The 71,127-nt window shown below is 40.6% G+C and overlaps 1 protein-coding gene across 1 annotated transcript; it reads right to left on the bottom strand.

Moving 5' to 3' along the window:
• Nucleotides 1–18,013: 18,013 nt before the first annotated feature.
• On the bottom strand, nt 18,014–48,958 carry LOC124552364 (protein TsetseEP-like). Its single transcript, XM_047126630.1, has 3 exons — nt 48,938–48,958; nt 23,463–23,591; nt 18,014–19,058 (listed from the first exon to the last, which is right to left on the bottom strand). Exons 1-3 carry the CDS (start codon nt 48,956–48,958, stop codon nt 18,747–18,749), a joined length of 462 nt encoding a protein of 153 aa, XP_046982586.1. The 3' UTR covers nt 18,014–18,746.
• Nucleotides 48,959–71,127: the final 22,169 nt, after the last annotated feature.

Genomic DNA, 71,127 nt, shown 5'->3' with positions numbered 1-71,127 from the left:
GGTGAACTTTAATGAAACCGACAAACTGCAGGGTCTGATTCGTGACTGGAAATTGAGGAAAAAGTGTCCTATGTCGTGTGCAGAAGTGGACGGTCTGCATATAGCGACAACAAATCGTACCAGAACACAGTACAGAGCTGCATCGGATCCATGTCACTACAGATGTCCAATGTGGCCTTCATGGGATGCAATAGTAGCAGTTGTCACGCAGGATACACATAATCGAACTGTGGCTTGTGCCACGTTGAAAAGCCACTTGCCTGAAGCTTGTACTAGGGTTCATCTCAGTATCGTGTAGAACGCGGTCCTCCAAAACTGGTACACGCAGAGTCCATAGCCTCCCTGCACGTTCGTCTGTCTGAAAGGATCCATATTCACACAGATGTCCAAAAAGGGCTTGATATGTTGTGTGATATGGAGTCTGTGGGTACTTGTGTTGGTACAGCCATGCTGCCTCTCCAACATTTCCATCTGCTTGGTCATACACAAACACCATCTCGGCTTGTTCCCGACATGAATACCAGACCATTCTCCTGCTTGCATTACGCTGCGTCAATCACACAGCCTGCAACACTTAAGGAACACACGGCACGTGGTCAGAGGAACTTCCATTCGTCAGCGCCATCTACCATGGCTACAATACAGGGTGTCCGAAAAGTCTTTCCCTGATTACATAAATTGATAACTGAGACTAGAAGTAAGATACAAATATGAAACTGGTGTCTAATTGTTTACAAACTATCAAAGTTTTTTTCACACATCAGTAAACTTCCACATCGCCCAAAGACAGTACACGTCGATATAACATTGCGGTCGAAATGCTATCACGTATTGAGGACGATGATGGTTCTCAGTCGAATTGCCTTTTCCAACGAAGCGACCTTTTTTGTCAGTGGAATAGTGAACCGCCATAATGTGCGCATTTGGGATTCACAACCCCCTGGGGAGGTCATGGAGTGCACCAGAGACAGCCCAAAGGTGAATGTTTGGTGTGCACTATTGCACGATCGAATTATCGGGCCATTCTTCTTCGCTGAGGCTACCGTCACATCTGCAGTGTATCTGGACATGTTGCTACTGTATGCTGTTCCACAGCTGCTTCAGTATCACCCCGATGTCTTTTTTCAGCAAGACGGTGCACCGCCTCATTGGGGTTTGGACGTCCGTGCCTATCTCGATATGACCTTTCCTGGGCGATAGATTGGTCGTGATGGGCCAATGGTTTGGCCCCCACGCTCTCCTGACATAACCCCATTGACTTCTTTTTATGGGATTATGTCAAGGACGAGGTCTACCGAACACGTGTACCAGATCTTGAAACCCTGCGGCAACGGATAACCACAGCCGTTGAATCGATCCCTCCAGTGATGTTGGCTAATGTGTGGACGGAAATTGAATATCGCCAAGATGTGCTACGTGCTACCGAGGGTGCTCATGTGGAAGTTTACTGTTGTGTGAAAAAAAACTTTGATAGTTTGTAAACAATTAGACACCAGTTTCATATTTTTATCTTACTCCTAGCCTGAGTTACCAATTTATGTAATCAGGGAAAGACTTTTCGGACACCCTGCACATTTCCGGACACGTGTTCATAGGACCTTTTTTCCTTTGTTTCCAATCAGGAATGCGTCCCTGCAGTTTGTCGGTTTTTATTAATGTTCGTACCATATAAGCAGTTACTTTGCACTGTAAAGTCAGCCCACACAAAAGTTAATGCACTTACACAAAAAAACAGTACCCTCTTAAAAAGTAAGTAAACACTAATGACTGTAGGTAAGCACACAGATAATATTCACTCCCCGACAGAAGGTCGTGATAAAACGCTGTGAACAAACACACACAACTGCTGCTGTTGCTAGTCGCTGGACCCTTCTGCACAGCTGGAGTGCTACTCTCAGCGTGATTGATTAAAGAGATATGCACAGCCAAATTTTTGAACTCATTTCATGATCTCTCCTGTTTTCTTGGCGTGATTGATTAATGCCGTACTTTGCAGTGATCAGCCAAGCCCTCAATTCCATTTCACACACTCTTAGGTTCTCTCAGTTCGGTTGTTTAATGATGTTTCTTTGGGTGAGCAACCAAATTTTTGATCCCATTATATGCTTCCTGTGGTTTTGTCATGGTGACAGATTATTAGTGTGGTCTGGACTAGTTGACTTCATTCTCGGCACTGTCAGTTCTTTTAAGAGTGACTGATTGGTAGTGTGACAATGACAGAGACAAGAACAAAAGTAAAGGTCCTTAGCAGAACAAGTGAAAGCTTTGACTTTAATAAAGGTGTGAAGCAAGGGGATAGTCTCTCCACTGTCGTATTCAATATAGTCCTGCATAGTGTGGTAAATAAAATCAACAAAAGAGGCACCATATTTATGAAAACTAGCCAGATATGTGCATACGCTGAGGACGTTGCTATAGTAGGAAGAAATACCAATACACTCCTAGAAACATACTGGGCAATGGAAACAGAAGCCTTAAAAATTAGCCTCATAGTAAATGAAAACAAAACAAAATATATGGTAATGTCATAATCTGAGGCCAGAAGAACCCCTAAAAACCTAAACATCAATGGGAAATGCTTCAATGGAGTGTCCTCTTTTAACTACTTGGGAGCCCTAATAACAAACGATAACAGTATTGGAAAGGCTATAAGGGAAAGAATACAAGCAGGAAACAGAGCTAACTTTGCAAATATGCAGCTTTTCAAAAATAGCCTTGTTACAAGAAAAACTAAACTGCTAATATATAATTCCCTAGTCCGCCCAGTTATCGCATACGGCTCAGAGGTATGGATGTTGACAGAACACGATAAAAATGCACTAAGAAGCATTGAGCGGAAAATACTACGCAAAATCTATGGGCCAGTAAGGGAGGAAGAAGGCTGGAGAATACGCTACAATGCCGAATTACAAGAGTTAATACAAGGCAGGGACATAGTAAAATTTGTCAAATCACAGCGAATACGATGGCTAGAACACTTTGAGAGAATGGCAGAGGATAGAATTCCGAAGAAAATGATGAAAGGTATGATCCATTCAGTTAGGCGAAAAGGGAGACCTAGAAGAAGATGGATTGACGAGTTAATAATGGGTATCACCAATATGGGAGTCCGGGCGTTGAAAAAGCAGCAAATAACCGAGAGGTGTGGAGGAAGATTGTTGAAGAAGCCAAGGCTCACGAAGGGCTGTAGCGCTACTGAAGAAGAAGAAGAAGAAGATTGGTAGTGTGGTACTGGGTCAGTGCACTGAACGCACTGTCAGGTTTTCTGAGCGTGATTGGTTAATGGTGTGGTTTCGAATGAACAGCTGATTTGTTGATTCCATTTTATGCACTCACATGTTTTCTTGCACAGTTGTTTAATAGTGTGCTTTCGCTTGCGCTGCCGAGTTGATAATTCCATTTTATGCACACTCAGATTTACTCGGTGTGACTGCTTAGTGATGTTCACAGCAGAATTGGCATGACCAATTCAAGGTGTGATTTTGGTTTTACTGCTGAGTTGTTGATTTCATTTTATGACACATCAGGTTTCCACAGTATGGTTCATTAATTGTGTGTACAGTTGAATTGTTGATTCCACTTCATACTCTGTCTGGTTTACTGGGTGTGATTGATTAATATTGTGGTTTCGGATGTACAGACATATTGTTGATCCCATTTTATGCACCCTCAGTTTTTTTTATGTTACTGACACCCTCAAGCAGGCGCGCCTGTGTATAAAATGCGCCAATCACAAATAGTATTTTTATTTTCAATTGCAAGCTCGCACCTATTCTTTTATTACTGCTTCAGCTAACACAGTAATAAGCTGTGTTATCATATGTCCAAGTGAGCAGCAGTAATATATCTATATAAATGAAAGTCGTGTTAGTTACACTATTTATAACTCAAGAACGGCCGGACCGATTTGGCTGAAAACTGGTGAAGAGGTAACTTAGAATCAGGAGACGGACATAGGATACTTTTTATCCTGTTCGACCGCTATAAATCGTGGTATAACAAAAACGCATCTGCATGGAATAACAAAACGCAAATGTCAACTAAACGTCACTATAAAACGTGGTATAACAAAAATGCATTTTATGGAACATCAAATTCGTGTCAGTTACAGAAATCAAGATCTTGAAATGAATGAGGAGATGCATAATCGGGCTTTACTCTTGATCGAAGACATGTGTTACCTCATGTGCGGAAGTTTGTTAGTCAGGTTAGGTATGCGAGCGCCAAATCGTGAAATGAATGACGCATTTAATCGAGAACTGCAACGGGAACGTCAATATGACCACCATGAATTAGTTCAAAGGAATGTACCCCTTTTGAACCCCAACAAAAGGAAGTTTATGATACATTAATGAAGGCAATTGATGATGGAAATGGTGGTTTATATTTCCTGGATGCCCCTGGTGGACCTGGCAAGACATTCCTCATGTCAGTAGTTTTAACCACTGTTTGTGGGAGATCCAACATTGCAGTTGCAGTAGCTTCTTCTGGAATAGCAGTCACATTGTTAGAAGGATGCCGTACGGCTCATTCAGCATTAAAATTACCGTTAAATCTTCAAGCTATTGAAGAACCAACATGTAATATTACAAAAAACTCAGCAATGGCCAAAGTTTTATCAGCATCCAAGATTATCATCTGGGACGAATGCACAATGGCGCATAAACGTGGATTAGAGGCACTTAACCGAACATTGAAAGATCTACACAATGTCTCGATTTGTTTTGGAGGAGCAATGATTTTACTGTCTGGCGATTTCCGCCAAACACTGCCTGTACTTCCAAGATCAACGGCTGCAGACAAAATAAATGCTTGCCTCACATCATCGAATCGTTGGCGCTATGTGAAGAAACTTCAGCTGACAACAAACATGAGAGTTGCATTGCTTAATGATACAGCTGCTGAAGATTTCTCTGAGCAATTGCTGACTATCGGTAATGGTCGAGTACCTGTCGAAGAATCGAGTGGATTGATTTCATTTCCTCATAATTTCTGTAACTTTGACTCATCGAAAGACGAACTTATCAACCAAGTATTCCCAAACATCATTACTAACTACAAAAGTAATGAATGGTTGAGTGAGCGAGCAATTTCAGCGGCTAAGAATAAAGACCCCCCATGAACCATGGACCTTGCCGTTGGTGGGGAGGCTTGCGTGCCTCAGCGATACAGATGGCCGTACCGTAGGTGCAACCACAACGGAGGGGTATCTGTTGAGAGGCCAGACAAACATGTGGTTCCTGAAGAGGGGCAGCAGCCTTTTCAGTAGTTGCAGGGGCAACAGTCTGGATGATTGACTTATCTGGCCTTGTAACATTAACCAAAACGGCCTTGCTGTGCTGGTACTGCGAACGGGTGAAAGCAAGGGGAAACTACAGCCGTAATTTTTCCCGAGGACATGCAGCTTTACTGTATGATTAAATGATGATGGCGTCCTTTTGGGTAAAATATTCCGTAGGTAAAATAGTCTCCCATTCGGATCTCCGGGCGGGGACTACTCAAGAGGACGTCGTTATCAGAAGAAAGAAAACTGGCATTCTACGGATCGAAGTGTGGAATGTCAGATCCCTTAATCGGGCAGGTGGATTAGAAAATTTAAAAAGGGAAATGGATTGGTTAAAGTTAGATATAGTGGGAATTAGTGAAGTTCGGTGGCAGGAGGAACAAGACTTTTGGTCAGGTGATTACAGGGTTGTAAATACAAAATAAAATAGGGGTAATGCAGGAGTAGGTTTAATAATGAATAAAAAAATAGGAGTGCGGGTTAGCTACTACAAACAGCATAGTAAACGCATTATTGTGGCCAAGATAGACACAAAGCCCATGCCTACTACAGTAGTACAAGTTTATACGCCAACTAACTCTGCAGATGATGAAGAAATTGATGAAATGTATGACGAGATAAAAGAAATTATTCAGGTAGTGAAGGGAGACGAAAATTTAATAGTCATGGGTGACTGGAATTCGTCAGTAGGAAAAGGGAAAGAAGGAAACATAGTAGCTGAATATGGATTGGGGGGAAGAAATGAAAGAGGAAGCCGCCTTGTAGAATTTTGCACAGAGCATAACTTAATCATAGCTAACACTTGGTTCAAGAATCATAAAGGAAGGTTGTATACATGGAAGAACCCTGGAGATACTAAAAGGTATCAGATAGATTAAATAATGGTGAGACAGAGATTTAGGAACCAGGTTTTAAATTGTAAGACATTCCCAGGGGCAGATGTGGATTCTGACCACAATCTGTTGGTTATGAACTGCAGATTGAAACTGAAGAAACTGCAAAAAGGTGGGAATTTAAGGAGATGGGACCTGGATAAACTGAAAGAACCAGAAGTTGTAGAGAGTTTCAGGGAGAGCATAAGGTAACAATTGACAGGAATGGGGGAAAGAAATACAGTAGAAGATGAATGTGTAGCTCTGAGGGATGAAGTAGTGAAGGCAGCAGACGATCAAGTAGGTAAAAAGACGAGGGCTAATAGAAATCCTTGGGTAACAGAAGAAATATTGAATTTAATTGATGACAGGGGAAAATATAAAAATGCATAAATGAAGCAGGCAAAAAGGAATACAAACGACTCAAAAATGAGATCGACAGGAAGTGCAAAATGGCTAAGCAGGGATGGCTAGAGGACAAATGTAAGGATGTAGAGGCCTGTCTCACTAGGGGTAAGATATATACAGCCTACAGGAAAATTAAAGAGACCTTTGGAGAGAAGAGAACCACTTGGATGAATACCAAGAGCTCAGATGGCAACCCAGTTCTAAGCAAAGAAGGGAAGGCAGAAAGGTGGAAGGAGTATATAGAAGGTTTATACAAGGGCGATGTAGTTGAGGACAATATTATGGAAATGGAAGAGGATGTAGATGAAGACGAAATGGGAGATAAGATACTGCGTGAAGAGTTTGACAGAGCAATGAAAGACCTGAGTCGAAACAAGGCCCCGGGAGTAGACAACATTCCATTAGAACTACTGATGGCCTTGGGAGAGCCAGTCATGACAAAACTCTACCATCTGGTGAGCAAGATGTATGAGACAGGCGAAATACCCACAGACTTCAAGAAGAATATAATAATTCCAATCCCAAAGAAAGCAGGTGTTGACAGATGTGAAAATTACCGAACTATCAGTTTAATAAGTCACAGCTGCAAAATACTAACGCGAATTCTTTACAGACGAATGGAAAAACTGGTAGAAGCGGACCTCGGGGAAGATCAGTTTGGATTCCGTAGAAATGTTGGAACACGTGAGGCAATACTAACCTTACGACTTATCTTAGAAGAAAGATTAAGAAAAGGCAAACCTACGTTTCTAGCATTTGTAGACTTAGAGAAACCTTTTGACAATGTTAACTGGAATACTCTCTTTCAAATTCTGAAGGTGGCAGGGGTAAAATACAGGGAGCGAAAGGCTATTTACAATTTGTACAGATACCAGATGGCAGTTATAAGAGTCGAGGGGCATGAAAGGGAAGCAGTGGTTGGGAAAGGAGTGAGACAGGGTTGTAGCCTCTCCTCGATGTTATTCAATCTGTATATTGAGCAAGCAGTAAAGGAAGCAAAAGAAAAATTCGGAGTAGGTATTAAAATTCATGGAGAAGAAGTAAAAACTTTGAGGTTCGCCGATGACATTGTAATTCTGTCAGAGACAGCAAAGGACTTGGAAGAGCAGTTGAACGGAATGGACAGTGTCTTGAAAGGAGGATATAAGATGAACATCAACAAAAGCAAAACGACGATAATGGAATGTAGTCAAATTAAATCGGGTGATGCTGAGGGAATTAGATTAGGAAATGAGACACTTAAAGTAGTAAAGGAGTTTTGCTATTTAGGGAGTAAAATAACTGATGATGGTCGAAGTAGAGAGGATATAAAATGTAGACTGGTAGTGGCAAGGAAAGCGTTTCTGAAGAAGAGAAATTTGTTAACATCGAGTATAGATTTAAGTGTCAGGAAGTCGTTTCTGAAGTATTTGTATGGAGTGTGAAACATGGACGATAACTAGTTTGGACAAGAAGAGAATAGAAGCTTTCGAAATGTGGTGGTACAGAAGAATGCTGAAGATAAGGTGGGTAGATCACGTAACTAATGGGGAGGTATTGAACAGGATTGGAGAAAAGAGAAGTTTGTGGCACAGCTTGACTAGAAGAAGGGATCGGTTGGTAGGACATGTTTTGAGGCATCAAGGGATCACAAATTTAGCATAGGAGGGCAGCGTGGAGGGTAAAAATCGTAGAGGGAGACCAAGAGATGAATACACTAAGCAGATTCAGAAGGACGTAGGTTGCAGTAGGTACTGGGAGATGAAGAAGCTTGCACATGATAGAGTGGCATGGAGAGCTGCATCAAACCAGTCTCAGGACTGAAGACAACAACAACAACAAGAATAAAGATGTAGATGACCTAAACTACATAATTCAGAATGAGATCATTGGTAAAATGCAATCATTCAAATCTATTGACTGTGTAACAAATGAAGATGAAACCACCAACTATCCAATTGAATTTTTAAACTGCTCGGATGTGCCCGGCCTACCAGCGCACAATTTACGCCTAAAAGTTGGCTCCATAGTAATCATGATTCGAAACATAAACCAACCAAAACTGTGCAACGGTACGCGTTTGGTGGTAAGTAAATTGATGAACAATGTTATTTACGCGACTATACTCAAAAGAAAATTCGAAGGTGAGGAAGTTATTCCGAAGATCCCAACTGATATGTCGTTTGAGTTTAAAATATTTCAATTTCCCAACTGAAAGAGAAACAGCCCTCGGTCACTATTTTTAACGAATTAACCGGGTTTCGACACTGCTAGGGGTGTCTTACTCAGAATTTAAATCAAAGAATGGTCTATATTCTATAACATGGTCACAGAATTATGACTAAAAACGTATGATAAAGTGTAAGTACGGAATTATCGTGAAAACCTGGCAGTACTTATATGTCATTTATAAAATAAGAAATATGCCAAAAGGGCATTAGTCACAAAGATATTTAAGATAAAGAAAACTGTGATGGCGAGCCCCTAAGGGCTGCTCGTTACTTGCGTGGTGTAGATTGCAAAACGGACTGAGGTGCCCGCGTTAACAAATGCCAGATGAACATAGCACTGCAACGAGCGCGCCATCTAGTAGCCGTAGATACAATTAGGCTACTTCACATTGAAATATAGGCAGAAATGATTATAAATAAACAGTAATTGGTACATTATGGAAAGAAATGTTTGTTTGATAGTAGCATGCAACATAACATTTTGTCTACATCAAAGCTTATAACAGTAAGGTAAAACATGAAAACATCATTATGAAAATGTAGATAGGACTGAATGACAACTTCTAGAAAGCAATATTGACGTGAAATGCAGCCAAGAAACATTTGATAATTGAAAAAAAACATAGGATTGCCTTAGAAGGAAAAGAACATTTCGGCAACCTGCACAAGGAGACCCGAAGTCAGATATCGAGTAACGGCTTTATACCGTTGAAAAAATTTTTGTTACGTAGCTGTAGCTGTTCATTAAGGATGAGGATATCCTTTCGAGCAAAATGCCTGAAAATCTCTAATTCTTCTAGAATATCTGGTCTACGCCCTTTCTTTTCGGTGTGCAAAATGTTGCTGTCACAGATGGCTTTAGGTGAATCACCTGTAAATAGAAAATGGTCGGCAAAAGACGAAATTTGGGGGGTAGTGTCATTTTTTCTTAGCAAGTGTTCTTTATATCTGATAGTGAAGGCACGTCCTGTTTGTCCTATATAGTAAGAGGAGCAAGTAGCGCAGACAATTTTGTAGGCACCAGAATTTTCTAAAGGAGAACGCATAGAATATAAATTATGAATGAAGTTTTTTTTTCCAAATTGTTATTAGTAGAAAAAGCAACTTTGCAATCGTATTTCCTTCGAAGAATGCGTTGGATCTGATAAGAGAGAGGCTCCACGAAAGGAACTGAGAAATATTTTTTTGAGTTAGACTCGATAATAGAAGTGCCTTGCGTAGTAAGTCTTTTAGCAGTTTTCTTTTTAAGAACGTCATGTACTATGTTAGGTTTATATTCGTTAACTGCTATTGTTTTAAGTAAATTGATTTCGTCGTTTAAGTTTTCTTTCGAAAGTGGGATGGAAATGGCTCGGTGAACAGCAGAATGAAAGAAGAGTTTTTATGCGATTGTGGATGAATAGAAGATGCAGGAACGAATGGTCAGTATATGTTACTTCACGAAAAATATTGAAAGAAATTTTATTTGTTTCTATAGTAAACGTCAAGTCAAGGAAATTTAATTGACAGGCCTCATTTTCAAATTCGATAGTGAAAGAAATTTTCTCATTAAGATCATTGAATAGATTAAAGATACGATCAACACCATCAGCGGCTCCTTTGTAGATGATTAGAATATCATCAACGTATCTGGAATAAGAGAGAATGCCTAGTGACGCAGCTTGAAAAGAATTTAAAAAAAAATTCTTCTAGGGAGTTGATGAAAATATCAGCAAGGATACCAGCTAACGGATTTCCCATAGCGAGACCATCCATTAAAATGTCCATTAAATTCGAAATAGTTGTACTTGACTACGGCTGAGATGAGATTCGTGAAGTCTGTGATTTGTTCATCCGAAATATCTTTTTTGAACCGACGTAAATTTTTGTCTACAATTGTAAGCGTTTCCTGCACGGGGACGTCAGTATAAAGATTTTTGATATCGAAAGAAACTAACTTGGTGTCTGAACTGCATTCTAAATCTTTTATTTTTTGACTAAGGTGTGACTGTTTGGGACGGAAAAATTGTTCACAAAACGAATGATTTTCTCAGAGTTCCATGTAGAAATTTGGCCAGATCATGGTATGCACTAATCGTGCTATTAGATATCGGGCCTATCGGATGATTGGGTTTGTGGGTTTTAAATTAGGACCGAAGTTTTAGGGGCTGGGGGTTCATGTTAATGAGCATTTTCTTCTGAAACGGTTTGAGTAGGAAATTTGCGCTTTTTATGTCTGTCCTGACCTCTTTTTGTAAAACTGGAGTCGAATCCTCCTGAAGTTTCGTAATATTATTTTCGTCAAAGAAATCTAAGGTTTTGGAAATATATTCAGAGTTATAAGCAATAACTAAAGAGCACCTTTTGTCTGACTTAGTAATTAGGGCTTCTGCTTCTTTAAGTTTATTATTAATGGAAACGACCAATTTTCTATCATTACGCGTAACGTTATAAACAGAGGCTGTACTTTTCATGAAAATGTTAGCTACGTCACAAGCAATACAAGTCTGACAAGCATTATCGATTTTTTTACTATCGAGACCAACTTTAAGATCTACAAGCACTTTTTCAATCACATTTCTATCTGAGAAGTTGGGCGAGACATTATACTTCAGCCATTTTTCCAGCAGGACAGTTTCATTTTGTGTAAAAATAATGTTAGTTTTGTTCAGATTTCTTTTGTAAAAAGTGTGACTGCTTTTTTAAAATGTACTCTGCGTACACTTTTCGCTAGGAAACAGACAGAAAAGCTTGCCGAGTTTCTTTTAAGGGGATACGGAATCACCTATCCCCGCAATGTTAATATATGCCTACTATAGGGAACATTTTCTCACAAACTACTGGAGACAGAGAGGTAAAAATTTTACTGTATGTGCATTAATATGTTACAACAATACTGAAACAACAGTTTATTGTCAAAGTATTTTCTTACAGAGATATTGTACATTTATTTTTAAGTAAATTTTTTCCATCGCTTTTTACTAGACTATCACCCCTAAGTCTTTTGTAAATCAAGCAATTAAAAAATCGTTGTTTCAGTATGTAATAGGGACCTATGTCACTACGTCATAAAAATTTCAGACTTCTAGGTTGACCAGTACCTGAGATAATGTTCCTAGATGAAGTAAAAAGTAAACTTACGGGAAACGGAGAAAGAAGATTAAAACATTCCTGATCCGTAGCTAATACCCCCTTCACAGTCTTCATAATCATCTTCAAGTCTTCTTTTGGCACCCCTCTGCACCTGTCTTGCTTTTTTCACTAATGTCTTGATTATATTATCAGCATGCCTTAGTCTGTGCTGATCTAAAAAGAACATAGCACGTACCGTACGGGAACCAACACACATACCCAACTTTTGAAGGACCTGGCATTTAGTTATATTTCCAAGATTGAAGGTTGCCACAGCATCATACACACCAAAATGTAGTGTATTAATTCCGACAAACACTGTTTTTGGGAGACGATGCCATATCACACTATTCAAGCACTCGTTGGGGTTCTGCGTTTTTCCATGAAGACATTTCATCAGAAGACTTCTGTCAGCCAGATCTCTGAAAATGGGCTTTATTTCTGCCATGATGGCTGATGGTAGACTGTGGTGGTGAATGTATTTCTCTCCTGTTGTTAGTCCCCTATTGTATTTACACCAGCTGTTTTCACCTTTGGGGCACAAACCATGTTGTGGATGCTCATCCGTGGATGCGGTGTGGAAATATAAAGCCCATATAGCTCTCCTCATTTCTTCAAGATTGCCTGTATTTTGCCTGATTGCAAGGCCATAGCAGTTCTGAATGTGGTCTATTATGGAATCAGTCAATCTTCCTCTGCCATCCAAGGTTTTCCCATCATCTAGTTTTTTCCCTTTCATAACTGATTTTAACCTTCTCAGCCTGGCACCCATTCTCTTCTGCACATGTCCTATACATTCAAGTTTGCTTATATTTACACTGTTCCCATATGGTTTGCTTTCCAAAACTTCTTTGAATGCTTTAGAGTCACCATCTCCCAGATATTTGACATAGCGAACATTATACCACTGTGAAGAGCGATGAAAAATTTTCTTCACCCCAGCAACCTCCATGCCACCACTACTACCATAATAATTAGCAATACAGTCATCACTGTGTTCATTTTTCAGCCTGCCTGTGCACCTACAGTATTTAGACATTATTGCAACATCAATAACCTTGCCAGTATCAACACTAGTTGCTGTTACAATACCATTGTTGGAGGTGTGGCCCCTTTTCTGCCACGTGCCATCAAACGCCACTGTGAGGTCACGACTGCCGTCATTTTCTTCCACTGCTTCTTCCACAGCAACCTGCATTGACTTCTGTGCTACATCTTCAACTGCAGATCCTAGTACATAATTGTAAGCTTCAAACTTTGAAGGTGCACTTGGAAGATTTAGAACACCACATAGCATATCACCAGCTGCTTTGCCCTTACCAATTGCTCGCAATCCATAAACTAACCTAATATTTACACTATAAAGTTCAGTTTTCTTGTATCCATTATTTACAGTTACTGAAACCGAACTTGGAAACTTACAGCTGTATTTACAAACACTGCATATTAAATTAAACTGGGCAGCCAGGCCAACATGGGATTCTACTTTCAGAGAAACGTTTCCATGACATTTTTTGCAGCACAAACTGTTTTCAAGAGCTTCACACAATATATTCGTATCAATGAGTTCAAAAACTTCATTCCCTCTATCAAGTAAATTATATTTCTCTTCCAAATCTCTTAGTTTTTTATGAGAAGCACTGTTTTCATTTGGTGTAAGTTCGTTCGGCAAATCAGTAATAAGTGGATTCACATTTTCCAACAGTGATGATGATGAACTGCTTTGCTTTGCTAATGAATCATTATTTCTTTTCTTTTGCCAGTTCACACGCTTTTTAAATACTTTTGCTTTAGCTCTAGGCATTTTCACTGCGAAAAATGAAGCACTAAATACGAAATAACTCAACAACAACCACTTTCTTATATCACACTGTTTACAAAACAGTCCCGCCACAAAGTCAAAGGGTAACTTGAGGAAACCAGAGAGAAACATTTTCGGGCAACTAGTGTATAAATAGTCGCTGGAAACCGGGATATTTGAATTCATGTCACTTTAAAGGTACTGCCAAAAAGTTCATAGTCAGCCACGAGAGACGTGTATAACTAAAGCGCAATACCCGATCTCACAAATATATAAAAATAAAATAGTTATAATTGTAGTAGAGCTATGTATGATACGTCATTTTAAAGAGGAAACATGGCAGAATATAATACGCCAATAAAAAAAAATTCGGTTTTTTAACCCAAAATCCGATTCCGTATCCCCTTAATGCTTCTGTATTATACCTAGTTTACAAGTTTCTAAATGTTCATTAAGTATCGTCCAGAGATCGTCAATATTGAAATTGTAATTAATATGAAAAATATTTGTCAGTTCTAAGTACAGGTAATAAGCTTCTTCGTTAAGAAGATCTTTCTTGGCATATAGCCTTTTAATTCTATCAGATATCAGATTTTTCATGAAAGGTCTAAAGGATTGCTGTAGTGTATCACAAGGTACTTAATTGAAGAGTGAAAGCTATGCACCAAAAAACATAAAGAATAAAGAATCATTAAAATACTTGATTTTTTATTTTTATTTCCTAATAAAAAACTGAACATAATGTCCAAAATCTTTAAGGCGGAACAGAGTTCGCCAGGTCAGCTAGTATAGAATAAACAGGAAGTTAAGTGAGAAAAAAAATTATGACCCGTTCAAGAAAAAAACTCTGATTCCGAACTAGCAGCACAATCCCACACTGAGGTAGTTTTCCACGAGATAATTAGTAGTCAAATAAGCGGTTGTGCAGGGATCTGGTGCAGCTGCAATGTTTAAGGTTCTAGTAGGTCATTATTGTGGGGTGACACTTGTGTGCGGCGACAAAGTGATACGGTGAAAGGTTTATTTTATTACTGTTTGACTACACAATAATTTAGCTCATACAGTGTTACTTTATTTAACCATTATTTAATTAAAATGAAATTAAAATATAATTGTCTTTTTACGTCTTTACCTTGGTAACATAAAGACAACTATTCTTTGCATGTGCATGCTTGCTCATATGAAGAAAAGTGCACCAGCTCAAGAGTTATGGCATATGGTTTGGTGTTGGCTACATGAGCCCAATCTCGTAAAGCAGCCAATCTTATATACGGCGTAGTTGTAGTGTTGCCAGATCTGTGAATACCACCTGCAGTGCACATGTTTGGAATTAATTACCCTGGTATACAGGCTAATGACTTTAATCTACAGGTTTGAATGTGAGTTTACTCTTTAATCATTTTGAATAATTCTGTTTGAATGTTAATTCCTTATTCTAAAAAAACTCTACATTTCAATTCTTACTTTGACAACTTTTTATTGTTACCTCCATAATAGTCGGCTAGCACATTATTAAAGAAACACTGATAAGTCGCTTTAACATATCAACTGGCAGCGTCCATTTTTTGTGCTCATTCCTTCATTGTCAGTTATCAGTTCACTGGCAACTGTTCGAACACTCGGATCGTGCGTGAATGAACTAGTTTTCGTAATTCAGAACAATGAGTAGTAGCAGTGAAATGAAGAGACGATATCTTAGTTCGTTCTGTGAAGAATGATTGCAAGACGGAAATTATAAACAGTAGTTAGAATAAAAGTTGATAGTGATGAGTTTGTGTAAGAGCAAAATATGCAGTATCTAATTTACTGTTAAATATGACGGCATGAAGGCCGTGTTTACTACCAGAAAGACGCAAAGCGAATATTATCACACAAAAGAAAAATTATTCTCTTCTCAAATTCTTGTCAAAACAATTTTCTGCAGAAGACGACAAAATTACTACAGCGAAGTTACCTTTGACTTATCATGGTGCAAAACACCACAATTCTTAGTTATCAAGATTGTGATAATAAGTTATACCCACATGTTTTCAGCCTCTTTTGTAATGAAGGAAGTAACACACAGCCGAACTAAAAGTGAGACATTACTAAAATAATGTGCTTCTGTCTTACGCTAAATAGAAGCTATTAAGCGAATTAAAACAAAATGTACCGTTTTCATTAGGCTCAAACGTTTCAAATAAGGGCTATAAAAACATTACCCGATAGTTGTAATGTACTTCTCCGAAGGTAAGAGGAAATTTAACGAAATTATTGATCTCTATGAAGATGTAAAGGAATCTGCAGATCCCGTTTCAAATAAATTAAAGTCTGTTTTATTGGAAAATGGTTTAACACTGAACACTGTCGTTTTTTTATTCAACTTACAACACTTTAGTTATTTCCTGAAAACATAATTCTGTCTTTACTGGATTAAAAGAAGAGAACAAAAACTTATTTAAAGCTTATCGTTGTTCTCATATACTAATAATTCTGTTAAATTTCGATCCAAGCTTATAAAATATGCCGTAGGAAGTCTAATTCTTTAAATATATTCAGATTTTTCTTCATCATCAAAACATTCTGAGTAAGTAAAAACATTTTGCGAGTTTGCTCAGCTTGACTCTAGTGAAATATTGTGAAACACTGTTGTGCAATGGTTCTCTCTGCCTCAGCTGTGGAGCGTCTTGCTAAGATGAGGCAAGTTTTAAAGATATATTATGTAGCCCTGAACGAAGAAAAAACACACCCCCTAAACTGGAAATTTGTTAGTTCATAACAAGGCGAAATAAATGAATACTCACTAATACTACCAGGGCATTTTTGTATTTTTTAAAAGTAGCTGTAACTGTCTAATGCAATTAGACTTTTCGATAAAGGGGACACACTTTTTACAAATGTTCACAAGTTTATGTTAGAAGTGAAGAAACGAATATAATGTCATAAGGAGGATAAGTTCTATGGATTTGAAGTTAATATGTTTTTAGATCACCTTACAGAAGAAGAAAAGGATAGTATATTTTAGCAATGGAGTTTACAACGGGTTATTAAATTATCTTAATAAATGGTACCACTTTAGTGTGAATGACAATTAGTATAAAATTTTGTCTGTGCTACATTTATGTCAACCAAAACCATTTTCATTTAATGACTTCTTCAAAGTGAAAAAGAAATTGATAATTAGTTTCGATGGAAACGAACTTTAGCATGAGTTTTATGTTTTGAAATCGATAGTATCAAATCTTGATAGGAAAGATAATAACTGTTGTAAAATGTGAAGTGAGTTTTTCTAAAAATCAGATGCACCAAATATGTTCAAAATAATGCAGCATATTCTCGCAATACCTATAAGTAATGCGTACAATGAATGAGTGTTTAGTGTAATGGATGTACTATGGTGGGTTGCTAGAAACAATATCCGTTTTAACTTGTGAAAGCCGATATGTATGTTCAGATAAACTTCAGAAAGACATGTGAAGGTTTCTGCAGTGTGGTCCTAAAAGACAAAACTCTTATGAATACAGCGAGATCCTCACAAAATACGAAGAATAAGCTACACATTTATGACTGTAGTTTTTTGCCGCTATTATTTTTATTTGGTTTGGTATATATTCGGTTAGTGGTAGTGGCAGCAGTACTAGGTGATTAGTAGTAGTAGTTAATTTTATTATGTTAGTAAAAATTGTGACTGTAATAATACACAAAAACCTGTTTAACAAATTCTGTTGCCAGTTACGCAAATGTCTGTGGCCCATTGGTCAGTCTTGAGGCCCACCTCAAGCTCAGCCTGTCAAATCTAAGTAGTTGCAGTGATGATTTTCTTTCAGAGTGACTGCAAATGGATGTGTTAAAATACATCTATATTTTGTTTTAAACTGTGCACAATTTCTTCATCTTTTTTATTGTTTACCTTCCGAGAAGTGAAGGATATTATATGAGGCCTTAATTTGTATTTTATTGTGATTTACTTTTCTCCTATGTGATAAAACATTTGTCATGTGTAATAATTAATGTACCTGCTCGTGCCTGCAGTAGTATTAGTTATTTCTGTGTTGATAGATTGATCTCTGCACACAATAAAGTCATTTTTTCTCTTCCATCCACACTTTTGCATTATCTCACTTTCTTAGGTTCATGGAGAGTACTGTAATAATATTTTAATAACTCACAGAGATTGGAGCATGTGTTGTCCAGTGGTACTTTGGACCAGATGGCTGCGAGGTGTGCCATAGGTAGTCCCGTGTGCTCGTACCCCAGTGCTGCTAGATGACAGAGCTAATTGCACCTGTAGTCACCTCTGAATTGTGAACTCAGGGAATGTGGTAAAGTCTCTCAATAATTCATTTTCTCTTTTACTAAATGCCTACCACTTTTATTATGTCTGTTTAATTTTATTACTAACTACTATCCGTTTCTACCACTGCATTAATTGATGAGTATATCAATGTTAATGTAAATACATCCATTTTGATTGGTACTTCCACATGTTACTATTTCTGTTATGCAACCAATGGTTTTTGATGTTTATTTACGTTATAATGATACATATTTCATACAAATATTTGAAAATAGCTTCACATCTGAAACTATGCAGTAGCGGAAGGAAGATAAAGGTATATTTTCATCCATCCAGTGACAGCTGGTCCGACAGAATGCTATCGTTTCGACAAAAAAAACCTCTTCCTAGGTATCAGACCACTGTCTTCATCTATGCTGTGTAACATTCTAGAGTAAGCACCTCTGTTCAATACTTTATTGCTGCCTCCCCCTGTACTGTATATGAGGGATCTTTCACTAATGAAATGGAACTATACCTACTTTGACTCTCTGACAATTTGACTGGTCCAGCCAATCAACTTCAGCAGCGAAGCACAGTCGATGTTAGTCACTGCTATAGATAGAAACATCACGACACTATTTTCGAATTTAATTCAATGTTTTGATACCTCCTGTGAAAGTGAATAGTGCTTTGTTGCTGTGTAGCACACTTTATTTACCACTTAAATCGGTAAGACTTCTCTGTGGAGCGAGGAGGTGATGTAATTATGGGTATTTGTGTCAAGCCCAGCACATCTTCTTCACTATTCGATAGCAGATGCGTCGAGTTCTGGTTCTGTGGCCTCTTCTGGATCTGTCTCATCTACAATGCTTTCTGGTTCTTGGGGTTCCTCCGGGTCTGTCACATCTTCAGCGGGTTCTGGTTCTTCTGTCTGCTGCAGTCCTGCTTCATTCCCACTTTCATCAGATTGGGGAGGTTTTGGATCTTCCGCGAGGGTTGTTCCAGGTGGGGGTGTCTGGACTTGCAAGGCATCTGGTTCAAGTTGGGGCCTTGGGCCACCCTGTTGGTGTGGTTTCTTCTTGATCACCACAGACATCTTCTTCTTCAAGAGCACCTGTGAAACAGAACAGATGTGGTCAACATCCGGAAGGAAATGTTAGTAGTGAAACATACAAGTCTATTTTATGGTTTAAATGGCTCTGAGCACTATGGGACTTAACTTCTGAGGTCATCACTCCCCTAGAACTTAGAACTACTTAAACCTAACTAACCTAAGGACATCACGCACATACCCGAGGCAGGATTCGAACCTGCGACCGTAGTGGTCGCGCGGTTCCAGACTGTAGTGCCTAGAACCGCTCGGCGACCCAGGCCGGCAGTCTATTTTATGCAAGGGATCTTTGAGTAAGAATCCATTGCAATTGAACCTGTTGTTGCGCTGAATTACAAACAGCACAAGCCTTACCTACCCGGTTAGTGGCAATACCATGACAGACCTACCTTACATTTCCAAATGTTTTTGGCAAAATTGTCCATGATAGTACCTTGATTCATTTTATGAGCAGAACTTGTTGACTTCGACATCTATACTCGTTAAGCCATTCAGTGGCGTGTGGCGGAGGTTTTTTTTTGCTATGACTATCATTTTCTCATTGCCTTGTTCCATTCATGAATGGCGCTCTGGGAGCATTAGGTCAGTAAGGATTATCGAACGTCGTTGTTGTGGTCATTCTGTTGAGTGTTTGTACAAGGAAGTAATATGTCGCCCAACTATTCTTGGAATGTACATTGTGGAGGTGCAGTTTTTATTATTTATAAATATTTATGTATAATTGACAATTCTGTGTTACTTTTTTGACTACCCTATACGTTTGCGATGTATACAACCTAACTTATGACAATGGCAATTTGTAACGGAGCACCGCGACAATACCAGTCCACACGCAAGCACTGCGATATCTGCGACAGTCCGACGACTTGGGTTCACTGACACTGATTAACCCGACTTGGGCCCGACCTGTTTTCATGTGTTTCCAGAACTTAAAGAACACGCTAGAGGACTTCACTTTGATAGTGATGAAGCAGTGCAAGCAGAGGTGAGAGAGTAAACTTTATATAGTGACGGTATCAACAAACTGGTCTCACATCAGGAGAAATGTGTTCAGCACAAGGATAATTATGCTGAGAAACAAATGCATAGACATGAAGAATAAAGATATAGAATATTAATAAAGTTTTTATTTAAAAATCTTTAATAGTTTTCACATTAAAAATATGGAGGCATTCGTTTTCCGAATACCCTCGTATAATATTATAACTCAAACAAAGTTCTCAAAGTGAGGCAGTAAAAGCAGTGGGTCTATACCTGTATATGCTTAATTGTTATGTGTTTTTGTTTTTATCTTCTTTTATTTGAAGTTAACACATACATTGACACGAAGAAAATCGAAACACCAAAAATACAGTTAATGTGGAGTAATGAAATTTCGGGAATACTTTTGTCTAAGTAACATATTTATGTGATTAACGTTCCAAGCTCACTATTTAAAGTAGACGTTAGAAAAACCGTTGCATATGTGCAATGCTGGTACCTTAACAACTGGTGTAACCAGCAGAATGTTGAACACAAGAATGAAATGTGCACACATTGTGTTTTACAGGTGCAGAATGTCAGTTTGTGGGATGTTCCATGCGTGTTGAACTTGGTCAGTCAATATAGAGATGGTCAATGTTGTGTGTGTACGATGCAGCAGTTGTCGTTTGATGACGTCCCATATGTGTTCGTGTTCGACTGGAGTCAGATCTGCAAATCGAGCAGGCCAAGGCAACAACTGTGTAGAGCATGCTGGGTTACAATGGCAGCATGTGGACGAACCTTATCCTGTTAGAAAACACCTCCTAAAATACAGTTCATGAATAGCAGCACAACAGGTCGAATCACCAAACTGACATACAATTTTGCAGTCAGGATGCCTGGGATAACCACGAGAGTGCTGCTACTGTCATAGTAAATCGTATTCCAGGCGTAGATCCAGTGTGTCTAGTACACAGACAGGTTGGTTGCAGGCCATCAACTGACCCCCTTCTAACCATCACTGGCACTGAGGCAGAATCAACTTCCATGAGAAAACACAACCGACGTCCAACCGGCCCTCCAGTGAGCTCTCGGTTGACACCACTGAATCCAAAATGATGGTGCTTGTGACCAATGGAGTTCACTCTGCAGGGTGTCTGGCTTGCAGCTGTCCTTGAAGTACCCAATTTGTAACAGTTCGTTGTGTCACTGTGGTGCCAGCTGCTGCTTTAGCGCTGCTGCAGGTGGAGTACGATGCGCCAGAGGCATATGTCTTTCCTCCCGGTAGTGCCACGTGGTCGTCGGGAGCCGAGTCTTCTCGCAACCGTACGTTCCCACGACTATCGTCACCAGCAATCGTGTGCAGTGGCTGCATTCCTGCCAAGTCTTTCTGCAATATCTCAGAAGCAACATCTATTTTCTCGTACCCCTGTTACACGACCTCTTGAAGCTCAGTGAGGTGTGCCGGCCGGTGTGGCCGTGCGGTTGTAGGCGCTTCAGTCTGGAACCGTGTGACCGCTACGGTCGCAGGTTCGAATCCTGCCTCGGGCATGGATGTGTGTGATGTCCTTAGGTTAGTTAGGTTTAAGTAGTTATAAGTTCTAGGGGACTGATGACCACAGATGTTAAGTCCTATAGTGCTCAGAGCCATTTCAGTGAGGTGTTGATATCGGCGTCATTGTCGCTTTAAAGCCATTCTTCACTAATATCAACTCAAAGGTGACTAACGCTTACACTGTTTACAACGTATATTTAAAGCAAACCTGATTTGCATCCTCATAGTGGCGCTAAGAACGACACTCCTATGCGATTGGCCTGAAAACTGAACAGACATCATCTTTCAGATGTATAAACGTGCATCCCAATTGTCGTTTACGTCGCACAACTCCTTCTTGATTTTGCGACTTTTTTCGTCAGTGTATAATCTAATAACTCAAAATAGGCTGGTGGGGGTGTAACGGTACTTTGCGGGCAGGCGTGTCAATGACCATCATATTAATTAAAATCGGGGAAGATTTAAAAAGGGGAAAGTAACACGAAACTGCACAGTATTAAAAGAAGCAATATAATGAAAAGTAATAAAAAGCAAAGTAGCAAAGGCCAAGCGGGACAGAAAGACATAGGGGCGCGTTTGTTTTTTAATACACATAAAAGAACATGTAACACATTATTGAGCTCTCTACCTTCAGTTATCGCGATCGGGCTAGTGGATGAAAAAGTGGTACGCGACTGCGAAATTCGTTAAGGAGATTATTTAAAGACTCTTCAAGCACGTTTAAAATACATTACGTGTGACGAAGTGAACAGAGACGTTTATTGTCGGGTGAAGTGAAAATGAATCCGACAACATAATTCTAACTTTGTGTTAGCTGGGAAAAATACTCTTGGGAAACTATTATGGTTGTGGAACCCACGAAAGTTGTACTCAACGGAAAGCTATAGTTTACGTAATTCTGCATTTTATAAAATGGTGAAACGCGTGTTCGCGGAACATTAATAGAATCTTATCCTTGGACGGTTGCGGGGGTAACTGATACAAACAACGCGCCAGCATGAAAAATAGTTCGCTTATTAACTACCAGATATTAATTAACGGGGACCTAAAATACTAAAAAAGAAGGATAGGATCATCACCTCCAATCCCGATTCACATTTCATATTTAATTAGTAAAAAGAGAAGTGTTAACAAACAAACTACATTTCAATTATATCCACGATTTTGGCTTCATTACGTAGTCTTGACTACATGATAAACAATATCTGTGGAAGTTGTATCCAACGTATCGTCATAATATTTAGCCAACCAATATTGTGGGACACCAAAAATGTAAATGCATGAAACTGTTCTTACAGCGGATGTATAATGTGTGAGTGCGACGAACTATATTGAGGAACTGAACATCCATTACGTACTTGCATCTTTATCTGCGAAAATGGTCCTTGTCGGTACACCAACATAGAGTTCGAATAGCATCGCTGGAACATCGCAACCCATTCAGATTAATCGAACATCTAAAGACGCATAATGCTGGTACCACCAGGATGTGTGCTTTCTCCTTTCCCCCGTGGCAGTAATTGAATTAAGAGTCAGCGGGAAAATACATTTAAACCAATTGACAACCACTGAGCCAGCGTCACGAATTTTCAAACGTCCACTGCCATGTATGAAGGCGAGTGACACCACGAGTGCTAACGTCGATCGAGGGGTGTCGTCGTGATCGTGTTGAATGACATTGAGCGGTTACAGGAGCTAGTACTTTCTTCTGCCGAGCCCTTCAGTTGACTTCAGACTTAATTCGAGATGGCCAGATTTTCGCAGTAAATTATTTGTGGGAGAAGACGCCCACACGTGGAAGGAAAACGTAGGCCCAGTTGCTAGGGGTGCAGCAGGCAGGCAGCGGCAGCCGTAGCTGGAGCCGTCTGTATGAGCGCGAGTCGGCCTACCTTCATAGCCCGGGCTGCATCTTCACTGGACAAGTCCGGCGCATCGGCCTGAGCTGCAGCATCGTCCGCTGTCGCAGCGGTGGCGGCGACACAGTAGAGTAACGCCAAGGTGCCCAACAGCAGCAGTGCCTGAAAAAACACATTGCTGCAGTTTAACGTTAAGTTTGTTAAGTAACCGACGAGCACACTGGAGCTCCAAAGAAACTGGTATAGGCATGCGTATTCAAATACAGAAATATCTAAACAGGCAGAATACGGCGCTGGGGTCGGCAACGCCTATACAGGGTGTTACAAAAAGGTACGGCCAAACTTTCAGGAAACATTCCTCACACACAAATAAAGAAAAGATGTTATGTGGACGTGTGTCCGGAAACGCTTAATTTCCATGTTAGAGCTCATTGTAGTTTCGTCAGTATGTACTGTACTTCCTCGATTCACCGCCATGATTTCATACTGGATACTCTACCTGTGCTGCTAGAACATGTGCCTTTACAAGTACGACACAACATGTGGTTCTTGCACGTTGGAGCTCCTGCACATTTCAGTCGAAGTGTTCGTACGCTTCTCAACGACAGATTCGGTGACCGACGGATTGGTAGAGGCGGACCAATTCCGTGGCCTCCACGCTCTCCTGACCTCAACCCTCTTGACTTTCATTTATGGGGGCATTTGGAAGCTCTTGTCTACGCAACCCCGGTACCAAATGTAGAGACTCTTCGTGCTCGTATTGTGGACGGCTGTGATACAATACGCCATTCTCCAGGGCTGCATCAAGCGCATCAGGGATTCCATGCGACGGAGGTTAGATGCATGTATCCTCGCTAACGGAGGACATTTTGTACATTTCCTGTAACAAAGTGTTTGAAGTCACGCTGGTACGTTCTGTTGCTGTGTGTTTCCATTCCATGATTAATGTGATTTGAAGAGAAGTAATAAAATGAGCTCTAACGTGGAAAGTAAGCGTTTCCGGACACATGTCCACATAACATATTTTCTTTATTTGTGTGTGAGGAATGTTTCCTGAAAGTTTGGCCGTACCTTTTTGTAACACCCTTTATAAGACAGGTGTCTGGCGCAGTTGTTAGATCGGTTACTGTTGCTACAATGGCAGGTTGCAACAATACGTGTCAAGATAGATGTAACGGAACTTGAATAGCGTATTTGCCTCTATTGGTTACGGTAGAGAGATCGATCTTTCGGTCAGGTCTGTACATTTATATATAATATTGCATGAATAAAGGCTGGGCGAGTGTAAAGCTAGCGTTAAAAACGCACGCCGCGCGATTTGTTACAATTTGGTCGGTCATAATAATAATAACATGCTTTTGAAAACAATTAAAATATAACGGCGATACCTGTTTAGTGTTATTGGAAATAATATGTAGTAAATTAATGAGTAAGGTAGCCGATCCTATAAGAAGAGGTAAAATTGGGCATATTGATGTGTTTTGCTTTATCTCGACGAAGCCGATGATACGGCGTCATTTTTCGTTTACTCTTAGAAATAAACAAGTAAAGAAGTGCTAATTGTGCGTAGTGAAAAAATATAGGGGCGAGTTTTAAATAACTACGGTATACAATCAGAGTAACAAAAGGACATTTAGTTACACGAAATCGCGGATAGCGACGTGTGGTCATGAAATTGAGTACACCTACAGGGCCGTCAATTCCGGGATAAATCTATACGCATCTCTCGAGGGACGCGGTATTGAGACCGTTTTCTTTTTCTTTTTCTTTTTTTTTAAATTGTATCGCGGAGAGCGGGCTCTAATTTATGAAAAGGAGAAAACCTATATCATTATCACTGACTATTGGTGTCGAGCAACCAAAACTGTTCATCAAAGGGTTTCGACGAAACTTGGGAGTTAGGGTTCAGGCACTCGCATATACTCCACATCAGAGTGTGAATGAGTGGTGAATGCGAAATAAAACTGTGAACAAAGTTACGTTAAATAAAACAGAAGAAACAAGACAGTTTGGTCGTATCTGTTATTATTCGATAAACTGTAACATTTCTTATCGTTGTACGAAGCCTTTATAGACGATCGTTATGACAATTTGCTTCGAAGGGATCTCGTTACGAGTTAAGTTTTGGGGACCTGGTCAAGAGGGAGTAGTTCGTAGATCCTAACTACTGCAGCTATTCTGGAATCAGGTGCTACCGTGACCGTTGTGTGTCGTCAATGACTTAAGGTTACCATATCTCATGCTCTAAGATCGACGCGCCTTTCCACTTGGTATAACGGTGTCTCACGGTAACCACGACAACGCCGACGCCGAAGGCAGATACGGTAGAAAGTTATCAACATTTAAGTGAATATGAACGTGGTCTTATAGTCGGCACACAAGCGATGGCACACAGCGTCTACGAGGTAGTAATGAAGTGGGGATTTTCCCGTACGACCATTTCACGAGTGTACCGTGAATATCAGGAATCTGGTAAAACGTCAACTCTCCGAAATCGCTGCCGCCGGAAAAAGATCTTGCCAGAACCAGGCCAACGATGATTGAAGAGAATCGTTCAACGTGACAGAAGTGCAACCTTTCCGCAAATTTCTGCAGATTTCAATGCTGGGCCATCAACAAGTGTCAGCGTGCGAACCATTCGACGAAACATCATCGAAATAGGCTTTCGGAGCCGAAAACCCGCTCGTGTACCCTTGATGACTGCATGATACAAAGCTTTACGCCTCGCCAAGGCCCGTGAACAGCGACATTGGACTGTTGATGTCTTGAAACATGTTGCCTGGTCGAACGAGTCTCGTTTCAAATTGTATCTAGCGGATCGACGGGTATGGGTATGGAGAAAACCTCGTGGACCTTGCATGTCAGCAGTGGACTGTTCAAGCTGGTGGAGGCTGTGTAATGTTGTGGTGCGTGTGCAGTTGGAGTGATTGGACCCCTGATAGGTCTAGATACGACTACGTACACGTGACCTACACGTACGTGAGCATCCTGTCTGATCACCTGCATCCCTTCATGTACATTGTGCGTTCCGACGGACTTGGGCAATTCCAGCAGGACAATGCGACACCCCACACCTCCAGAATTACTCCAGAGTGGCTCCAGGAACACTCTTCTAAGATTAAACACTTCCGCTGGCCACCAAACTCCCCATACATGAACATTATTGAGAATATCTGGGATGCTGTTGAGAAGCGATCTCCACCCCTCGTACTCTTACGGATTTATGGACAGCGCTCCATGGTGTTAATTCCCTCGAGCACTATTTCAGATATAAGTCGGGTCCATTCACGTCGTGTTTCAGCACTTATGCATACTCGTGGGGCCCTAAACGATATTCGGCAGGTGTACCAGTTTCTTTGGCTCATCAGTGTAACATTTGTGGCCATGGAAGAATTGTCGTGGTGGAGCTCAGGCGACATACAATGTAACGATACGGCTCTGATGAACCGAGATGACCAATATTTGGTTTCCTTTTAGTATATTTTATGGTGTTTAGTTGTTAGTCTGGATGATTAGTTGATACTATGGAGTGTCCTCCTGCATTGTTCTGAAACGTGGACGCTGAAGAAGAAGGACAGAGCAAGGCTGGAGGCTTTCGAAATGTTGACATGGAGGATGATGGAAAGAATACGATGGATGGATAGAGTGGAAAACCGGTCAGATGTGAGCACGACTCACGCACTGAGGGTTTCGTACAAACTTAATTTGAATGGAGACGGTTCATCCATTCTGTAAATCGAGGATATCGATATTTTTGCCTGTTATCGACACTGATACTGGCAAGACATCGGTCCCAGTGATTCCACCACTTTCTAGGTCAACGGGAAGCATCCTATAGGTTTTGATGAGTGAGTTTGCGAGTATCCAAATATGTGTCATCAATGGCGTTCGTTATCTGTTTACTTCGCTGACTTAGAAGCATACAATTGTTACGCCGACAAGGGACCATAGACCATAGTATGTGACATAATTTTGAATTTGGTACGCCAAACTAGTCCAGAGAAAAAGGGTCTTAACAGACGAGCAGACAGATGGAGAAAGAAAATGACAAAAAATATTGTTTTCGCGGGATATAATTACAAACCAACAATTTTAGGATTTTTTTGCTTTACTTGAACTGTGAAACCTTGCTTCTTCTAAATTCCATAATTTTACATCAGTAGGAAGGACGCTACAAGTTTCAATGAGTGAGTATGCGAGTATCAAACACGTGACATAAATGGCGGTATCTGTTGATTGTATTGATTCAGAAGCTTAAAATTTTTGTACAATAAGGTACCATAGATTTTAGTATGTGACATAAATTTCCCGAGAAAAAGGGGTCCCGACAGACGGACAGTATGATAACAAATAACAAAAGAAACATTTTTGTGTGATATGGATTAACAATTTTCGGATTTTTTTCTTTTGTTTACAGTGTAAAACCTTGATTGTTGCCAAGTTTCGCGGTTCTAGGTCAACGGGAAGTCCTCTGTAGGTTTTGATGTCGAGTTTGCGAATATTAAAATATGTCTAATAAAAGAATACATTGTCCATTGTTGGCTGCATTATGCTTTATTAGAACCGTGCTGTTAGCTAGTTTCGGCCGTGAGGCATTATCAAGCACATTTACTATGTGATGTATTACATATTGTGCTCATCACATTCTTTTATGTCGCATACATAAAACTAGAGGCCGCATACGACATAGAAGAATGTGATGATCGTGACGTTATACATCACATAGCAAATGTGCTTGATAATGGCTCACGGGCGAAACTAGCTAATATACGATTTTAATAAAGCGCGATACAGCCTACAACGGACAATGTGTTCTTTTATAAGACATTTAGCGGCTGTGGATCCCCACGGAAGCAAACTCATCAAAATATGTGACACAAATGGCCATATCTTTTGACTGCATTGACTTCAGAAGCTTCACTTTTTTTACATCGCCAAGATACCGTAGACCTTATTATGGCCGGCCGGAGTGGCCGAGCGCTTCTAGGCGCTACATTCAGCAACCGCATGACCACTACGGCCGCAGGTTCGGATCCTGCCTCGGGCATGGATGTGTGTGATATCCTTAGGTTAGTTAGGTGATATATCTGCGTAAGCAGAAGAAACTAACGATCAAAGTTCGCAAACAATTTATTGGACTGTTCAATTAACCAAAACAAATTCTCCAAGTATAACACCAACACAAAACACGGGCGAAACTAGCTAATAGCACGATTTTAATAAAGCGCGATACAGCCTACAACGGACAATGTGTTCTTTTATAAGACATTTAGCGGCTGTGGATCCCCACGGAAGCAAACTCATCAAAATATGTGACACAAATGGCCATATCTTTTGACTGCATTGACTTCAGAAGCTTCACTTTTTTTACATCGCCAAGATACCGTAGACCTTATTATGGCCGGCCGGAGTGGCCGAGCGCTTCTAGGCGCTACATTCAGCAACCGCATGACCACTACGGCCGCAGGTTCGGATCCTGCCTCGGGCATGGATGTGTGTGATATCCTTAGGTTAGTTAGGTGATATATCTGCGTAAGCAGAAGAAACTAACGATCAAAGTTCGCAAACAATTTATTGGACTGTTCAATTAACCAAAACAAATTCTCCAAGTATAACACCAACACAAAACACGGGCGAAACTAGCTAATAGCACGATTTTAATAAAGCGCGATACAGCCTACAACGGACAATGTGTTCTTTTATAAGACATTTAGCGGCTGTGGATCCCCACGGAAGCAAACTCATCAAAATATGTGACACAAATGGCCATATCTTTTGACTGCATTGACTTCAGAAGCTTCACTTTTTTTACATCGCCAAGATACCGTAGACCTTATTATGGCCGGCCGGAGTGGCCGAGCGCTTCTAGGCGCTACATTCAGCAACCGCATGACCACTACGGCCGCAGGTTCGGATCCTGCCTCGGGCATGGATGTGTGTGATATCCTTAGGTTAGTTAGGTGATATATCTGCGTAAGCAGAAGAAACTAACGATCAAAGTTCGCAAACAATTTATTGGACTGTTCAATTAACCAAAACAAATTCTCCAAGTATAACACCAACACAAAACAGTGATCCGTCCTCGAATCACAACTACATACACGAGTAATATAGAAAACAACTGAAATAATGTCCTACTAGTGTCCGCCAGAGACTTCTCCGATATACCAAGCCTAATCCAGAGATCAGCGAGAAGATCCAAGCCGGGCTGCCGGAGCGGCAGGTATCCACGTCTGCTGGCGGTCGATGAACTGCCGATGTGCGGCCGAGCACCGGCCTTTAAGCGCTCCAGCGGATGAGTACCTCTGAGCTATTTTGCATCACGTGGTTTGAGTGTGAAAATAGTTCCGGGATCTGCAGCGACCTGTTCCTTATGTTTATGTGGGCCGGTAGTGGCCCCTGGTGGCCGCTAGTGTCTTTGCTGTGTTGTTGTTGTTGTTGTTGTTGTGGCCGTTCATCAATATGGCCTGTCGGTTGTGTAGTGCTTCGGTGTGCCTGTGAAGTGTGCAACCCGTGGCTGCAGGCTGTCAGTTTGGTTGCTGATACTCTAGGCGCCGTGATGTCTGGTGGAGAAGGCCACAGCATTAGGTTTAAGTAGTTCTAAGTTCTAGGGGACTGATGACCTCAGAAGTTAAGTCCCATAGTGCTCAAAGCCATTTGAACCATTTTTTAACCTTATTACGTGACATAAATTTCAGCTTGATATGTCTACCCGTTTCTGAGAAAATAGTCGGACAGACAGATAGACGGACAGAGACCAACAAAGTGGTGTTCTAAGCGTCCCGTTTTTACAATTGGAGGTATGGAACCCCAAAAATGAAGACACACTGAGAAGAACAGGAGAGCAAAGACAGTAACAGGGTGTAATTAAAAGAAGGAAACGAATCCGAATTGGACATATATTAAGAAAGAAGGAGGGGGCTTATAAAAACAGTCTTAGAGGTGTACGGTGAAGGTTAGAGGAGGCGAGGGAGGAAGAGATTTCAGATCCTGGGCAATGTGATGGGCGACGCACGTGCAGCAACGTTAAGAAGGAAGCAATGATATGGAGACACAAGGGATCTGGAAATTCAGCAAAAACTAATGATCATTGTTTTGTTTTGGTTTAGGGCGCAAAAACAGCTAAGGTCATACGCTCTCATGTGAGAACTGTAGAACATGAAGACGAAAAAGGAGCTAAAAGCGGCTACACGATAAGCCCAATCGACGGAAGGAAAGACAGCTAAAAACCGGGACTTTCTTATGGAGAAAGGGCCGTAAAATACGCCATAAAGACAATAGAGGTCCTGAACTAGATTAAATGTTATTCGCCATATTGCTACGACAGATAGAAAGTAAAGCGCGGTCGACAGCCCGCGCGTCGTTCGCTAAAACAGCCAATAACTCAGATGACATACATAAATCAGAACGTAGGTGGTTAAAAGACGGCGAACCGCACAATGAGCACAGGGTGGTGGGGGATCTCTATTTAACAAATGGCGATGGCTAAAACGACAGAGCCCAATATGCAACCTAGCATCTCCTCGCGCCGAGAGGACCGAGAGGAGGTTTGATAGCCCGGAGCTTGTTCCCGTGAAGGGAAGACCAGTGGTGATGCCAAAGTGACACCACATGCTGACAGACGGCAACACAGAGATCATCGGAGGCATTGGAAGAACTGGCGTGCTGAGGTAGGAGGACTGCAGCCTTGGCAGCAGCGTCAGCAGCCTCGTTTCCCGCCAGACCGACGTGACCGGCGTCCCACACAAACAGCACAGTGGCTCCCTCAAGAGTGAGCAAGTGACAGTTTTCCTGTACCCGTTGAACTTCGGGATGGATGGTGTCAGCACACAGAGGCTCTAAAGGGCACTGAGACATACGGAGCAAATGACACAATTAAAAAGCCTGTGTCGCCGGATGTACTGGGTGGCCCGATAAAGGGCAAAGAGCTCCATTGTAAATACTGAGCATTGTTCTGGAAGCCGATACCCAAAATGGTCGGTGTCAATGACGAAGGCACACGTGACACAATGGTCAGTCTTACAGCCAGAAGTGTACACGAAGGTACTATAGCTCAGTTCTGTGCAAAGGCCAAGGTGGTGAAGGTTTCACATCCATCGGCAACAGGGCAGGTAGCGTGAAGCCGAACTGCCGGAGCTATAGTTGACAACGAACTCCAGGAGATAACAGAGAAGAGGGATGCGCCTCATACTGGCGATCATGGGAGTAATCGAAGAAGGAGACACAGAATGGATGGCTGGGTATGGCAGACAAACGGCATGCGTATCTGCTGAAGAGAAACTCATGGCGGTTTGACAGCCGTAGTTCGGCAACTTCTTCCTAAACACTCTCAACCAGGCTGGTGTAAAAGGCGCCTGTGGCCAACGGATGCCACGATGGTGGATGGTACTGGGATGGTATAAGATGGACGGACGTGCAGATGCATAAGCGAAACACCCATAGTCTAGTTTCGAACGGGTAAGGGACTGGTACAAACGGAGGAGGGTGGTCCGATGAGTTATTAGTGACATACTTCTTAATAAATGTGAATGCAATAGGTTTGTTTATAAATAAATAAGTCTTCTGTTACCAGTCACGATTTTTTCTTTATTTTACTATTCGCACGACGCGTTTCGAGAAACAATTCCTATTTTCAAGTGCGTTTTTTGTGTGTATTAAGCCATTTCTTTTGATGTTCTCAGTGTGTGTGAGTCTGCTTCATTTTGTTGACTTTTAAGTTTTCTAATGGTCCATTTGTGTAGAGACTCACACACACTTTACATCACACACAACTTGTTGTACACTATACACATCGAAAATATCTTATATAAACAAAACAGTTACATAGATCTTCTTCGTATGTAACTGTTTTGTTTATATAAGATATTTTCGATGTGTATAGTGTACAACAAGTTGTGTGTGATGTAAAGTGTGTGTGAGTCTCTACACAAATGGACCATTAGAAAACTTAAAAGTTAAACAAAATGAAGCAGACTCATACACACTGAGAACATCAAAAGAAATGGCTTAATACACACAAAAAACGCACTTGAAAATAGGAATTATTTCTCGAAACGCGTCGTGCGAATAGTAAAATAAAGAAAAAATCGTGACTGGCAACAGAAGACTTATTTATTTATAAACAAACCTATTGTATCTACAGTCGCAGGCTTTCAAAAACCATTTATAATGGCACAAATCAGATTAAATGTGAATGCCTATACATTGGCCATACACAAAATTCTGAGAACGATTTTATTCCGGCGTATAAACGACGTCAGCACAGTGACTATGGTGATAGCTTGAGCTAATAACATTATTGTAAACAACAGACACGCATACGACCAGCCAATTGTGAGCAGGCAGTGTTAAGCAGTGGACGAGGAGACCTAGTGTATCAGTGATGTTGTGTCACAAATTGCAATGGAACAACATCTCTAAATCAAGTGTTCGAGACATTCTCCAGAATGTTTTGAAGAAGAGAAAAGTGTGTGCAAAGTTCGTCCCCCACACCTCGACTCCTGAACAAAAACAGCTGCCTGTGGATGCCCTCCACGACTCGAACGAAATACAAAACACGGACAGTTCTTTTTTTTGGAAAAACCCGTCGTTTGTGATGAGACTTCGTGTTATCAATACGAACCTACCACAAAACGACAAAGCGCAGAATTTCACACAAAGAACCAATGGTTTGGCGATACAACCGACATTTGATGCTCAAGTTGGAAAACATCCCAAAGAAGGAATCTTCTGACACTTTCACATGGTTGTATAAGCATTGTATCCTCCGGACTAAAGTGGAGGGAGACTGTAGAACAGTTGAAGCATTAAAATCACCATCTTAGCTTTTCTCTATTTTTTATTAATCCAGTTTCGAAACTTTTGTACTGATGTGGTATGCATGTGTTAGACAAGTGTTTTTTTTTTTTAAACTAGTGTCCCTTTTGAATCAAGTGTCCATAATATTTGCTTGCCTTTTTTCGTAACATTCAATAAAGTAATTTTAAAAAGTAATTAATATTAATTCCTGTACGAAATTAAAAACATAGAATAACAACTATATGTCGCTTTGACTTACTAAGGACTTGGTATGAAAACGACGCTTGCATATTTTGGATGTCAGATGGCAACCTTGTAAACTCGACAATTAGGGAACAACTACGCAAAGCGTGATTGTAGCAGGCAGTCCATTCAAAGCGCTACTGTTGTCCATCCGACACTGCATCCACCATAGTACGTATCAGTCTGTCATATACCTCGACGTGAGATGGACTCAGCCAGTCTTTGGTCGTCCTCTGCAGAAATACCGAGCCATGCTGCGTCTATAGCCGTCCATATTTGCGAAAGTATTGCCAGTGCGGGATTCTGTGCCCGAACTGACCCCTTGGTTACGTCCGATAAGTGTTTGAGGGGATCCATGTTGGGCGATCTGAGTGGCCATACAATTTACACATCGTTGTTTGGGAAAATGAAACCTGTGAATGGCTGCGAATAGTCTCCAATTAGCCGAAAATAACCATTTTAAGTCAATAATCGGTTCCGTTGGTCCAGAGGACTCAGTCCATTCCCTGTAAACACAGCCCACACCATTATGGAGCCACCGCCATCTTGCACAGTACCTTTTTGGCAACTTGGGTCAACTAATTCGAGAGGTCTGCGTAACGTCCGAACCCTACCATGAGCTCTTACCAACTGAAATCGGGATTATCCGACCAGGCCACGGTTTTCCAGTCGCCTGGGCCAAAACTGATGTGGTTACCATACCAGGAGAGTCTCCACACCGATGTCAGCAAAGGTACTCGCGTCGATCGTCTGCTGCCATAGCCCATTAACGCCAAATTTCGCCGCACTGCCCTAACAGATGCATTCGTCGTACATCCCGTATTGCTTTCAGCGGCGATTTCACGCAGTGTTGCTTGTATGTTAGCATTGGCAAATCTGCGCAAACTCTACTGCTCTCAGTCGTTAAGTGAAGATCGTTGGCCACTCTGTTGTTCTCAACACACTCTTGACACTGTAGATCTCACAATATCGAATTTCCTAACGATTTCCGAAATGGAGCGTCCCTTGCTGGTAGCTCCAACTACTATTCTGCATTCAGAGTCTCCTAATTAATGTGATGCGGTCATAATAACATCAGAAACCTTTCATCTGAGTACAAATGACAGCTCTGCCAATGCACTGTCGTTTTGCGAGACTGCCGCCATTTGTATATGTGCATATCGCTAACCCATGACTTCTGTCACCTCCATATATGTATACCTCCACACATACACACACACACACACACACACACACACACACACACACACACACACCATTCAATTTTCAGGCACCCCATTTACGATACCACTTTGTGGGTAAACGCATAGGGACGGGTAGGAATCGAAACCTTGAAAGGGTCCTGTAGCCACCTTTCATTAGTTCGGTAGCCCATTTTCACTACCATTTCTCTTTCTTTTCCTTGTTTTTCTTTTCTCATAAATCTCATAGTGGTGTGATTGAATGAATGTGGTTGTGTGTCACGTTGCTGGACGGTGGCGTAGTCTGCTGCAGAAAGTCTGCGATAGTCATACAGATTTAGCAACAGATGTACAGAATAGCGAACTCTGGTAGTGGTCAAGTAGTCAAAGAGGTTTGCGCTACCTATGAGAAATCCACCTGCGTTAGGTTGGTGGCGGAAATGGCATCTTTGGGTTTCCCGGTCCACGCAGAGCGTGGAAGAGGCTGGAGAAGAAAGCGGGAGGCAGTCTGCCGCCGGTACGGGAAGCGTCCACAACTGTGCTCCAGTCGAAGAAGGGTGAGTTAGACTGACCGCGTGGCGCGTTGTTACTTGGCGAGGGGAGAGCTGTTAGCTTTTGGTCTCGCTTTTCAACTCTGAAAGATTGCTTTGTCTTGTCGCAGCAAGGAATGCAAAACTTTGGCAGATTTTTCTTTTAGAAAATTTCTATAGCAGATTTGGATCCGCCGGAAGAGCGCCACATAAAGGTGTCGATAAGAAGTGAGCACTCGCTTCTGTATGAATGTCTGTTTGCCTTCATCTGTGCCTGTGTAAGCTTTTATTTTCCTAAATATTAATAGCTTTTCCTTCTCGTAAATTTTCCTTGCTTTATGTATCTTTCGGACGTGGGGTGCCATCAACGTCGTTGAACATTAGAGTTTGTTGGGCTACCGGCATCACTAACTGTCCGATGTCATGTTTGTTTTAAAGAATGTTAACTGTTCATGATTGTGTGATGTGATATTGTTGCAACTTGGACACGATACCTAGAAATTGCGTCTCCACAAAACACGTGGGCACGCGGGTGTACTGAGAAATGTGTACCGCTTCACGAGTTATTGCGATCAGTTATCAGGCAACAGCAGTTGTATGAATGATTCACACCAATGATTTTACGTGTAGATTATAACGGTGAATGTATCGATGCTTCTCTTAGGAATAAATGATTTTATCTAGAATTTTCCCTTGTGTTCCGAGGTTAACGTTTTTGCACCTAAGCCACTCACCTCGTAGCTTTGCCGTTAGCACATCCAACGCGTTTCCTTACGCACAGGTCCAGTGATTAGTTTCCCCTTTTATTTTATAACAAATGCTTTAGATTAAGTCTTATTTTCAGGTGTGTTGCTGGGAGCTGATATTATGCAGTGTTCATGCATTTTCTATTTTATTTTAAATGTTTGATTCTCGTGAACAGTGCACGGGCAATACTATTAATTACATCGTATCTCCTATGAGCGACATCACAACGTATGCACTTTTATGAGTTTTTGGTCTGTGATCAAATTAATTTATTTTCCGACTCGGCCAAACCTTTGATTAGTTGTGTGGTTAGAGTCGGTGGCGACCCTAATCTTCTCACGTTAATTTCACAAGCAAGAAGTATTTCCATTCCCAATAATTACGTAATAACCCATAGAAACAGGTTAGTTACAACCTTTTAAACAGCAGTAAGGTTCTCTGATCATGAGTGATTATTTATTCTAAAGGAACATGGAGTTCAAAAATAAATGTACAATGTAAGACACACAAATGGGATGCATAATTTGCTGTTCCACAATAATACAATAGGCGGATGGTCCTTTAAAGCCTATCAGAATGGGATACATGTGAAGCAGTGACTGTTGTAAGCAGAAGCCTCATGTTCGAGATCGGGAAGCAACACACGCATACGTGCAGTGAGAAAGCGGACAACGTTTACCAGAATAAGCTATTTTCGTAAAACATGCAAGAGGAGAAGCACAGAGAGAGCAAGGAGGTTTAGCAGATCAAGACACGTGGCTAGAGAAACCCTGTTAAAATTGGAAAAATGGGAGCCGAGGGAAAATTCTCCACTATCATAGGTATTCATTTGGCGCACGATTTAACGTTCTAGAAAATGCACAGCAGCTTTTAATTTTAGCAAATGAATCAAGAGCACGGGGCACGGTTCACACCAGCTGAGTGTGACTAAGTGCAGATAATTCTTCAACGTATCTAAAAACACAACTCGTTTCAAATGTGGAAAAACGAATCGTGAACGAGCAGGGGATAGCTGCTGAAGGCAGGAACACTCAACTGCTTCGTATTCAGTTGAGTTCAACATGGGAAGACGTGGTGATCTGACGGACAAAGGTTGTAACGTCGGAATCTATGAATACCAAGCCAAATGAAAATAAATTAAACCCACAGTGTGGGAGGATGTGCTACCAAGCTCATGAAAACCTACTACTACGAACAAAGAACACACATGGTGATAGTAGGGGACGAACAAACCATGTTACATCAAGCTCTACCCAACACTTGATATTAAGCAAAAGAAACCCAAAAGACAGATCGCAAATCTGTTCGCTAACCAGCGTAAATGAAATACAGAAAATTACGAACAGTTGCGAGTTAAACTACATAATACAAATACCTTCATCCGTACCTTACAGGACCGCTCATGTGAGCGACCTTATACTTGCAATTTCGGCGTAAGAGTGACACGAAAAATGCGTGGCCACACAGATGCTCTCCCAAATAGGTGGAGCAGGGTGTCCCTGTTAAGAACTGTGTGGCCAACCAAATTGCAGTGATTGATGAAATGTATTCGCAGTTGGGAATATGGACAACCTTCAGCTGTATAACGGAATCACAACACTAAAAATTTGTTTCAACTGGGTCTCTAACCCGGACTTCCCGCTTATACCGAGCAGTCGCTTTAACAGCTTTAGCTGTCCGAGCGCACTTCACGGACACACCGAAACTATGTCGTCGTCCATGTAACTAAAAAATTAACTGTGCATATTGCTGTGTAGGGAAATCTGGGCCCGAGTCCCAGTCCGGCAAAAATTCTACATTTAACGTATTTCACAACAGCTGCAGTTGACGCAGTGCCTGCTTCCTCGGGCATGTATGCACTGCAATTTCGTATTAACCAGCCGATACCGGGCAAGTAATCTTCAGTTAAAATGTCTCCCCTGTAAAGGAATATACATAATGAGTGTACGAGTGCAGATTGTAGAGCATAATTCTTCGAGATTGTATCTCTCAGAAGAACTTGAAAATTACAAAAATGTTCCGAATGTTCGAAGAAAAATACCCTGATATGAGAGTGAGCTACGGAACTTAACAGGGACATATTTTCAAGGGACTTCAGCATTACGTATTGGTACACAGGGGCGGATACATGCAGTGTATCCACTGAGTACTTTACAAAATGAAAGGTTTGGAAGCAGACAAAAAAATTAAAGTTTATCCAAGAAAAAATGAAGAAGTTGGATTGTGAAATAAGTAAACTAGCGTTCATCAAGCCCTGCCACTAGAAAAAAAGTGAAGTATTTTACCCTAGAAGAAGGTCTGATAAGGAGAAATCAAAGAAACAGAGAATTCGAATCCACTTGCTTCGATGGCGGTAAAAGTTTAACAGTGACTACTTATCTCTACTAACACATTTACGATAGAAGGTAACTATTCGTATGTAGTCCAGTTTCCAAAGTGTATTTTATGTACCGGGTGATCAAAAAGTCGGTATTGTGGTGTCACCGCCAGACACCACACTTGCTAGGTGGTAGACTTTAAATCGGCCGCGGTCCATTAGTATACGTCGGACCCGCGTGTCGCCACTGTCAGTAATTGCAGACCGAGCGCCGCCACACGGCAGGTCTAGAGAGACTTACTAGCACTCGCCCCAGTTGTACAGCCGACGTTAATAGCCATGGTTCACTGACAATTACGCTCTCATTTGCCGAGATGATAGTTAGCATAGCCTTCAGCTACGTCATTTGCTACGACCTAGCAAGGCGCCATTTATCCTTTGCTATGTATCTAATGAAGCATGTACAGTAACGAGAGATGTTCTACAATTATGAATTAAAGTTAAGTATTCCAGAAGCTATGTACTATTTTTGGCTACTATAGTTCCTTGTCATTTTCCAGACCTCACGCCAGCCTGCGTGAGCTTAAACGCGTGCCTTTCGGCTACCCGTCCTAGTGGATTGGCTGTCTTGCCAGCCCACAAGTATAAATTTGAAAACTGAATAAGTCATGGAATAATGTAGATAGAGAGGTAAAAATTGACACATGCTTGGAATGACATGGGGTTTTATTAGAACAAAAAAAAAAACGAAGTTCACAATATGTCCGACAGATGGCGCTGCACAGCAAAACGTCAGTGACTGCACATGACAATCGTGTATAAAAGGAGCTGTAATGAGAGGGAGAATCAGATGCGCCAGCAGTCGCAGCATGTTGATGTTACCTGAAAAGGCGCTTTTAGTGAAGCTGTATTATCAGAATGGGGAATGTGCTAGTTCAGCGTTACGATCCTATCGCCATAGGAAGGGGATTCGAACGAGTAAAGGTCCGTTGACAAATGCAGCTGTGGCGAGAATTATTTCAAAGTTCGAAGCGACGGGTTGCTTAGACGATAGACCCCGTAGCGGCCGACCGAGCACAAGGCGTAATGCTGCTGAGATAGTTCAGGAAGAAATGGAGACTGTAGCGGGTTCGTCTATGCACGGGGAAGTCAGCGCTCGTGCAGTCGCACGTCGCACCGGCATTCCATACACTACTGTTTGGTTGGCACTGAGGCGTACCCTCCCATGCTATCCGTACAAAATCCATCGGCATCATGAACTGTTACCTGGCGATTTAGTGAAGCGGAGGGCATTTGCGGTGTGGGCTTTTCAAAAGATGGCGGAAGATAACGATTGGTTGAGTAACGTTTTGTGTACCGACGAAGCTCATTTCACGCTCCGAGGGTCTGTCAACGCCCACAACTGCAGAATTTGGGCTACGGAAAATCCTAGAACTGTTGTGGAAACTCCATTGCGCGACGAGAAAGTCACGGTATGGGTTGGATTTACCACATCTACCGTTATCGGGCCTTTTTTCTTCGAGGAAATGCGTGATTCTGGTTTTGTAACTGCTACCGTGACGTGTGAGAGGTACGCCGATATGTTACAGAATCGCATCACCCCCAGCCTGGCTTATAAATACCTGCTGGAACGTACGATGTTTATGCAGGATAGCGCTCCACCGTGACGCGTGAAAGATCTCTTGCGCGCGTCGTTTGGTGGTGATCGTGTGCTCAGCCGCCACTTTCGTCATGTTTGGCCTCCCAGGTCCCCAGACCTCAGTCCGTGCGATTATTTACTTTGGGGTTACCTGAAGTCGCAAGTGTATCGTGATCGACCGCATCTCTAGGGATGCTGAAAGACAACATCCGACGCCAATGCCTCACCATAACGCCGTACGTGCTTTACAGTGCTGTTCACAACATTATTCCTCGACTACAGCTATTGTTGAGGAATGATGGTGGACATATTGAGCATTTCCTGTAAAGGAACTTCATCTTTGCTTTGTCTTACTTTGTTATGCTAATTATTGCTATTCTGATCAGATGATGCACCATCTGTCGGACGTTTTTTGAACTTTTGTATTTTTTTGGTTGTAATAAAACCCCATGTCATTCCAAGCATGTGTGTCAATTTGTATCTCTCTATCTACATTATTCCATTAGTTTTCAAATTTATACTGACTTTTTGAGCACCCGATATATCCATAGCATGAATCGGTAAAAGGAAGTGATGATGTTTGATTCTCGTAGCATCATTTCATCTACAATTTTCTATTCCTATGTAATCCAACTGCGTATGGTCTGTAACTTATGTAGTGGACAACGGAAGAACTTCTCTTTCATCAGTTTCGTTTATATGAATGGAGTTCAATAAGAAACAAACACATTTTTTTCTCGGCCAGTTTCGGTTGCAAAAATGTGAAATTTGTTATATGACACTGAGGAATAATCCTGCTTCTGCTCCTACAGTTTCATCAAGATCCGATAGGTGGCCGCGCCACACGTAGCTTTCAAAATGGCGTCTTTAACTGAGGTGCGTTCCAAGCAGAGAGCTGTCATCGAGTTTCCTTTGTCGGAAAACCAGAGCATCGCAGAATGTCCACGGAAACCTGGCAGTGAACAAAAGTACAGCGAGGCGTCTGTCATCACAGCGACAAGGTCGCGCAAACCTTCTCATCTCCCTCGTGGTAGCTGGCTGTAGACAGCTGTGACTCGTGAAATCTTGAAACGTGCGGACACTCTCATCCGAGGTGATCGACGGATCACAATCAGACAGCTCGCTGCCTAGCTAGACGTCTCTGTTGGTAGTGCTGACACACTCTGCCACTAGATGGGGTGCTCAAAGTTGTGTGCCTACTGGGTTCGTCACTGCCTAATGGAGGACCATAAAGAACAACGAATGATCATCTGTGTAGAGTGGCTTGCACGTTACAAGGCTGATCGTGACAATTTTTAGTGGAAGATCGTCACACGCGATGAAACACGGGTACATTACTTCGAACTGGAGACAAAATGGTAATCTGTGGAGTGGCGCCACACCTCATCTCCGGTGAAGAAAAAGTTCGAAGCCGCACCCTCAGCCGGTAAAGTCACGGCGACGGTCTTTCGGGACTTTGAAGGGGCTGTTCTGTTTGATGTCCTGCATCATGCAGCAACGACGAAGTCTGAAATGTATTGTGATACCCTCAAATAAACGATAAACATGGACGATAAATAGTTTGGACAAGAAGAGAATAGAAGCTTTCGAAACGTGGTGCTACAGAAGAATGCTGAAGATTAGATGGGTAGATCACATAACTAATGAGAAAGTATTGAATAGGATTGGGGAGAAGAGAAGTTTGTGGCACAACTTGACCAGAAGAAGGGATCGGTTGGTAGGACATGTTCTGAGGCATCAAGGGATCACCAATTTAGTATTGGAGGGCAGCGTGGAGGGTAAAAATCGTAGAGGGAGGCCAAGAGATGAATACACTAAGCAGATTCAGAAGGATGTAGGCTGCAGTAGGTACTGGGAGATGAAGAAGCTTGCACAGGATAGAGTAGCATGGAGAGCTCCATCAAACCAGTCTCACGACTGAAGACCACAACAACAACAACCCTCAAATAGGGGTAATGCGGGAGCAGGTTTAATAATGAATAATTTAATAATGAATAAAAAAATAGGAGTGCAGGTAGGCTACTACAAACAGCATTGTGAACGTATTATTGTGGCCAAGATGATACAAAGCCCACGCCTACTACAGTAGTACAAGTTTATATGCCAACTAGCTCTGAAGATGATGAAGAAATTGATGAAATGTATGATGAGATAACAGAAATTATTCTGGTAGTGAAGGGATACCAAAATTTATTAGCCATGGGTGACTGGAATTCGAGAGCAGGGAAAGGGAGAGATGGAAACATAGTAGGTGAATATGGATTGGGGGTAAGAAATGAAAGAGGAAGCCGTCTGGTAGAATTTTGTGCAGAGCATAACTTAATCACAGCTAACACTTGGTTCAAGAATCATAAAAGAAGGTTGTATACATGGAAGAACCATGGAGATACTAAAAGGTATCAGATAGATTATATAATGGTAAGACAGAGATTTAGGAACCAGGTTTTAAATTGTAAGACATTTCCAGGGGCAGATGTGGACTCTGACCACAATCTATTGGTTATGACCTGTAGATTAAAACTGAAGAAACTGCAAAAAGGTGGGAATTTAAGGAGATGGGACCTGGATAAACTGAAAGAACCAGAGGTCGTAGAGAGTTTCAGGGAGAGCATAAGGGAACAATTGACAGGAAAGGGGGAAAGAAATACAGTAGAAGAAGGATGGGTAGCTCTGAGGGATGAAGTAGTGAAGGCAGCAGAGGATCAAGTAGGTAAAAAGACGAGGGCTAATAGAAATCCTTGGGTAACAGAAGAAATATTGAATTTCATTGATGAAAGGAGAAAATATAAAAATGCAGTAAATGAAGCAGGTAAAAGGAATACAAACGTCTCAAAAATGAGATCGACAGGAAGTGCAAAATGGCTAAGCAGGGATGGCTAGAGGACAAATGTAAGGATGTAGAGGCTTGTCTCACTAGGGGTAAGATAGATACTGCCTACAGGAAAATTAGAGACCTTTGGAGAAAAGAGAACCACTTGTATGAATATCGAGAGCTCAGATGGAAACCAGTTCTAACCACAGAAGGGAAGGCAGAAAGGTGGAAGGAGTATATAGAGGGTTTATACAAGGGCGAAGTACTTGAGGACAATATTATGGAAATGGAAGAGGATGTAGATGAAGATGAAATGAAGATATGGTACTGCGTGAAGAGTTTGAAAAAGCACTGAAAGACCTGAGTCGAAACAAGGCCCCGGGAGCAGACAACATTCCATTAGAACTACTGACGGCCTTGGGGGACCCAGTCCTGACAAAACTCTACCATCTTGTGAGCAAGGTGTATGAGACAGGTGAAATACCCTCAGACTTCAAGAAGAATATAATGATTCCAATCCCAAAGAAAGCAGGTGTTGACAGATGTGAAAATTAGCGATCTATCAGTTTAATAAGTTACGGCTGCAAAATACTAACACGAATTCTTAACAGATGAATGGAAAAACTGGTAGAAGCCAACCTCGGGGAAGATCAGTATGGATTCCGTAGAAATTTTGGAACACGTGAGGCAATACTGACCCTAGGACGTATCTTAGAAGAAAGATTAATGAAAGGCATACCTACGTTTCTAGCATTTGTAGACTTAGAGAAAGCTTTTGACAATGTTGACTGGAATACTCTCTTTCAAATTCTAAGGGTGGCAGGGATAAAATACAGGGAGCGAGAGGCTATTTACAATTTGTACAGAAACCACATGGCAGTTATAAGAGTCGAGGGGCACGAAAGGGAAGCAGTGGTTGGGAAGGGAGTGAGACGGGGTTGTAGCCTCTCCCTGATGTTATTCAATCTGTATATTGAGCAGGCAGTAAAGGAAGCAAAAGAAAAATTCGGAGTAGGTATTAAAATCCATGGAGAAGAAATAAAAGCATTGAGGTTCGCCGATGACATTGTAATACTGTCAGAAACAGCAAAAGACCTGGAAGAGCAGTTGAATGGAATGGACAGTGTCTTGAAAGGAGGATATAAGATGAACATCAAAAAAAGCAAAACTAGGATAATGGAATGTAGTCGAATTAAGTCGGGTGATGCTGAGGGAATTAGATTAGGAAATGAGACACTTAAAATAGTAAAGGAGTTTGGCTATTCGGGGGGCAAAATAACTGATGATGGTCGAAGTAGAGAGGATATAAAATGTAGACTGGCAATGGCAAGGAAAGCGTTTCTGAAGAAGAGAAATTTGTTAACATCGAGTATAGATTTAAGTGTCAGGAAGTCGTTTCTGAAAGTATTTGTATGGAGTGTAGCCATGTACGGAAGTGAAACACGGACGATAAATAGTTTGGACAAGAAGAGAATAGAAGCTTTCGAAATGTGGTGCTACAGAAGAATGCTGAAGATTAGATGGGTAGATCACATAAGTAATGATGAAGTAATGATTCGAATTGGGGAAAAGAGGAGTTTGTGGCATAACTTGACAAGAAGAATGGACCGGTTGGTAGGACATGTTCTGAGGCATCCAGGGATCACAAATTTAGCATTGGAGGGCAGCGTGGAGGGTAAAATTCGTAGAGGGAGACCCAGAGATGAATACACTAAGCAGATTCAGAATGATGTAGGTTGCAGTAAGTACTGGGAGAGGAAGAAGCTTCCACAGGATAGAGTAGCATGGAGAGCTGCATCAAACCAGTCTCAGGACTAAAGACCACAGCAACAACCCACAGGAAACTGAAGAACTGACTTCAGCATGTTCATCGCCACAAAACTGCAGACGAACTTCTCCTTCTCCATGACAACGTAAGGCCTGACACAACTCTGCGCATCCAAGAGGAACTGACAAAGCTTCATTGAACTGTTGTCCCTCATCCACCCTACAGTCCGTATCTCCCACCTTCTGACTTCCATCTGTTTGGCCCAATGATGGATGCACTCCGTAGGAAGCAGTACGTGGATGACGTGGAGGTTATTGATGCACCACGACTTTGGCTCCGACATCGATCAGCAGAGTGGTACAATACGGCAGTACAGGTCACATTGGTCGTAGATATGTTGATATTCTTGGATGTAAGGAATACCCTTTGTAGACTGACTGCATTTTACGAGTATTCCACCAATCAACTGAAGTATGTGATCCGGTTTTTTCAGAGTGTACTGCATTACATATAATATTACGAGTCAGGAAGACTCAGAGGCTACCGTTAATATTGCCTGCGTTTATTAATACAAAAGAAGAAGAGCAAGGGTCCCAATACACTTCTCCGAGCCACATCGGAAATTACTTCTACATCTGACCTTGAGTCTCCATCCCAGACAACATGCTGCGTCCTCCCTACCAATAAAACCTCAGTCCAGTCACAGGCTTCCCATGATGCCCTCATATGGTGATGCTATCGTTAATACGCTTAGGTGTGGTACTGAGTCAAATGCCTTTCCGCAGTCAAGAAGTATTGAATTTATCTGACTGCCTCGATCCACGGCTTTCAGGGTCTCATGTGAGAAATGCGGGAGTTGAATTTCACATATTCCTCAAAACTTCCTTTGCTCTTCGATCGGCGTCACAGCCTTTTTCTAGAAAAGTACGGTTGCTAATTTCTAGAATACCCAAGAAGATGTGTCAATGATAACTCCAATTTTTTTGTCCTGATCAGTTGTAATTTTGTTAAAGGAAGGGCATGCACAATGCAGTAAAGAGAAAATTTCTGATAATCAGTTAAGTGTGAAGTACTGTACTTATTTTACCGTCTTTCTGAATACACAAATACACTAGCTTAGGAAGAGAATTACTCAACGCTACTTCAAAGTAAATCGTATTGATACAAGATCAACTAGTCGACTGTTGACAAGTGAGATCCCCTGTCTACACATAGCTGTCATTGGCTCAAAGCCGCAGTAATACTGGCTCACTGACATAAGGCCACCTTTTAAACTTCATAGTGTTGTTTAGTTGTACTCGTACATAGATTGTATTACACTCATGCTCATAAATTAAGGATAATTGCAGAATGTGGTGCCACACAACGTAGCACTACACAAAACTGGTGCTAATAGCATAGACACATAGGGAACACACACGATACTGATATGTAAGTCCACGGTATTGGTGATAAGTTGAGAAAACCATCCCGAAACGCATGTGCTTCAAAGCGCCACTGTTTCCTGCGTACGTACCGCGACATCAGTGTGGGTTATGATCACCACGCACACGTACACAGGCCGCACAACGGGTTGGCATACTCTGGATCAGGTGGTCGAGCAGCTGATGGGGTATAGCCTCTCATTCTCGCACCAGTGCCTGTCGGAGATCCTGAAGTGTCGCAGGGGTTTGAAGGCGTGCAGCGATATGTCGACCGAAAGCATCCCAGACGTGCTCGATGGGGTTTAGGTCTGGAGAACAGACAGGTCACTCACTCCATTCGCCTGATATCTTCTTTTTGAAGGTACTCCTCCACCATGGCAGCTCGGTGGGGCCGTGCATTATCATCCATCAGGAGGAAGGTGGGACCCACTGCACCTCTCAAAAGGCGGACATACTGGTGCAAAATGACGTCCCGATACACCTCACCTGTTAGAGTTCCTCTGTCAAAGACATGCAGGGGTGTACGTGCACCAATCCCACCCCACACTTTCGAACTATGACATCCATACACGTCCCTTTCAAGGACATTAAGGGGTTGGTATCTGGTTCCTGGTTCACGCCAGATGAAAAACCGGTGAGAATCACTGTTCAGACTATACCTGGGCTCTTCCGTAAACATAACCTGTACCACTGTTCCAATGACCATGTACTGTGTTCTTGACACCAGGCTTTACGGGCTCTCCTGTGACCAGGGGTCAGTGGAATGCACATTGCAGGTCTCTGGGCGAATAAACCATGTGTGTTCAGTCGTCTGTGGACTGTGTGTCTGGAGACTACTGATCCAGTGGCTGCGGTAAGGTCCCGAGCATGGCTACCTGCAGTACTCCTTGGCCGTCTGCGGGCACTGATGGTGAGATATCGGTCTTCTTGTGGTGGTGTACACTGTGGACGTCCCGTACTGTAGCACTTGGGCACGACACGTTTCCTGTCTGCTGGAATCGTTGCCCTGATCTTGAGATCACACTTTGTGGCACACGGAGAGCCCGTGCTACGACCTGCTGTGTTTGACCAGCCTCCAGTCGCCCTAGTATTCTACCCCTCATAACGTCATCACTATGTCTTCTTTGAGCCATTTTCAACACAATGCCATCATTAGCACGTCTGAAACCGTCTGCACACTTACTCGCTGCACCGTACTCTGACATGCACCAACACACCTCGGCGTATGTAGACTGCTGCCAGCGCCACCATACGACTTCAGGTCAAATGCACCGCATGGTTATACCCCGAGGTGATTTAAACCCGCAAACCGCCCACCAGTGCGTTGTTTCACCATGTATCAGCATTATCCTTAATTTATGAGCATGAGTGTATTTAAGTTAGATTTTAAACAAGGCATAATCAAACCTAAAGTCATTGGCTAATGACAAATAATATGATGTACCATGACTCTGACAAACGTGAATAAGAAAAATTAATATATCAGTACGTTAATCGGTGTCTTACAGGCTTAACATTGATGTAATTTCTACAAATGAGTTAAACAAATAAGATGAATTAGCGGGAAAATGTTAAATACGTGATTTCAGTCTCTCATACAAGGCCGATAGGAGATGATTTTTTAACTGTCAGTCACGGCATATCCCTTACAGTATGGGACAGTTGGCAGCTCTGTACGAAAGCAACCAATGGAACAAAAATTTAACTGCATGTGATCTTGAGGACTTACATAATGCTTTTGATAATGTTGACTCGAGTACACTGTTTAAGAGTATTGAAGTGGCGCAGTAGTTGAGAAGGCAGCGAAACAGGGTTGTAACCATCCGCAATGTTTTTCATTCTGTACACTGAGCAAGTTGCGAAGAAAAGCAGGGACAAATTTGGAGAGGAAATTAACCTTCAGTGAGAAGAAATGAAAATTTTGGGGTTTGATGATGTTACTGTAATTCTGCCAAAGAGAGAAAAGGGCTTCGAAGCAACTGAACTGAATCAACAGTGTTATGGATGAACATCAACACAAGCAAAACGAGGAAAATGGAATATAGTCGAATTACATGAGGCAATGCTGAAGAAATTAGATTAGGAAATGAGACACTGAAGGTAGCGGTTGAGATTTATTATTTTCGCAGTAAAATAACTAACGATGGGCGAAGCAGAGAAGATGTAAATGGAAACTGGCTATAGTAAGGAAAGAGAAATTTGTTCAAATGAAATATGCGTTTGAGTGTCAGGACGTCTTCTCTGAACGTATTTGTCCAAATCAAATGGCTCTGAGCACTATGGGACTCAACTGCTGAGATCATTAGTCCCCTAGAACTTAGAACTAGTTAAACCTAACTAACCTAAGGACATCACAAACATCCATGCCCGAGGCAGGATTCGAACCTGCGACCGTAGCGGTCTTGCGGTTCCAGACTGCAGCGCCTTTAACCGCACGGCCACTTCGGCCGGCGTATTTGTCCAGAGTGTAGCATTACGTGGAAGAAAAATGCTGATGATAAACATTTCAGACAAGAAGACAATAAAAGTTTTCATAACGTGGTGCTACGGAAGAATGCCGAAGATTAGATGGGTAGATTTCGTAACTTATGAGGAAATGCTGAATAGAATCGAGGACAAAATAGATTTGTGGCACAGCTTGATTAAAAGAAGGGATCGACTGATAGGACACATTCTGAGGCATCAAGGGGTCATCAGTTTAGTGTTGGAGGGAAGCGTGGCGGATAAAAATTATAGGGGAGACTAAGAGTTGAATACAGTAAACAGGTTCTAAAGGATGTAGTTTGCAGTAGTTACTCGGGGATGAAGAGGCTTACACAGGATAGAGTAGCACGGAGAGCTGCATCATACCAGTCTCTGGACTGAAGACCACAACTTACTGTCTGATGTGCATGTTGTCCTAAGAATCGTAACCAAACGACGTTTCCCGCGTTTGCTTTTTGTTTTGTCTGCAGTGGAAAAAGGAAAGTACGCAATAGCGTTTTTTCGAGGCCACATTTTGCACTCGATCTAGCGTATGCTGTAGTAGGAACATATAACGAGTACTCACCATGGTGGGCGCGGACGGCATCTCGAGAGATGAACGATTCTGTGTGCCTTCAGTATATATATTCGCGAACGTCGTTTTTGATGACGGCTGTAAAAGATGTCGATAAGCGACGCACTACACAAGACGGACATCGAATGGCACATAATTGAGTCCTGCGGCGAAATATCAGAGAGCACCTGGTCTACAAGGCCGTCTGCAAAAGTCGCCCGGCACAGTACTAGAGGTGCTGCGTGTGACGTCACGCTTGTGGCCAAGACTCCTATAACCTGAGCTGAACTGTCCGCCATGTTTTGCCCAAAGTATACGATATCCATACTTGCCTGCATACGAGCCACGATGCGAGTGGAGATGTCTAATTAAATGTATTGAAGAATTCGTCTCAAATATGGGTGGTTACTCGGCTGTGAACTCATGTAACTATCGCAAGAATGGTTTTCGCGTGTTTATTTTTCCTAGTGACCCTGGATGAAGAAAACGATGGGCCGTAGACTGCCAGGGAGCCAACTGGGATCCACATGGCACTCAGTTGTGTATTATATACATTAATAAAATTAGTTATAAACATGAAACCAGTTGTATGCAATTGCGTTTCTTCCCAGCCGAAAACTGTAATGAAATGCTCACACATGATGTTCACCCGAGATTTATTTCGTCATGAAATACGACTGGAGAAATTGAAGAATCACATGTAATAAAGCAGTTCACTCAAAATTTTTCGATTCCCGAGGTATTTTCGCAATTGGAAACCTGGGGAGGAATATTTTTGACGTATATATACGTCTTATTATAAACATACGTACATAAACTGAGTAATATTTAACACCATCTTTTATACAGTTATGGTAGAACAAATGATAATTCAGATATTTTTATAGCATACTGATCGTTGTGAGGGAGTCTGCACAAGTAACATTACCTTCAAAGAATAAGTTTTTACCTCAACTCAACAAGCAACTAAACTATCATAAAGTACAGAATATGAATACTGGTTAAATGACAGATAAAACTATTAATAAAAATTCGTTTCGCTGTAAGATTAAACTACACTTTCCTCCACCTCTGTACAATAAAAATACGGTGTTTCTTAAAGTACCTCCTTTTCAATAAAAAACGAACACCTCTTTTACATATGGCTATTTACAGGCAAAACTAATCAATAGCCACAGTTTGTTACTGCATAACACCCATACTTGAAGACATTGGTACTGAGTTCTTATCTCATTACATTTAATATTTACAAACTATCACGCAAGTTCAGAACCTGCATTTCTATAGCCGTGTAGAATTACATTTCAATTTTTTGCATTTCTATATCTGTGTAGTATTACATTTCAATTTTTCTGTTGTATGAAAAGGGCATTCTAAATATCTCTATAAAGGTTAATTCATGTTTGGTTCACTTTATACATGCTATATCAAATATTTTACTAGAAATACTATAAAAAGTTGCATGAATAAGTTAACCATCCACGAGGTAAACACCGCTGAATCCTCAGAGATGGGGAAAACATGGCAGATGATTCAGCCTGTTACATAGAAGCTCTTCTTGTAGGGTTACCTATGCTTGGAGTTGACAAAACTCAACTCTGAACCTCCATTCAGCACATAGTAATGTTACATGTAGCAAATATACTTTGTTATGACTGATAATATTTTAATAATGTTCCATTCATTACATAGTGATGTTGCATGTAGCAAATATACTTTGGTATGACTTATAATATATTAAAATTTTTTCATCAACCCTGTCCAGCTAAATATAGATGCTACTTTTATATTTGTCACGTTCTTGTTAGTTTACAGGTTTGTCTTCTTGAGAATGAATAGGATTGTGAACATGTATCAACGTCTTGTTAGAAGCCTGTGTGAAAGTCGCTGATACATAGTTCTCGACTGCTGCATTGCCTAGATCACCTACAAATTTGTTCAGTACAGCATTCACCTAGATACACTGGATCCGTGAATTCTGCACAGTCTTCCAAAGATAACCTTTACTATTAATAATATATGAGTCGCTCATTTCCATAACGTTCTCTATTCAATTTTTGTGGAAATTGAATTTTTGTTACCATAGCATTCATCAAATTTTATTACATCATATTTAACTTCGGTTTTCGTTCAAAACGTCCTTTAAACCATTACAACTTAATAATAAAATCCTGAAATACGCCTATTTAGTTTCAGAATGTCCCTTATCCAACCCAACATGACCAACTCTTCTACCATTAATTTTTGTAACAATACAACCTACATCCTTTGCCTTTTTCTAAGCAGTGTGTTATTTGTTTTCAGAAGTGACTCTTACACACAGTGCAACTATCAACCATTTTAAGGAATAGGATAATTTAAAATCACTATGTAGGGTAATTTTCCAGTGAAATGTGTTGTGGTAGAACTGTCGGTCAATTGAAGCTAAGTTTTGTTTACTGTTGACGATAGGTTATGTTTTTTGTTTATTGTGAAGTTGGTGCTTGTTTTGTGTGTTCACCATGGCATTTTTGCTAGTTTCTATTGCCAAAATTCTTACCAGTAATTGAAGTTAGACTGTTTTTAAGTGTTCTTCTGTGTTTAAAGTGAGCTTCTTGTTTTAAAAGTGTACTGTACAGGCACTGTTATAGGCCTAAAAGTTGATAAACGTTGTGGTTAACCAATGGAGAAACTACAACCTCAAACTACTGAACGACAGATTATGGAGGGACCGAAGATAACTTCATGCCTGAAGAATAAAGAAAGGAAATGTATAAAGGTTCCAGATAAATGGAAAAAGACAATAGAGAAGTGGAAGCTCAACACGTCAAAGACTTTACCAAGACTACCACAGTGCCTTCATTCTTATCAAGTTTTTAAGTGTAATCAACTTACAATGCAAGATGTTTGTAAGTTTCATGTTGGCTTTCATTCTTCTAAGAATAAAATTCCACAGGATAACTATATGCTTAAATATACTGTGAGTGGAACACCTAAACGGAGTAGAACTAATGAAGATGAATGGAAGCAAATCACTGGAAATTAGAATCGCTATCTAATCCCACATACCAAATCTGGAAACACTTCTTTGGCTCAGGTATGTAAGAAATCCTTTTGTGGCATACTTGGTGTTAGTGAGAAAAGAGCTCAGCGAGCTTGTAAGAGACAATTCCACTCCAGAAATCTAGCTGTATAGAATAGAGGAGGAGACCATAAGTCTAAGCTAAAAGGCATTCTGTAAAGTCATTCATAGAGATCCTCTGCTCACTTGAAAAACATTATTGCAGAAACACCAGAATTACAAGACAGTATTTTTCGAGCAATCTTTCAATAAGTAAGCTTCATAAGGTTTACAATTGACAAGTAGAAAGTGATCTTCAAGTTCCATATTCATATTTTTAAGAAGCATTTGTCAAAGATTATAACTTCAGCTTTGGCTCTCCTGCTGTGGAGAAGTGCTGCAAATGTATGCAGTTTCAGTTGAAATTAGACAGCGGGGACAAATCAATTGAAATTGATTTCAATCTCCAAGAAAAGAGGAGAGAAACGTTCTTTAATTTACTGAAAACTGAAAATAAAAATGAAATCACCCTATCCTTTGACTATCAAAAGAATTTGGTTTTACCCAAATCCCTGACCAGGCAGCTCACTATAGTTGACAGTTCTATTTATTTAACTTTACTATCTGCCAAGGTACTTCTAAAGATAAGCAGACAAAAGACCATGTTTTTATGTATCATTGGATAGAATCGGACTTCAAAAAAGGTTCGAATGAAACTGATTCAGCAATTTTTCATAAGCTAAAAAATACTTGTTTGGAAGGAGTGACCACTGGAAGGCTTTTTGGGGATGGTTGTGGAGGACAAAACTGGAACATTCAGTGATGATTATGCTTCGATACTGGTTGGTAAATGGAGTGCCGCCAAATATTAAAGACATTTTTTTAGTATCCCCTGTACCAGGTCATTCGTATATGCCATCTGATCGTGTATTAGGCAGAATGGAGAATGAAATTCGAAAGTATGACACTATTATTAAGGCTGAGAAATACAATTGAAATCTTTAGGGAATGTGGAACTGTTTTCAGTATGCACTCAAATAGCACTCTGTCTTCAGGCCAGAAGTGGCCCATCAGGACCATCCGACCGCCGTGTCATCCTCAGATGAGGATGAGGATAGGAGGGGCGTGTGGTCAGCACACTGCTCTTCCGGTCTTTACGATGGTTTTCTGTGACCGGAGCCGCTACTATTCGGTCGAGTAGCTCCCCAATTGTCATCACAAGGCTAAGTGCACCCCAGAAAACGGCAACAACGCATGGCGGCCCGGATGGTCAGCCATCCAATTGCTGGCCACACCCGATGGCGCTTAACTTTGGTGATCTGACGGGAACTGGTGTATCCACTGCGGCAAGGCCATTGCCCATTTTCAGTATGGCTGAGCTGTAATATTTTTGATTGGGAGAAGGTATGTGAAAATTACCAAAAGAAGAATGGAAATTGGCATTTCAAATTTTCAACTACTAAATGATTTATTATAACACTATGCAATGTGAAGTGCTTGTTGCAGGTGAACCTTGGTATAACACCAATCTTGGAAAAGCAAAAAAGACCTCAAACCTGGATTTAAAGTTCAAAACTTTAAACTACCATTAGTACTACCTGAAGTAACAGCAAAAGAGCTGAAAGTGAAAGATGTCAACAAGCTTTTGAGTCTTCACTTTGAGAAAAACTGGGCTCAAAATGAAGACCTGGCCTTCTACAAAAATATTATATTCAATCCAGTACAGAATAGACCTGAAGAACAATCTGATGATGAAACTGCTGGTGGATACATGGACGATGAAAATGGCTTATATTACTTCACAGTTGTTAATAAGACAAATCCAGATTTAAATAAGCAAATGACTATCCTTAAGGCACTTTTAAAATTATGTTTTCTGTAATGTGTGTAGGTTTAATTAATGTTATTTTTTAATAATTTTCTGGTAAATGTATATTTCTATCTGTTTCCCTAACTTAACCAGAAATTATTTCAGTAGTTTTAAAAATACCTACAGACACTGTTTCCACAAAAATTGAATTATATGCATTTACTAAACAAACGCTGTTTATAATTTTTCCCCTATTTTCTTTTTCAAACTGTCTCTCATCCAAAGCTTTTTTTTCTATATCTGTCTGTTATCCAAATTTTGAAATAAGTTATTTTTATGATTTTTTAATAACAAGAATAGATAACTAAGAAACATGCACAAAAAATTTCAAGTTTATGCATACAACAGACATTGTTAAATATATGTTTTACTCATTACCGAAATTTATGCCAATTGGATAAAGGACATTTTGGAACTAAGCGACTCATATATTTTTTTGTTTCAAGCATACACACTTTTAGCCATAACAAATGAAAAGGATTCACAAATATATCAAACAAACATTTGGCCATCTTCATACATACATTGCAGGGTACACATACACTATGCGATCAAAAGTGTCCGGACAACCTCAAAAATATACGGTTTTCATATTAGGTGTATTGTGCTGCCAGTTACTTCATATCAGCGACATCAGTAGTCATTACACATCGTGAGAGAGTAGAATAGGGCACTCCGTGGAACTCACGGACTTCAAACGTGGTCAGGTGATTGTGTGTCACTTGTGTGATATGTCTGAACGCGAGATTTCCACACTCCTAAACATCCCTAGGTCCACTGTTTCCGATGTGATAGTGAAGTGGAAACGTGAAGGGACACTTACAGCACAAAAGCGTACAGGCTGACCTTTTCTATTGACTGACAGAGGTTGCCGACAGTTGAAGAGGGTCGTAATATGTAATAGGCAGACATCTATTAGATCGATGAGTTCTAAAAATTTAGTCAGCAGTCTCATCAGTTATTCAGACATACATAATGCGGAACGTACCCTTGGCTGCTACCCTACTGCTATAAAGAATATTGCTATGAAAACTACAGTTAAAGTAAGACGATTCTGCAACATCCAACAAAGATGCAATTGTGATGTAGGCAACTCGGTATAATCGATATATACCACAACTCCAAGGACTTTCACATCTTTGATGTTACTGACACTGTAATAGTATTAAGGTTGCCCATAGAGGGCACAACTATTACACATCGTAGTTTACTGTTTTTATCTAAAATATAAATAAGCTGTACACATACTAACTATCTGTTAATCAGACATTTTAAATGAATCAATTTCATGTTATTAGTGTATTTCCTACTTTTATACTTTAACGATGGCGTCATGTTATGAACGCTGATTGGCAGTTGTGAAGTAATGTGACAGGAAGTAGGCGGAGCCTCTGCATATTTAAGCCCGTGCTCAGCACTCATAACCATCAATTGACTTCGTAGCAGCGAGGAGAGCTCCGCCTACCATCCTGAGGGAGCCATGGGTATAATTAATTTTATTTTATCTTGTTAAAATTTTGACGTCATCAGACACTTTCATTTTATTTAAAGATTGGTTTCTAGTATTTCCTAAAATTAATCCACAGGTCTGATGATGGTTATGTAAAAATAACCGAAACCGGTTACCTATCTCATTGAAACATAAATGGTGTGATCAAGACTGAACTTTAGTCAAAATATAATAATCTATTGATCACTGTATTCCAAAAATGTTTACTGAAATTGTATATGTTTGAAAGAGAACCCCTAGTTCTAATGTGTCCTAGAACCTGTACAAAGTGACATACACAATTGTAGTTTGTAGTGTTTGATTTATCAGCTCTCCAAGTTTGGCTCCCCTGCATTTGGCAGGTCTGCTTGACCTTTAGACGGCGCCAGTGCTGTTTTCCTCCTCTTTTCCCACAGTTCAGTCCATGTGCGCGTACAGTGCAGAGCAACTCAGCAACAATGTGTATTCCGCAACAGAAAGCACAGAATTTGGGGAGCAGAACATCCACATGAAGTTATTCAGCATCAACGTGAATCTCCCAAAGTTAATGTCTGGTGCGGTTTGATGGAAGATCGTGTGGATGGTTCTTTCATTTTTGTGGAAAAACGATAAACGGGGACGTTTACTGTGACTTGTTGACAGAGTACTCCTTTCCCCAAAAGGACGATATTGAGGCGGAAAAGGGGCTTGTGTTTTTCCAACAAGATAGCGCCCCACCTCGTTACAGTAACCAAGTGTGTGGCACTACTGACACTCGCTTTTCAGGAAGGTGGATAGGCAGGGTAGGCCCAATACCTTGGCCAGCACGAAGCCCAGACTTAACACCACTGGACTTTTTCTTTTGGGGCGACATAAAAAATGTTGTGTACAGTGAAAACATCAGAAACATCAATCATTTACGTGAAAGAATCGTCGCAGGGGTTGGGACAGTTACACCTGAAATGTTGGTGGGATGTGGAATATTGTCTCGACATGTGCAGTGCAACAACTGGATTGCCATGTTGAAGTCTACTAACATTAAACAAAACTTGAAGGAATTCTCCTTCATGTACTCATTGATGTAATTTTTCATTAATTTCCCCATTAAATTTGTATTTCAAACTAGGGAGTTCTTTTTCAAACACCCTGTATTATGCGTGTAAAATGTTACATGAGACTGTTAATGCTTTCGCACGTGTGATGTAGTCGGTTCTTTATTCTATTGTTCCAATTATTTATGTTTCTTCTGTGAAACTACAAATGTACTAGCTGCTTCATCACGAGTGCTGTCTGTTCTGTCGTAGATGTCCGACAGAACACCACACCTACATATACGAATGTATCTATAGATTTGCTACATTCAACCAACGAAGCGAAAACAGACTGCCACAGGAACATTGCTACAAACTACGAAAACTCCTTTTACATGTCAGGAAAATGTTCTCCCACAGTTTTACACGTAAACAATTAACAAAATTGTCATCAGTGGAGCATGAACGCGAGACCTTGGGTACAGCCACTTCACGCTCTACCAATTCGCCCACGGGAGACCTACGAAACTATCGCTCCCAGATACTCCTTTCATGGGCTCTGTAGTTCTGGTGTTACTTTTAAGTGCCATTTACGCATGTTCTACTGGACAACACGAACCAAATACATGTTTTGGTTGATACTCTACCTACATACAACGCTAGAACCGATCTGTGTGTCTGACGTCTGGAGGTTTGGGTGTGAGCTCAACAAACGTGCTCACTGTACCAACGAACTCTTTCTCGACGACGAAGTGGTAAGTGGGACGCATTTAACAGGCGTCCGAGGATACAGACCGGCCTGATTTAAGCGCCACGAAAAGGTTGTGGCAGAGCCTCGCGTACGGGTAGCGGTCACAACGTGTGCAGTGATATGCTTAGGACATAGAGTAAATATCTCTGGAGTGACCATTCACATGCGCAGAACAGATTTTGTGTTGTCAACATACATTGCCAGCCTGGTCACGTGTTCTCGGGACGTCGTGTGTTTGTCCTTATAGCGCCCTGTATATTTAGAATGTCACTACATCCCTAGTACAGACGGATTCTTTTCGTACATGTCGTGGATTGTTTATATATGTTGCGCAGACATTTTAACAGTATCCATTTGATGCCGGGAATAAACCAGCTACGTAACTTTTAAGGGCAAGTGATATTGCATTCTGCTTCTTTGCGATAGGTGTCACACTTCAGATGCACTCGATTTTTTGTAGTTTTCGACATGATACGGGACCTCATAGTATTACAGGGCCTGACGTACATTTTTGCAGTGATAGTCTTGCAAAACGACTTGACAGTACGCTAGTACTTTTGCAAGTGTCCGAAAAACACCGAATTTGCCACACATTAGCGATTATATCCCTGCTAATTCGTCCTTATTTCTGCGTATTTGTTTTCTCGTTTTTGCGACCTGAAGCACAATTTTTCTTACTGGTGACACTTTGAAGTATTTATTTAACGTATTTTACGTACTTGTTCCCAGTTTATTAAATAAATGGTAGACTGAGTAAGAAGGGGGGAAAAAAAGGCGATCGGAGTATAAACGTACTGTGAAGCAAATACAGTTGGTCATGTAACAGTCAACCCAGATAACAGCATTAAGGGAAGTGGAAAGTGACACAAATCAAAGAGTTTGGGGACATTTTTACTAATATTTTACACTTCTTAATCAAATGGTGAAGAAAATAAATTGAAGGTAAAATACACCAAAGAAGATAAATGTGTACTTTGATTAGCTACCTTCAGCCATGCACGTCCAAATTTTTCTCTGTCTAAACATTCCTCTTCAAAGTGTTTTGAACATACTTTGGAACGTTTTGTGGGGGCAAAATTACTCCTCCTTATTTTCTGGAGCCACATCTCTACTCGTTGTTCATCCTTCAGGAAACTAAAATATAAATCACACATAATCATTCTCCGTGTCCTAGACACACTTAGCATGGTCTCCTACTGTAACTTTATAGTAAACAAAAAGGTTTGGGGGCCCGCATCTCGTGGTCGTGCGGTAGCGTTCTCGCTTCCCACGCCCGGGTTCCCGGGTTCGATTCCCGGCGGGGTCAGGGATTTTCTCTGCCTCGTGATGGCTGGGTGTTGTGTGCTGTCCTTAGGTTAGTTAGGTTTAAGTAGTTCTAAGTTCTAGGGGACTGATGACCATAGATGTAAAGTCCCATAGTGCTCAGAGTCATTTGAAAAAGGTTTGGGCACACATATTATACGAAGAAAATTACAGACTCCCACTCTATTGAATTTATCTGTCTCCCATCTTTGAAATCTATATACATAATCGACAAGTCACTGATAAATGCATGGAGGATAGTATTTGCTGTCACAACTAACCATTCCCTTTTCCTGTTCCACTTGTAAATTTACGAGAGGAAGTGATTGTTTGTAAGCTTTTGTACGAGCCGTAATATCTACTATATAGTTATAAAATCGTAGAAAAATAGGTGTATAGAATCAAGTCTTCATTATAATACGTCTCAAAATTTTTAAACATATACAGTGTCTCTTAATAATATGACAACTATAATTAGAGCTACATGGTATGTATCCCTGAAAAGTTACTATCCCTCCTTTCACGTATTTTTCTTTGCAGCCTTAGCAGCAACAGTAATTCACCATCACTATTACACTATCAACAAATGGTGAAAACTCAACAAAAACTCTTGATATTATACACTTCAAACTCTGCGGAAAGCACACACGCACAGCAAAGTCCTGAAAACACGTGACAATTCTGGTTTAACGTTGACAACGTTGAACGCAATGCTCACTTCAGAGATATTTACTCTATGGCTTAGGCGTGAGATTGTTTGATCATTTTCAACACTAGGGCTAAGTATCGATCCTTTTGCGGTAATCCGTTTACGATCACCGGCATACTTTTGCATATAATTGGTTCACCCTCAACGCCTTTTTTCAGTCGTGATAAGGGACTTTTGGATACACCCATTACTCCGGTCGCAGTAGTGACATTTTGACCGGCTTCGTCGGTTTACTATCATTAGTCAGGTGTTCCGTAGCAGTTGTAGGTGCCCCATTGTACCTGGCAGTTGTTCCTTGGCATGTGCCAGTTGTTCCTTAGCAACTGTCAAAAAGTGTACAACATTGTTGCGATAAAATAAAGGTTATTGTCATTTCTATCTCACCCGCCCTGCAGCACGCATTATCTCGAGAGTAAATTCAGTATCGCTTCTTTCTGACTTAATGAGTCCGGAGGCAGTGACAGTAAACTTTACTAAATGGGCGCCATTAATCTAATGAGATATCAAAACGGCCATTCCGTGCCGTATCGACTGCTGGATATTTAATATTCCCCAAAGAGATTCAATACTGCATCATTACTAATCATAAAGTTCCGCCCTTACTTGCTTTGTGGCCTGCCTTCTCTCTGATGTGATGCTGTAAAAAATGATTTCTCATGCCGAGGACAGTGCTCAATAAGGACAAGGTCCTTCTTCAGTTTCTTCCTCTTCTTCTACTTCTTGTGTATCTCCAGTTTTAGGCTGCTTAGTGCTATTTACAGTTTCCATCTCTTCTGTGATCTTCAGGGCTTCTTTTTTTGTGGATTCTCTTTCATTCGGTTACTGGTAATCTTCCAGGATCCGTTCTTCGCAAATGTTCATTTCACCTTCTCTTATTATCTTCTAACTTTTCTTTCACGCTGGATATGATTATTTGCTCTCTGATACAGTCAACTCTTGCTAATTAGTGTCTCGATAAACTCAATTTCTCGATAAATAGAACTTGTTATCATAGTCCCTTAAAAAAAATCACTCGATAAATCGATGTGGTTGTGGCGACACACACATGTAGTACATGAAAAAATAATTACTTGTACTATCTGACGGCTTATAACGTTGAATAAGGCCTTTGTAAGTCATAATAGGATTCATTATCGGAAAGAAATCACAAAGTTCCAGATTCGGAAACGTAATACTAAAATAGGGAATGAGCGTTCAGCTTCTCGATTTGCCATAGCGTCAACAGACAAGCAGCATACAGTACAAGACTGTTTCCATCTCCCAACCATGAAATAAAAAGGATAATAATTAATGATTGAGTGTGGGAGGTAATATGAATAACTAAAGTATTGTTTAGCATTTATTAGCTCGCTAGCCAAAATCAGTAATTTATTAAAAATAACGTATTACGATATGGCATACATGGGCCCAAATATGTTCATGCACCCCTTCTTCTAGCTCTCTCGGACAGACAACAGCCAAATGGGAAAAGGTTAATGGCTGTAATATTCGTTTCTATTTCCCATAATGTAACGAACGGAAAATGGGCGAAGACAAAGATTTAAAACTTGTGCGCAAGCTACAGCAGAGATTACCGCTATCGCAGAGATTCTACTCACTTACCGCACAGCAAACACTCCGTAATTCGAAATTAGCCATTTTCTTGGTCATTTGAATTGTTTCGTCAATTTTTCAGATATTTATTGCGTCATTCAACTCTTCGCAGCATTCCTTTGTTTTTTCAACAATACACAACTTACAACAGTATACAGAATGACTCATGAAGATATGCAAATATTTTAATATGTTATTCTACAAGTAAAACTAAAGAGAAAAGATCATATAAAGATAGGTCCTAAAATGTTTAGTTACGGAGTTACGGCTAATAAAAGATTTTGCCCGAAAATTAGCAACTTCACTAATATGAACTCATCGCAAAACTGTACGAGGTTAAAGTAAAGCACGATTTCCACTTATTTTGTTGTTATTGGTCTGGTGAATCTAATAAAAGACGCCCCAGATGTGTATCTGCAGTATTCTGCCAGAACATCCATAGGAGCAAAGATTGTTATGCAAGTAGTAGTTGTAGTAGTAGCTTTATTCATCTGTAGATCTCTTTCTACAAGGATGTAGGACATGTCAAAGTATTTACAAGTTTAGACCAATTTAAAATAAGCGAATTCGTATACACATGCATATACAGACTTCTAGCTAGAGACAATCATTAGATTTACTCCTGGTATACAATACTTTTTTTACAAATAACTTATTACTGTTCAGTCGTATCTCACTATCAGTCACTGCACACACTATATACACATTGTTTCATAACACTTCACTCACTACACATATAAACACACACACACACACTGGTGACCTTTGGGCCTTTTTCTGTATCGCAATTTCCCTTTTGCTATCCTGAAAACTGAGGCAGCATCCCTCTACGATGAGTGAGATGTTGAACTCAGAAAGAGGGTGTTAGTATTGTGCAATGCATAGCTTGGGAGTAAGTTTTTCTAGAAAAGGAAAAAAGAAATAAAAAACATAGTGTGAAGGTATTATGTGGAATGTTGGATGTTTTATAATCATTATTATTATTTATATGTGTAACATTTTTTCACCAAACCCCTACTGTTTTATCTAAGTAATCCTTCAATGTATAAAATGTATTGCATAACAGATACTTTTCAGCTGCCTTTTTAAATAAGTGTATTTTTGCAATTTCCTTTATCTCTTTTATTAATTTATTGTACGGTTTTATTCCTTAGTAGAAAATGCTGTTTTGAGTTTTATGTTTTTTTCTTGTTCTGTGGCCATGGACAGAGCTGTTTGTGTAGCAACTACCAATATTATTTCTGATTTGTACAACTGACTGGTAAATATATTCACATGGAGCAGTTAAAATCCCTAGTTTTTAAACAGCTCTTAACAATGAGCTTGGCTACCATTTTTCGATATGATTCTTATGGCTCTTTTATGGAGTTTGAAAATTGTGTTCATATTTTGTGCATTTGTTCCCCAAAAAAGAATGCCATAGCTAAGAATTGAGTGTATATATGAATAGTATGTAACTAAAAGACTCTGCATGCTACACACTGATGATATAATTCTAAGGACATGCTGATGATATTCTGTTTGCAATTACCTTTGTGTGTTCACACCACTTCAACTGATAATCAATATTCATTCCTAGATATTTTGCATTTGTTACACAGTCTATAGAGGTGCCATCTACATTTAATTTAACACTGTCACTTTCTCTCTTCAAACTGAAATTTATGGAACTTCCTGGCAGATTAAAACTGTGTGCCGGACCGAGACTCGAACTCCCGAGTTGCCTTTCGCGGGCAAGTGTGGGCTACCCAAGCACGACTCACGCCCCATCCTCACAGCTTTACTTCTGCCAGTACCTCGTCTCCTACCTTCCAAACTTTACAGAAGCTCTCCTGCGAACCTTGCAGAACTAGCACTCCTGAAAGAAAGGATATTGCGGAGACATGGCTTAGCCACAGCCTGGGGGATGTTTTCAGAATGAGATTTTCACTCTGCAGCGGAGTGTGCACTGATATGAAACTTCCTGGCAGATTAAAACTGTGTGCCAGATCGAGACTCGAACTCGGGACCTTCGCCTTTCGCAGGCAAGTGCTCTACCAACTGAGCTACCCAAGCACAACTCACGCCCCGTCCTCACAGCTTTACTGCTGCTGAGTTTGAGTCTCGGTTCGGCACACAGTTTTAATCTGCCAGGAAGTTTCATATCAGCGTACACTCCGCTGCAGAGTGAATATCTCATTCTGAAGTTTATGGCATTAGTCTTCTTTAGGTTCAGTCTCACTTTATTGCTTATTGACCAATCGTAAACTTCCTTGAGAGCTTCATTTGCTTTCTCTGCAAGGAGTTCTCTTGTTTTCTCAGGGACTGTAGTATTGCCATCATCAGTGAAAACAATTTTTTCACCTTGAGTAACGCCACTGGGAAAGTCATTGATGCATATCAGGAATAGTATTGGTCCTAACATATTACCTTGTGGAACCCCTATATTAATGTATTTTTATGCTGATAAGTGTTTTACTACATGTTTAGATCTATTCGAAGTATGTGTTATCTCTACTCATTGTACCCTATCTGCTAGGTACGATCGAAACCAATCATTAGCTACCCCTCTTATTCGTAATGCTTCTAATTTATTTAATAAAATCTTGTGGTCAACTGTATCAAAGGCATTATAAAGATCCAAAAATATGCCTGTGACACACTCGTCTTTGTCAAGAGCATCAAGTACAACCTTTGCAAATTCTACAAAGGCTGACTCTATATTTTTCCCCCTTCGGAAACCAAACTGTGACTCGCTAAAAAGATTGTATTTATTCAGGTAATTCATTAATCTGTCTTTCACAATTGCTTCTATTATTTTTGAGAATGGTGTCAGCAGGGAAATGGGCCAGTCATTTTCTATGTCTCCTGCATTACCTTTTTAAGCAAAGGTACAACTCTTGCCCATTTTAACTGCTCTGGAAATGTCTCTGATGTGAGGGATTCATTTATTATATTTGTTAAGGGTTCTTGTACAATCTCTATGGAAAATTTGGAAATTTGCAATAAGATCTTATGGGACCAAACTGCTGAGGTCATCGGTCCCTAAGCCTACACACTACTTAATCTAACTTAAACTAACTTACGCTATGGACAACACGCACATCCATGCCCGAGGGAGGACTCGAACCTCCGACAGGGGCAGCCGAATCTCTATGCATTGTTTCAGTACACACATTGGTACTTCAGCTAAGCCTACTGACTTTTTAGTTTTTAGTTTTTGAACAGTTTTATTGACTTCTTCCACTGTGGTCGGAAGTAACATCATTGTATTTAATACAACATTATTTACAGGTGTTATATTTGTTTGGGGGAATTTTTGCTGTAACTTCTCTGCAATACTTGAAAAATGCTCATTTACATAGATTGCTAAGTGTTGTGGATCATTTATTACCCTATCCCCCTCCCTTAGCAGTATGTTACTCTGCGTTTCTTTGTCTCTCCCTGTTTCCTTTTTTATAACATACCAGACTGCTTTCCTTTTATTCTCTGCATTATATATTGTTTTGTCATTAAATGACTTTTTTGCGGCAATTAGCACCTTACCACAGATCTTTTTGTATCTATGATAGAAATTTACGAATTCTGGATCATTGTGACACTTTTTCATGGAACTGAGATATTTAAGTGTTTGGGAGGACTTCTTAATACCCGCTGTTATCCACCTGCTTTTGTGAGATGTTGATACAGACATCCATACTTTCGGAAATGCCTTTTCAAAGTTCAATTTAAATAATGTGGAGAATTTAGAGAATTTCATACTCACATTGGTTTCCTTATACACATAATCCCAGCTTTGTTTTGCTAGTTCCTTTGAGAAAAAATTTATTTTTATTTCTGATGGATGTCGTGTGTAGGCTTCTAGTTTAGGGAATGATTCAATGCCTGATTTCACTGTTTTTATTTGACAGAAATGGTCTGATAGTCCGAGATCCTTTACAGCTACAGCACATTTTTCCCTGTCCATATTTGCGGCCACATGGTCAATTACTCATGCAGTCATTTTAGTAACCATTGTTGCACTATTGACATTCCAAAACTTTGAAAGATATTTATGAGGGTGCCGCTGGCTTCATTTATGATATGGCCTTTGTACTTGAGACTTGAAAAATGTGTCCACACCACCATTCGGAGATCTGTACACACATAAAATCATTAATTTCTTGGTGATATCCAGCCCTGTTAATTCAAAAGCTGATATTTCAAAGTGTTAATCTGTAAGTAGGCTGTTTAGGTTTTATGTTGGTAACGCCACATAGCGCTCTGTATGAAAATCACTGGCTGTGCTGTATGCAGTCTGTGGCTGGTTGGACTCATTGTTTTAATATTCACTTGTGTAGTATTGGACAGTTGGATGTGAACAGCGCGTTGCGTTGGGCAGTTGAAGATGAGCCGCCAGCAGTGGTGGATGTGGAGAGAGAGATGCCAGGGTTTTGAGAGTGGACGATCGGGACGTGTGTCCACCAGAAAAAGGAAATTTCTAAAGATGGAGGTCATGAATTGATAGATATATGGCGTGGTTCATTTATAGTGACCGGGCCATAAGCATCAAACGAAAAAACTACAAAGAACGAAACTCGTCAAGTTTGAAGAGGGAAACCAGATGGTGCTATGGTTGGCCCGCTGGATGGTGCTGCCATAGGTCAAACGGTTTTTCAACCGCGTTTTTTTTAAAAATGGGAACCCCCATTTTTTATTGCATATTCGTGTAGCACGTAAAAAAATATGAATGTTTTAGTTCGACCACTTTTTTCGCTTTGTGGTAGATGGCTCTGTAATAGTCACAAACGTGTAAGTACGTGGTATCACGTAACATTCCACCAGTGCGGACGGTATTTGCTTCGTGATACATTACCCGTGTTAAAATGGACCGTTTATCAATTGCGGAAAAGGTCGATATCGTGTTCATGTATGGCTATTGTGATCAAAATGCCCAACGGACGTGTGCTATGTATGCTGCTCGGTATCCTGGACGACATCATCCAAGTGTCCGGACCGTTCGCCGGATAGTTACGTTATTTAAGGAAACAGGAAGTGTTCAGCCACATGTGAAACGTCAACCACGACCTGCAACAAATGATTATGCCCAAGTAGGTTTATTATCTGCTGTCGCGTCTAATGTGCACATCAGTAGCAGACAAACTGCGCGAGAATCGGGAATCTCAAAATCGTCGGTGTTGTGAATGCTACAGCAACATCGATTGCACCCGTACCATATTTATATGCACCAGGAATTGCATAGCGACGACTTCGAACGTACTGTACAGTTCTCCCACTGGGCACAAGAGAAATTACGGGACGATAACAGATTTTTGGCACGCGTTCTATTTAGCGACGAAGCGTCATTCACCAACAGCGGTAAGGTAAACCGGCATAATATGCACTATTGGGCAACGGAAAATCCACGATGGCTGCGGCAAGAGGAACATCAGCGACCTTGGCGGATTAATGTATGATGCGGCATTATGGGAGGAAGGATAAGTGGCCCCCATTTTATCGATGGCAATCTAAATGGTGCAATGTATGCTGATTTTCTAGGTAATGTTCTACCGATGTTACTACAAGATGTTTCACCACATGACAGAATAGCGATGTACTTCCAACATGATGGATGTCCAGCACATACCTTACGTGCGGTTGAAGCGGTATTGAATAGCATATTTCATGACAGGTGGATTGGTCGTCGAAGCACGCACGCTCACCGGATCTGACGTCCCTGGATTTCTTTCTGTGGGGAAAGTTGGAGGATATTTGCTATCGTGATCCACCGACAACGCCTGACAACATGCGTCAGCGCATTGTCAATGCCTGTGCGAACATTACGGAAGGCGAACTACTCGCTGTTGAGAGGAATGTCGTTACATGTATTGCCAAATGCATTGAGGTTTGCGGACATCATTTTGATCATTTATTGGATTAATGTGGTATTTACAGGTAATCACGCTGTAACAGCAAGCGTTCTCAGAAATTATAAATTCACAAAGGTACATGTATCACATTGGAACAACCGAAATAAAATGTTCAAACGTACCTACCTTCTGTATTTTAATTTTAAAAACCTACATGTTACTAACTGTTCGTCTAAAACTGTGAGCCACATGTTTGTGCCCATTACAGCGCCATCTATCACAAAGCGAAAAAAGTCGTCCAACTAAAACATCCTTATTTCTTTATGTACTACACGAATATGTAAGAAAAAATATGGGTTCCTATTTAAAAAAACGCGGTTGATATCCGTTTGATCTGTGGCAGCACCATCTAGCGGGCCAACCATAGCGCCATTTGGTTACCCCCATCAAACTAGACAAGTTTTGTTCTTTGCAGTTTTTTCGTTTGACGCTTATTTCGTGAGATATTTGGCCCGGTCACGATCAATGGACCACCCTGTATATATATGCTGGCTTTCGAAAATTATTAAGGTAAATACATTGTTTGTTCTCTATCAAAATCTTTCATTTGCTAACTATGCCTATCAGTAGTTAGTGCCTTCAGTAGTTAGAATATTTTATTTAGCTGGCAGTATTGGCCCTCGCTGTATTGCAGTAGTTCGAGTAACGAAGATTTTTGTGACGTAAATGATTCATGAAAGGTATAGGTTACTGTTAGTCAGGGCCATTCTTTTGTAGGGATTATTGAAAGTCAGATTGCGTTGCGCTAAAAATATTGTGTGTCAGTTTAGTGATGATCAGAATAAGTAAAGAGACAAATATCTGAATACGTTCAGTTTTGCTCAGCTGTTTGAAAATCAAATAACGTAAGAGGTTTACCATCACAGTCGTTCATAATTTTGTAAGGGGAGTTTCACATCTTCACTTGCTGTACTTAGGTCATGTCTTGATTTTAACTGTGTTCCTTTTATGATATAAATGCATGATCCTCCATCCCTTGAAGTAGTTCTGCAGTAACAGTTTGTCCTTTCAAACAATGATAACACTACACGTTGGAGCTCTATCTCTCTATACCAGTGATCAGTAACACAAATTACTGTGCAGTTCAAAGATTGGAGCTCAGTTTCTAATAGTTGTAGTTTATTTTTATTGATTGCATGTTTTGATGGAGGATTATGAAGTCTGTGAAATGCCCCGTGTTGCTCTTCCCAGTTGTTCGTTTTTCTTTGTGACATCTGGTATGTGTGATATTTGGAGTGTTAAAATCTGTCTTGCGAGTGATTGTTTTAGTATTTCTTAAAGTACTTGAGATATCCTTTTGGCAGGGGAACCTGTTGACTGGATTTATCCTAAAAAGACTCACTTTTCCTACCCATGACAGCAGGTATTTAACCATGTGTGGCCTGATGTAATCTCCCCACGGAAAATTACCCTCTACCACGCAATAATTAATAATGGTCAATCAAATCATCCACATTTATTCACTTTTGAAAAGTATCTGATCGGATTTTCTAGTAATATATGCGCCGACAGCTCGTCGACGCCAAGGTATTTTTCTAGTACGTTTATTCTTTGGAATAACAGAGATACATATATGTATTCTCCATGGTTATTATAGACGGGTAAGAAGGACAGCTTCGGAAATATCTGTTGGAAGATTGACGGGCTTCTAAATGAGACATATTTGCTTTTCTTCTCGCTAAAGCGAGCTATTAACGTTTGTGCCACTAGCGGGTTATTTGAAGAGAGAGAAAGACTGTAAACGCAAATTAAGTAAGACTTGGAATCAACAGAAAACGGAACATGTAATGGAGATGGATTGAATATACAATTTTCCTCAGAAATAAGGTTTGTGACCCTTTTATTCTAGAGTGAATGACGAATGAGTTCTCTGTCTGAATCATTGACGATCGCCTTGGCCCTGTAATTAGTGGGGAAGTTTCAGCTGTGACGAAGAGAGCCTGCAGTCACCGAGTTTTTATAAAATCGTCCAAAAAGGCTTCGTCCACATCTGAAATTCTAAATCTGTCATAAAATTGTTCAAACGATCGATTTTCCCAACTGAATGCAGCGCTTAACAATAATAACAAATGTAAAGATCTTTTCCAGCAAGCCAGCCGCTGAATATTAAGACGAAGGGCTCCACCAGAGATTCTATTGGGCTGATTTCACGTAAATGAAATATTATATTTAAAACTGTACATTGATAAAGGACAGAGAGAGAGAGAGAGCGAATGAAATTCGAGAAAATACTCAGAATCCTCCATTAGTATAATTGTTTGCCTGTCTTATCACGGATCAGCCTAAAGATAAAACAGCAGGCCCTAACTTTATTGTACCGATTTATGTGTGAGAGTGTAGGGGTAATAAAGGCGACAGATACACCTCTGTACAGACAAAACATTACACCAAGTTAGCGGCAAGCTGCATTCACATATATTCATCAGTCAGTAATATAGATATAAAGATATTCTCCCAATAACATTATATAATTCATTATACCGAGATCCACCCCCTACACTTTCATGAATCTTCCCTTCCCAGTCCTGTTTAGGTGTAGGCCATGTCTAGGGATACTCCATCTGTGGAAAGCACCAGAGAAACATCAGCAAAGTTGGCTGCCCTCGGAGCCATCCCTAACCCCACATTGATTCGCCTCACAGCTCCATCAAGGTGTGGCTGATCATGATGCCGGAACAGCTCAACGAAGTGTACATTGGTGCCATGAGTCAGGGAAGCTATCTTGTCGAGGTCACCACCTATGTCATATGCCCCATCCCTGTCCAAACTGTTTCTCGACCCACTCACTATCACTACATAGTCCTCTTTCATAAAGTCCTTACATAAAGACCCGAAGTCCTCTATCACATGACTTAGCCCTGCATTTGGCTTGAAGACACTGGTGGTCTGGTACGCTGCCCCTATAATTTCTTGTAACTGAGGGACCACACCTTGCCCATGGCTACTACCTAGCAGCAGCACTTTCTTCTTCCTAACAGTTTGTACACTCCTAGGCTTCTTGGCCTCAGCTTAAGTGTGCAGCACATTTTCTGCTCCTTGTTCTACCTGAGGCTCATCTCCACTTAACTCTTGCAGTGGAAGATACCTCTTTTTGGTGTTGATGATAAAACTGTCAGATCGCATTCTCTTTCTTTCTATCCTCCTACCAGCTGTCAGTTCCCAACCACCCTCCTCCCCCTATCTCCCTTCATTCTTATGAGTTCCTTCCTTACTTCTTCCAACTGTGCCTGAAGGGCACAGATTTTCCTTTTCTGTTCCCCAGTCAAAGTGTTTCTACTGAATGCTCTGCAGTTCCAGGAAAGAGCCTCTTCTGTTCTCCCAACATTCTCCCCACTTCATCTCCCCCCAGTGAAAATATTTCCTACAAGATTGGCAATAAATCCCTCTACTCACTACCCCATAACAGCTCCCACATTTCTCACTCATGGTCAGTTTCAAAAAAATAATTAGGTTTAAGGAATATTTTAAATATGTCAAGGACGCGAGATTGGCTGTATGTAAGCAAAAAACGATACAAAGGTCTTATGTGCGGTTGTTGTTTATGTACTGATTTAGAGATACAATGACAGAAGAATGAATTAATAATTACTTTGCTTTTAGATAATTTACGTATCAAGCGTTTTTGGTAAGGTATTTCAACGTATTAACTTGGAAAATTTAGGTCTAGATCGTGTCTATCAAATTAGTAAACAATACGAAATGTGTTAGTTAAATAAGATTTAGAAACGTTTAATTACACTTTTATTACGACAGTAAACACTGATGAAACTAGTAGCTGTCTTTGTTAACGAATTTTGCACTATGACGAAAACTTGAATATAATTTTTTGTGTTTATTCACGTAAAATTTCGGGCTATGTTGCGATTATCGGGACTTCAGATAACACGAAGTTTTTTCAAGAACAAGCTTTGCTGGGTCGCTAATACTCAGTTGTGCGACAAGAACGGACACAAAGAAAATTGAAATTTGACATTATTTCCTCTTAAATAAGTTCTTTTAGCGGACGAAGAAAATATCGGTGATCACACTAGGCGGCCATCTTGATCTTTCCATTAAGAATATAGAAACTTTTATGCCATGGTTGGCAGCCATTAGTTGTTTCAGTCGTTTCCTAACCTTGAAACGAGTTGGTTTTCTGTATTGTGCTACCGTAACAATAAAAGCAGATTATCTGACACATTCATACAGTTTCAGTTAACGTTATTACCATCACTTTTCCAAAATTAAATTTTCTACAACTCCTGTTGAAAACTTTGTGCAATTGTCTGGAGCTTAAAAAATAAATTGGGCTAAGTAGTTAACAAATTCAAAACTTTTCCGATATTACTTCTTGCTTCTCTGGACGTTCTGGAAAACTACTGCAGATACACGGCTGCAGCATGTTTTATTACATTCGGCAGATCAATAACAACAAAATAAATGGAAATCGTGTTTTGTTTAACCCCGTACAGATTTGTAATGGCTTCATACCAGTGAAGTTGCTAAATTTCAGCCAAATTCTTTTATTAACCTTAACTCTGTAACCAAACATTTGCGGACCTTTGTTTATA

The sequence above is a fragment of the Schistocerca americana genome, chromosome 10 (genome assembly GCF_021461395.2).
Source record: "Schistocerca americana isolate TAMUIC-IGC-003095 chromosome 10, iqSchAmer2.1, whole genome shotgun sequence".
Lineage (NCBI taxonomy): Eukaryota > Metazoa > Arthropoda > Insecta > Orthoptera > Acrididae > Schistocerca > Schistocerca americana.
This window is presented reverse-complemented; position numbering and strand designations above follow the sequence as displayed.

Excerpts from the sequence above, each read along its gene's own strand:
- LOC124552364 (XM_047126630.1), bottom strand. The coding sequence starts at position 48,958 with ATGCCGTCCGCGCCCACCATG. Across the intron at positions 23,592-48,937 it reads TGCCGTCCGCGCCCACCATG|GCACTGCTGCTGTTGGGCAC; the intron begins GTGAGTACTCGT and ends GTGTTTTTTCAG. Across the intron at positions 19,059-23,462 it reads ATGCAGCCCGGGCTATGAAG|GTGCTCTTGAAGAAGAAGAT; the intron begins GTAGGCCGACTC and ends TCTGTTTCACAG.